Source organism: Phyllostomus discolor, chromosome 7, assembly GCF_004126475.2.
Source record: "Phyllostomus discolor isolate MPI-MPIP mPhyDis1 chromosome 7, mPhyDis1.pri.v3, whole genome shotgun sequence".
Taxonomy (NCBI): Eukaryota; Metazoa; Chordata; class Mammalia; order Chiroptera; family Phyllostomidae; genus Phyllostomus; species Phyllostomus discolor.
In genome coordinates, this window is record NC_040909.2 from 19,531,586 (window position 1) to 19,603,674 (window position 72,089).

The following is a 72,089-nucleotide window of genomic DNA, read 5'->3' on the forward strand; positions in this document are numbered from 1 at the left end:
CACCAGTGAGATTCTGGCATCGCGTGTGTAAACAGATCAGTGGTTCTGATCATTTAGAATCCTGATTTCAAATGCCTCTCTCCCCTTCCCTAAAGCACTCAGGCTCATCATGGTTTGCTAATTAAAGCATAGGACTAAAGCCTCTCAGCTTTAAGTCTGCAGCTAATTCGACCTTCAGGGACGCAGCAAATGAGTCAATTAACATTCACTAGCATGCATTTATCTAGCACCTGCTGTGTGCCAAACACTACACAGTGCTAGCTGAGTTTCCTAACAGGTTGCAGAGAGGAGGTGGGATCCTGTAAGCCAAAGAATACTGGGGTTGGTGGAAGACAGCCCGAGTCTGAAAGATTTTCCTCTCACCTATTTCTGAGGCTTCGGGAAATTTGCTTCGACTTGGAACCTCAGTTATTGATTCATGTACAGGTCCTTCTAAATGTTCAGATCATAAACTAAACAGAAAACAAATGTATATGTCTTGATTTTTCTCCCACTCAACTACTTTGGATCCCTATTCCTCTGGATGGCAGAAATCTCACCTCAGTGAATTAGGTGACCTCACTCATACAAGAGAGTCTCTATCAAAACAAGATCCTCCGCATTTCTCCCCAGAGCTGTCACTGAGTGCCCAAGGTTTATATAATACTCAGATGGAAACAATGGTCGATCAGCATTTCTTCTCCACCTGCCATCCACTAGTTCTCTCTCATATGCTCTTTGACTCTTGCTTCCATACTTTAGAAAAGCTCCTTAATCTACTTACGGCTTTCCCATGTCTTCTGGCTTCAGTACAATGTTAGTACTGTGTGGACATGGAGGAGAGAAATTCTAGTCTTCCCGGCACTGTGCTACAAGACCTGGTAAAGATGTTTCAGATCATAAACACTCCACCAGACATTTATTCTCTCCTCATCTGCACCTCACTTGGCTGGAGAGGCTTCTGAGACCTTGTGATTTTTCTCCGTCTCCATCCAGAAAGCAAAGCATTGGCAGGGCCCTTTCTGGTATACAAGAAACATTGTGTGAATTAGAAAAAAAATCCCTTCTATTTGGACAAGATGCATATCTTCTCAACACACCACGTAGAAGAAGACTTTTTCCCTTGGTCTGATGGCTCTGGAACTTTGTGCAAGCTGGGTTTCAGCCCCACTCACAGCCCCTCAGCCGAGGGCCTCAGGGCAGGCAAAACTTAAACAGCCCCGTGCAGCATTGTCCTGGGGTCGGGTGCTCAGATCCCTTCTTTGTCTGGGTTATCTCATGCCGTCCTTCTCCCACCAGGATTCAGCCCAGAGGAGTGAGCGTCTTCCATTCCTTCTTTTATTCTCATTCTGCTTCCTTTCCATCTTGAAGGGGCTACAACTTTCTCTGGTCTGAGAATTCTCCTATTCTATCTCACTGAGAATTTCCCAGGCTCTTGATAAATACAAAGACTTTTCTTCTAAACAATTGTCGTAGCCGTGCATAGCAAAAGTTTATTTTGGAACTCAAAAGTCAAGATTTGACTCTCTCTGTCTGTATTTCTATGTGGCATCTCTAACTAAGCAGTGAGCTTTGCTGACAGCCTCCAACTGTAGTGCCTGCAGGACCCAAAACCAAGGTCTTCCTTTCCTTGAAGGTCCTCCAGCCAATGGCTGATCATGGTGACTTTCTAGAACTTGGCTACTTCTGCCCAAAGTAGGACTCCTCTGAATGACCATCTTTGCTGTGGAGCTCCCTGTCAGATTGACACTAGACTGAATCTTTGTCAGATCATGGCTTGAGGTTCTCCCTGCCCCTTCCTGGTTTTCCCCTGTATTTTACAGGTGTTCCTCCCTCACCTCCACCTGCCAATAAACCTCTTGTGCTCAAACTCTGTGTGTGCTTGTCACAGAATCCAAATGATACCAGTCTAAAAGCAAGTAAATAATACTCTGACAAATAGCAGAAGTATTGAAATAATAAAACATTCTGTATAATTCCCATTTCTCTAATATTCTCTCTTATCCCTTCCTCATTTCTTCCTTGAGTTGAGTGAAAGAGCAATTATGTGCCCAAGTAAACCATTCCAATTTGCAAAAGTCTGAAAGGCTTTTTTATTCCCATGTCCCATTTTGCTTTCCCACCAGTCATTCATAGAGCAACAACAAAAAAAGGCAAAACACCATAAGAATTACCTAGGAAAGCTTTAGCTTAACCCCAAAGCAGTAGATCTAATTAAATAGAGCACCGTTTTATTTGAATTTTATTTCAAAAGTAGTGAAATCGAATAAATCAAAGTGAGCTGACAGGTGTCAGGACCATTGTGAGTAACTGAGGTGAATAATGTGGCAAAGGCATGGGAAACACAATATTCACTGTATGGAAAACAGAAGCCATTGAGGGCAGTAACATTATCTTTTAAGCGTGTGTGTGTTCTCTTAATCATCATCGCCATATATATGGATGTAATGTTATATTTGTTTGCTATTACTCTATAGCTAGCCTGGAACTCAAAAAAAAATCGATTAAATAAATGTTTTCGAGACATAAGACAGCCCAGTTAAAAAATGGGATTACTCAGCCTGGTCTCCTAAGTTATTCTCTATTTCTGGCTTTCAATAATATTTGATTATTTTCCAAAATCAAATCCATTTTGGAAAGACATCCATTGCTGGGAGGTAGCATGTATCATGAATTTTTTGTTCATGTAACCCAGAACAGGGGAGGAGAGATTCATTAGACTTGATTCTAGAATAGACGGTAACTGGCTCTCCTACAATAGAAATGCCTTTTCTTCTTAGGCATTTTAAGAAGAGGGATAAAGAAAGGGAGGGGGAGAAAGAGAGAGCAAGAGACTGTAGTGACTGTGATAGATAGTTAAGAATGTCGACAGAATGGCGATTTGGCCAATATGAATTTAAGAATGATGTTTGGTTCTGATTTTGGTTTTTGTCTTTTAAAAAAAATGTGCTGCTTGTAGGACCAGCTCTAGGAAGTGAGCAGGCAAAGCCCCTCAGGGAGAAAATGACTGACAAGAGTCTTAAAGACCAAAATGAACAGAATTAGAAAGAAACGGCACACATCCTAAGGTATGAAATCAAGAATAAGTTAGAGAAGGCAATGGTTGTCAAAATATTGAAGTTCCCTGGGGTTTTTTAGGCATTATCATATGCTCAATATACATTACCTAATACTTTAGCTTGATATGCTAGCTTCATTTAAAAAGTTGTAAGGACAGGCATATGGAAAAGAGCAGTGCTTCTTCAGCGTAATAAGTTTTTGAGTGCGCTGCAATATTTTGATCCAATTTCTCCAGTGTGGTTGCAGGCAATGGAAATGGAATTTTACTCCGCATAAGTGAAGTTCCCAGCAGGCTCCCTACAGAGGTACACTGGGTCAGTGAAGACTTTAAAGGATTGCACAAAACTTCCTAAAGTGGAGAATTCAAAATGATTCCAGTGCAGTCATCATTGCTATAATACTTGTAGCACCACTGCAAGTTGAGGGGGGGGGAAATCAAACTACTAATTTGGATTTAAAAGTTATACGTTATCTGATTATTTGAGAAAAAAATGAACTTATTTTCACTCATACTTCACACTAGGTGCTGTGTGATGTGATGAGAAAATGCAAGTTGAGGATAAAGGCGGGGAAAGGAGATGAGGCAGATAACAGCCTCTCAGTCCGTGCCCTCTAGAAGCTTAGCATATACTTTCAGAAATGCCATATGTGGAAAACAGATGGTCCCTCTAACAAGAAGAGGGAGAAAGAGAAGGAGAGTGAAAAAGAAGAAGGAGGAGGAGCAGGAGGAAGAGGAAGGGAGGAAGAAAAGGAAGGGGAGGAGAGACAAACAAATTGCATTGCCTGCCAACTGAAAGATTTTCCTTCCAAGTATCTGGATTAGGAATCTTTAGCTGTGTACTTTACCCTTAAAACATACGACATTGTCCCTCACTACTCTTTCACTGGAACCTGTCAAATTCCACAGTGGCAAGAATAGAAAAGAAAATGGAAAAACCCAAGTTTAAATGAAGAGTCTTTGCCAGATTTGGAGATTCTCCTAGAGCCTCTTTTATTCCTTAGTAAGTGATGGAAGTAGAAAGGCAATCACCACTGTTTGCCAAAACGTTATTTAAGCCACCTATTGTTTTTTGTCATAATCATATATGCTCCTTAACTTCTGAACACAAGGTACATGATTTCACATGGACTAGCCTACCAAGAAACTGAAAGAAAGAAAACCAGTCTAACTGGTGGCTGAGTGTTCTGGGGCCTCCAGAAATTACTTTTGTACCAATGGGATCTTACATCTTTTCTAAACTCACAACAGGACTCTTTTTTGTTGCATGATCTTGAAACAGTAGAAGGCTTCCTTGTGAGTAGAATCACTTTGCTTCTTTGACGTTATGATTTCTTGTTCCCTCCAGACTGAATGATCTCCTTCAGCCTCTTCTCATCTTAATGAGTAAATTAAAGAGTAAATTGAGTGGCTGTCTTATTTGATTTCCTTAGGAATTAGTGTAATGACAGATAGGCTATCTAAATGTGCAAATAGCTTAAAGAGAGAGAGATTTGTTTTCCCAAGGACTCTGTTCTCGGGCTCACTCCTGCGATAACTCATGGCTGTGAACAAACATGCTTCAGAGAGTGAGTGATGCGTTATGGGCCCAAATGAAAAGTGTCTGAAATAAAACACCTGAGACTACCCATAATGCCCTTCATTTCAATGTCAATCACCGACATGTCTTAGATCACATCACAGCAGCTAATATTCTTGTTTTTCCCCCTGCATTTGAAGAAGCTATTTGAAAGGTCATTTTTACTGTATTTTACTTTCAGGCAACTGCTTTTTCCTTTCTTTCTCCCAATACCATTCCCTCCACAGCAGCCAATATAGTAAAAATAGAGTTATTTAGTATGTTATCAACCAGAATCACCTTGGGTAACACAAAACTAAAAAGCACATGGGAAGGTTTTGTACGAAAGAAGTGAGGAAATATGGTGGTCAAAATAATGGAAAATAAGGCAAAATCTCAGCAACACCAAAGTCCCTCTGTGACCTTCACACCTGCCTTCTCAGATATCCTTGTTCCTTTTTGCAAAAATATTTTAATTAACATTCATCTTAAGAATCTATAAGTCACTGAGGGTCAAAACCTAAACAATAGTGATAAATAAACATGACTTTCAACTCAAACCCGTATTTTTCACCAGTTCATTGCAAGCAAAGGCTACTGGAATAGCCAGAGGGCATTGAAGCTCACCGGCCTGGATGGGGGCAGGGCCCGTGCCTGGAGACCAGAGCTGGTGCCCAGCACTGCTGTTCCAGAGGGGAAAATGAAACCAGTTACCCACTGTGCCTTTTTAAAAATGGTGGCCTACATCAAGTTTTCTAAGGACACCTAAAATAAACACCCAGAATCTTATTAGACAGTAGTTGGCTGGATCTCTTCTCTCCTGAAAAGTTAGACCAATTTCTGTTTCACAAAATTATGAAAACTGCACCTTGTCAAAAGCTCCATTAAAACAAGATGTTATCCATAAAGCATTCAAAGTTGTCCTTAATGTAAACCTACTGGACAGGTGACTAAGGTCCAAATGACCAAAATTGCAATTTTAGACAAAATAATGGATAAAACAGCAATCATACATTTACACAATGGAATACTACTCAGCTGTAAAAATGAAGAAAATTTTACCCTTTGCAACAGCATGGATGGACCTAGAGAATATAATGCTAAGTGAAATAAGCCAGTCACAGAAAGGCAAATACTGTATAATTTCACTCATGTGTGGAATCTAATGAATAAACTGAACTAACAAGGAAAATGGGGACAGACTCATAGGTGGAGAGCAGGATGACAGCTACTGGTTTGGGGCTTTGGGAAGGTGAAGGGATTGAACAAAAAAGAGAAAGAAGAAAAGAACTCTTGGACATGGTCACCAATGTGTGGAAGGGGTCGGTGGAGGTGGAAGAGGGTGTAAGGGGGGATAAATGGTAATGGAAAAAACCTATAAAAAATAATGTAAAAAACTCATAGATACAAAAAGAAAAAAATGAAGACATAATGGTAATTGAAGCTACTACATATAAGTATCTATGGAATATGGCTACATCCATGTTCAGAGAAAAATCGTAGCCTTAAGTACTTATATTAATTAATAAGAAATAATAAAAATAAATTAATTAATAGTTACTTAATATGAAAAACAAACAGGTAAAGTGAAAGCAGAGGAACTGAGTTAACGAAGCTAAAAATGGGAAATAAATGAGAATAGAGATAATAAATGAATCAAAGAGCTGATATTTGAAAAATAAAACAGATATTTATATGACTATTAAGCTATAAAAGAAGGTACAAAGATAAATAATGAAAAAAGACAACAGAAATATAAATGCAGATACAAAGAGAAGTAAAAGAGTTGTGTGGGATAAGTTTATTCAACATTGTATAATAACTGAAAGTCTATACAGCTCATTTTTTCATAAAAATAATATTCATTAAAATTGATTCTAGATATTATGGTAAAACAACAACAACAAAGTACATTTCAACGTGGAATTCACTTGAAAACCATGTAGGATATATTTAAAAGGCGATGACCCCAGTCTAGACTAAATCAGAACTTCTGCATTTACCTATAGTGAAGGGGATGTGGAAACAATGCTCCCATCGAGATTAGAGAAATCACAATAGAGCACAAAGTTTATCTTAATGAAGTTATTGGAGAGCTTTGCAAGCGGCCAGGCCTCAAAGGTGAGGCCAGAGAAGGAAACCCCTAGAGGAAAGCTGATAATTCTGCAGGGTGCTTTCCCCTTTGGGGCACACGCTGATTTGTGGAGCGGGAGCAAAAGGCCTGGAGCACAAGCAGATAAGCTGCAAATAGGCAGAAAAATCAGCAAGGCTTTGACAGAATTTCAGGGCTGGGGAGCACATTGAGAATTCAGAGCTCACAAGGCAGTTAAAACTACTAGTAGAATAGCCAAGATCCTAGACAAAGGTAAGGCAGAAAAAGTAAATAAGTGACACTTACTGGTTTCCCCAAAAGGCATTTACTGAATTCTCATGTTGTTGGGGCTAGGAGGCTAAAAGTCCATGCAGAAAGCCCAAGAAATTCAGAAAGGAGTTTCTGACTATCTCTCAGTGCTGGACAAATAAAAATTGGAAGTAGGGACTTGCCTGTGTTCTCAGTTGAAACCCTTAGACAGCTATATTTTAAAAGTAAGGAGGAACCAGTAACAGGCTGAGTCTTATTAAGATCCAGACTGAATCAGTTCAGCCCTTGAATGGATTAAATATGTACCCCAACAACACCCAGAGCATCCTCATCTTTTTATACAGCAAGTAAAATTTTTCTGGATAAAAATTAATGAAGCATATCAAAAAACAAGACTAAGAGAAAAAAATTAAAAAATAAATATGCCTACAGGTGACACAGTTATTAGTAATTGGGCATACACTTTAAAGTGATTGTAATGAATATATCTAGAGAATTTATGAGCCAACTCTAATAACATAATATAGTTTATTATATAAACTATATAATAATATTCCCTGAACATTTAAAAATCCATAGAAAATTTTTTTCTTTGAAGATTTTATTTATTTATTTTTAGAGAGGGAAGGGAGGGAGATAGAGAGAGAGACAGAGAGAGAGAGAGAAATCAATGTGCGGTTGCTGGGGGTCATGGCCTGCAACCCAGGCATGTACCCTATCTGGGAATTGAACCTGCGACACTTTGGTTCTCAGCCTGCGCTCAATCCACTGAGCTACGCCAGCCAGGGTTTAAAAATCCATAGAAAATTTTAAAAAGTAATACCATGGACATACCCTAATCTAACAGACATATTTACTCTCAGTTGTCAATCTAGTAAATGTACCCTATTTCTCTTTGTTCTCTTTCATATGCCATTAACCAGGCCAGCATCCCATTTACAAAGAAGTAAATGGAAACTCCAGAAATTAAAAGTACAGCAACTAAAATGAAAGCTCAATAGATTCATCATTTTTCACTGTGGGCTTGCCACAGCAGAAGAGAGAATGACCGAACTGGACCACAGGGCAGTGGAGGATCCGACTGAAGCACAGGAGCCCGGGAGTGTGTAGGTTTCCTCCAGGATTGAAAAAAAAAAAAAAAAAAAAACCTCTGGAACAACTGCTACTGTTAAAGTAACTGTTACATTTTCAAAGTCTGTCATTCTTACAAAGACACCTGTTTTTAGCTGAAACAAGAGTGGGCTTAAAACAGGAACACAATAGAGATTATTCCCCAGGCATTTACATCATCCAAAACTTTAAAAATTTTATTAATTTTTACGTCACTTCCATGGATGCAGTACCACTTTGAGTTAGGATTTTTAATAAGGAAGAGACACTCCGGGGGCTTCCTCTTGACCCTTCCTATGATGAGGCCTTTACTTCATAAATCAGAGAGATTTATGTGAGGATCCTGCCAACTATATCTTCAGAAACTTGAAAAAAAAAACCCCGTAGAATTAGTTCATTAACCTGCTGAGCCTGTAGATAGTTTTGGTGAAAAAGTCCATTTATTACCTTGCTCTCATGAGCCTCTCAATGATGAATGGACCACAGAATTACTGAGAATCCCAAAGAACTGTCATTAATTCAAAATGAATATGTAGTATTGCTCCCAAAGTCTACCTGTGTATCTTGCCCCAAGCCAGAATCACCTTAGTAAATGGTGTCAGGTTCCCTTGGGGATGTCTAAAGAGTCATATTACAAACCTGAGATATTACAACTTGGTCCTTCTTTAAAGGGACCCAATCGTCACTTTATTAAGGAGATCTGAGCTGGTGATGCAAATCATCTCTCCGTTCAAAATCTTACACCAGTTGTTCAGACCAAGAAAGACCTCTGTGAACTGACCTCCTAGCTTGGCCTTAGGGACTCCAGGGTCTATTTTTCACTTTCCAAAGTTGTTTGAGAGTCAATCCACTCTGATTGTTAGTCTAGGTTTGCTGTTATTATAGCACCATTCCCCTCCAGGATTTAGGAAGGCAGTTTACCAGTCTCCATCCTCAGAATCTCATTATCCCCACTGAAATCAGAAAGCCTATTTCAATAACAGGATCTTCCATCTTTATAACTATTAAACTTGGCAAGCAAAAGCCCTGATATTTAGCTTTCCTGACTCCCAGGTTGCATCAGTAGGACCAGAATTTCCTTCAGGCCCTTAAGGAGAATCAAAAGGCAGCAAAATTGAAAGCCATTGTCCCTGCTTTGGGACTCACCATGATGAAAAATGAGATGACCTAAAAAAATCGGAGGTGAACATGGCTCAGACTCGGGAGCCAGTGCAAGCCAAAGGCTGGCCCAGTCATGAGGAGAGAGTTACCCATTTTCTTTCCCAAGCTGAGAACATGGACCATAAGTTCCAGTGTCTGACTTCAGCAGAGAATGCCATCAGGATGAATGGCAAGCAGATATAACAGAGACATAACCTTCGAGAAGTATGAAACCCTAGGAGAATGCTGACCATTCTCAAATGAACCATTCTCTCTTCATGACCCATAAAACCTCCGTTTCTTTAGAAAGAAGCCAGGATACAGAGATCTGGAAATGAAGAGTATCATTTAAAAGGACGATTTAACTAGCATGATAAACAAAAATTTTAAATTTAAAAGATTAAAGGTCTTTAATCTTTTCCATGACAAGGATTTTTCCATGATAAGTAGACACCTCTGGGCTTTTGAGCTACATCAGATTAGTTACATTAATAATTGTTTAAATATCTATATTGTATACAGGTAAACTTACCTGGAAAATTTGTTAATGTGCTACACCTTAACAAGAAATTTGACAATAGATAAGAAATGACTGCACTGAAGCATCATCAAAGATCTAAAATCTTTCCATCAGCTAGTAGTCCATCTATCCAACCAACCATACAATCATCCTAGGAATAACCATAACAAGACATGAGCAGAAATTATATAAAAATGCACTTGATTGAGAATTTAAGAGATGGTTTTAAAAAGATAACCAAAATTTTTGCATGTAAACTATAATTATATTCCCTGAACATTTAAAAATCCATAGAAAATTTTAAAAATACTATGGAAATACTCTAATCTAACAAACTTGTATTTGCTATCAGTTGTTGATCTAGTAAATATGCCCTATTTCTCTTTGTTCTCTTTCATGTGCCATTAACCAGGCCAGAAATTTCCTGGAGTAAATCTAATTAGTTTGTTCAGGATGAGTACCTAAAAAGAAAATGTGTTACTATCCAACATTTGCAGTTCTTAATTTTGCCCTAAAGCTTAAAAACTAGAGGTAACATTATTTAGGTGCTATATTTAGAACAACTTGATGAGATTTCAGGTCTTATAATTCTTTTTAGGAAATGAACTCTAATATGTTACATATTTTAATACCCCTCATTCATTCTGACTCTATTCCAACCTACTTTGAGATTACAGCCTGACTTTTTCTAGGCACACCAATTTAATGTTTCTGGTCATATGGGTCATGGATACTGAACTTATAATTCATGCTACTGACGAAGGTATAGCAACCAATGTTAATAAAATGTGAAATTTCTGACCGATTATGGCAGATAATAGTAGCAAATCAGCCATATCAGCTCACTTCCATCAGCTTGATAATAGAAAGCTGACCATGAAAAACACGAATCCTTTTTATTCTTAATTGTAACATAGGATTTAAAGTAAAATGAAGCCCTCTGTAAGAAGAATAAGCATTCAGAAGAATAAAGCATTTTTTCACTATTCAAAAGCACTGGAAGATAATAAATTCATTCAGAAGACATTTTATTAAAAATCTACCAAGGAAAGGTCCCTGTGGTAGTGTGCTGAAGATATTGAGATGAATAAAGTCTAAGTCTAAAGGGAGATTTATACACAGAATCTTAAAGGTAGTGTATGCTATAGTTAGATAAATGAATAGATAATAGATAGATAGATAGATAGATAGATAGATAGATAGATAGATAATGCTAGGAAAGTAAGGAGCCAAGAATACCTCATTTTGTCTGGGGGATCCAGGGAAACCTATACAAATCAATACATACTTGAATAGGGTAAAAGTTCAGCAGGGTCAAAGATTAATGGAAATACACCAAGGAGGAAAGGGTGACAGGAGCAGGCATCTCAGGAGAACAGAACAGCAAGTAAAGAATCAGGAAGGATGAAAGGAAAGAGAGTGCAGGCTGTGGGCGTGGAAAGGCAGTGGCAGACAAACTCAGAGAGGCAGGCTGAGCTCAATGCGGTGAACGGCTTCCTAAACAGTAATAAGAGAGTTGGACTTTTTGTTATAGACCAGCATTTCCACTGGCGTGCCACAAGAATTTTTAGAACATGCAATACCTGACTACTTATTCAGAGCCACTGAGTTTTTCCCCCTTAGGTTGTCAAATGAAAAAAAAAAAACCTGTCAATACAACAATAGCCTTCCAGTGTGAATGAATCAAAACTATACCTACTTTCTTGTCAAATCAGTAAAAAATATATTTTTGGGTGTGCCTTAGGATTTTTGTAATTAGTTTATGTGTCATGAGATGAAAAATGTTGAAAACTGATGTTAGAGACAGTAAGGGGTATCCTGGAGGCTTTTAAGTGAGGGAGTAAAGTGATTATGTTTGAGTCTTAGAGAAAATAATGTTAGAGATACAAATGAAGAATGAAATGGTATTATGCTAAGTGAAATCAGCCAGACAAAGACAAATACCACCTGATTTCACTAATATGTGGAATCCAAAGAGTAAAATAAATGAACAAACAAAATAGAAACAGATTCATAGATACAGAAAACAGATTCTAGCCAGAGAGAAGGGGTTTGGGTGAAAAAGGGAAAGGGATTGAGAAGTACAAATTAGAAGTCACAAACCAGAAGTACAGCATGGGGAATGCAGTCAATAACACTGCAATAACTATGTGGGGTGTCAGGTGGGTATTTGAAATATCATGGGATCACTTTGTAAATTATATGATTGTCTAACCACCATTCTGTACATCTGAAACGAAAACAAAGTAATACTGAATGTAAACTGTAACTTGAAAAAATAAAAGAATGAAATGGCACAGGAGGAGAGGAAGGCCTGAGGCGGAGTTAAGCGTTAGAGCCACAGGCAGACGAGAATCCAAGGAGGACTGAAGAAAGACACTAGGTGGGAGAGGGCTCGGAAGCTGTTTGGGCAGCACACTTACAATATGAGGTGATTGGCCCTGTGGGAGTAAGGGAGGAAATAAATGATAAATTGTGGGTGATTCACAGGCTTTACTTTGGGCAGAAAAGAAAAGGTATAGGGGAGAAACAGTGACTTTGGTTTCAGACATTCAAGTTTTTGTCGCTAGTTCTATAGACACATGCGTATTTATTCAGATGCACGTTGGTCGGAAAATCTGGGACACACCTGATGCAGACACTGGCCCGCAGTGTCCGCGTCATTATGGATGAAATGAGACATTCACATGGACTACTGAGTCCGATGGAGGAAAAGGGACAGCATGACTTTTCTCTCAAGGGGAGCAAAAGCCACGGCCTCCACCATGGCAGGCCTTTATTGGGTTTCTCTGCCCATTACATGATGGTCCTCATTTACTATGCACAGGTTCGCTGTAGGTGGTTACCTTATACAGAAAAAAAAAAGGAGCCAATGCTGCTAATCACATCACAGAAGAGGGATATTTGCAAATGAAAAAGGAAAAGTAGTTGAACCAGTTACACTGATCCTTGGAAGGTTTAGCGTGGTTTTTAGGAAGTTGCTTTGCAGTAAAGGTTTGCCACTGGGGCCTGGGCCCACACCGCGCTGGATGGTCTACTACACATACCCAGGTGTCATTCAAAGGATGTCACTTCTGGCTCTACCCTCATGGTATTGTATGATTTTAATGAAATTGTGTAAAAAATGGAGTCAATAGGTTTCATCAAGCAAATAAGTATAATACTATCTGATAGCATAATTTGTCAAAAGTTTGCAATGTAAAGTGGCTCAACAACTTTGTAAACTTCTTTAAGCTTCTCAAAAATAACCATCATGCTATAGTAGAATTTTACCAGTTATTAGCAAATGAGTCATGGTTGAATTTACCACTCTTTTAAACAATAATTTAAAATATGTGTTAACAACTTCAGGTGACATTTTTCTAATATTTAAAATAATTCTCTGCCTTCTTAAGTAGCAGATACTGAATACAATTTAACCTTTTATTGATCAATAGAAGTGATTTTTCTGAACATCAATTTTAGTCTTTTTTATGGTGATTGACAATCTACTGACAATTTGTCCCAAATTAAATGATTCCAAACTTAAATTAATTTTTGTTTAATTTGTCCAGTTTTTCTAATAGTTCATTATAAAATTTTTCAAGTGTAGACATCTGTCATTTTTATGAGCCTTTGTCTCTCTTTCACTTATCCTTTAGGACCAAGTTATGAGTGTTCACATCTGTTTTTCGCATGTGCTTACCTTTAGTTACCTTTAGCAACCCTTCTCTTAGTCTTCTGCTCTAATCCCCTGCAACGAGATTTTATTACAATTATGTGTAATAGTAAAGGAACCTGCGACAACCCCTTGGGGTGCCCCTGCCCCCTCCAAGCAAGTGCCTATTTTTTATAAAATGTTCTCCTTTGGTAACCATAGCATGTCCCAAGTTCCTTACTGCCTATAAACCTTAAATATAAACCATTTGTGCCACTCAATCTAGTGGTGCTGTTTGAATTTAGACACAAATATGTGACTGAAGTGTAAGATCATGTCAGGTTTCTAGCCATAGCTTTTCAGAAACTTGCTAGGCTTCCTGGTAGGCAGTGCTGGATAAAATCTAGGATCATGTCAAGTGACTCAACATTTTTGTAAATTTTCCTGCAGGGAGGCCTGAACACAAGGGCACCCAGATTGCCCCTGCCCTTGCCATTGTCCCTACTGCCATTCATTGGTGGCTTTGTTCTTGCCACTGACTGAGGTGAAACCCAGTTTTCTGGGAAACCTGCAGGCCACTCCCCTTCTGTGTGACTTAGCCCATCAAGCTCTGTGTGCCCCTTTGGCCTAAGCTCTCCCTCCTTTCTTCTTCCCTGGACCTTGGGAGGGCTGGGAGAGAGCATCGGGGTTTGTTTTTGTTCTTCTTGTATCTTTTGAGTCCCTTTTCATTTATTTAAAGTGAAAGAGAAAAAAAACCCTGCATTCGTTTCACCATAGTACCTAAAAATTGGTACCTTAATCATATGTACAAGATGGTTAAAGCTCAATAAAAGAGGAAGAAAGGCATTTTTGCACCTTAGTCTGGGGGGCTGTCCAACCTATGGCCCACAGGCCGCAGGATGGCTGTGAATGTGACCCAACACAAAATCATAAATTTACTTAAAAACATTATGAGATCTTTTTTGTGATTATGTGTAGCAATGTATTTAATATGTAGCCCAAGGCAACTCTTCTTCTACCAGTGTGGCCCAGAAATGCCCGAAGGTTGGACACCCCTGACGATTCTTTAATCAGTAGAGTGCCCAGGCTGTGTCACATTGATTGTGGCAGCTCAGTCATTTCTGGGATGGCAAAGACTGCCCATTCACTACCTACTACCCTTTCTCTTCTTCTTCCAAAGATACAGCTTCTGGGTGTTACTTAAGGCAACACTGTGCTTGGCTAAAATTCCACATTTCCTGGTCTTTCTTGTAGTTAGGTAAGACCATGTGACTACATTTTGGTCAATGAGATAGAAGTTTGGAGGAGGCATTCTGGAACAGTTCTCAGAAAGCAAATAGGTGGCTAGTAGGTGCCCTTTTGTGCTTCCACAGCTATTTCGTTTTCCTAGTATTTGGATATGATGGCTGGAGCACCAACAGCCTCGTTGGTCCTTTAAATGACCAATAGCTAAAGATGGTAGAGCAGAAAGTTAGGTGGAGCCTGAGATGCTGATGACCACTGGCATCCACTACCAACCTGAAACTGCTCACCTCTAGATTTATTTTACATGACATGAAAATGAAACTTGGTGTGTTTAAGCCATGATTATGCTGTGTCTTATTTTATATGCAGCTGATCCTAATTCTAACCAATACACTGGTTTCATCCCATTAGTCACAGCAAAGCTTCGGATGAGTCCCATTGCTAGGGAATTAAGTTCCACATAAGTGAGCCTTCCCTCTTCTTTACATAACTGTTGATGGGGAATTTCTCAGTTAGAGGCTATCAGTAATGGGCTAATTTCTGAGTCTGCAATCTGGTCTGAACTATGCAGCAAACTTAGCATTCACTCCCCATGAAAACACTGATACTGTTACAGAACAACAAGGGTGGCCCAGGGGAGCTGAGGGCAATATACTATTACCGAAAAGACCCCCCACCCAAGATTCGTTATGTCTGCCGCCAGAGGAAAGACGTTTTTCAGTGTCAGAGATTCGTGAAAAGGAAAGGAAATGTTTATTTAATGCTATACAAACTTAAAGTAGTGACCTAACATCTTCATCAAAAATCCCAAAGTCCCTTAAAACACCCACAAACACACACAGTTCTTCCTTCCCCCTTTTCCCAGTCTGGGGTACCGTATCTCAGAAAAGAAATAGGAGTCTGTGGCTCAGGCAGCCCCCAGTTCTTCTCAGTACTCCGTCTCGGCTGGTAGGCCTCCCTCGGTTCCCAGCACCATCAGCTGTGTTGCCGGGATCTCTGCTCAAGCCCGGTGGTAGTTCCCCCTACTAAAGCTGCAGGAGTCGCCACTCTGGCAAAACCGCAAGGTTTTCTCTCCACTGCCCCAGCTGTGTGGTCCTCTCTACACAAGGGTCATGGGAGTCCCTACTCTGCCAAGCCGCATGGTTCTCTCTCCCAGGGCCATGGGAGTCCCCACTCAGCCACAACCACATGGTTCTCCCTTACCTATCCACAGGTGCATGGTTCTCTCTGCACAATGGCTGTGGGAGTCCCCACTCAGCCAAAACCGCCTTGTTCTCCCTCAATGGCTGCGGAGTCTCGGTTTAAATCCCTGAGCCAATCTTCCTCTGCAGCCCCATTTCCGACTCCTCCCACAATCAGTTACACCTGCCAGCACTCATATCCTTCCAGCTTTACTGGGCTGCCATCGTGAGTCTGGGCAGGTGTGGCCTCAGGTCATGGAGCCAATCTTCTCCAAGCTCCATGCAGGCGCTGTAACTCAGGAGACCTGCCCCCCAGTTACATCTTGGTGGGGAAGTTACTTCCATTCCCCTGGCACAGAGCATGGCCACAGCTATTTAATATATCTATGTAACCAGTTAAAGGTTATAGGTATGTTAAATGACCACACCAGAGGTTAGCTGCAAAGCTGTTGCTATGGGAAACAGCTCTCAATGGCCCTGCTCCATTTGTCCCTTCCCCCAACCCACACCTGTAGGGGAGGGATGGTGAGGGCAACCTAATATTTCCTGGACATCCTGAGTTCTGGACCCCATTCCAAATCCCTATTTGGGGTCCCCCTCTTGGCTGCACCCTGTTACAATACTGGTTGAGTTTTCAAACACAGATAATTTCTATTGCCATAGTGGCTAAAGGCATTCCTAATGAATTCTATGTTTTACTGATAGAATAAATTGGTCAGTTACATGTGTATTTTGTAGTCAACTGTTCTGCGTGGCGTGGGCCCAGCTCCCACTGGGAGATGCACAGGATCCATGCCCACGGTTAGGTTCTCCAGTGGGGAATCAGGCCTGCAATGTACCTAGACCGCTATAAGTCTTGCTTTTTGCTAAAACTCCCTCACCCTGAATTGAGGACATTTACTGACTGCATAGCAACTTCATAAAATCCACGCTGAACCTTCCAAGGATGAGTGTAACTGGTCCAACTACTTTTGCCTTTTCATTTGCAAATATCCCTCTTCTATAATGTGATTAGCAGCATCCTCTCCTTTGTTTTCTGTAAAAGGTAACCACCTAAAGCGAGCCTGTGCATAGTTAACGAGGACCTTCTTGTAATGTGTCCAGTAAGACAATAAAAGCTCATTGGAGCGAGGGCCAAGGCTTTTGCTCCCCTTGAGAGAAAAGCCATGCCATCCTTTTTCCTCCACTGGATTAGGTAATCCATGTGAATGTCTCATTTCATCCATAATGACGTGGACCCCATGAGCCGGGGTCCGCATCAGTATTTAAATTTGGAGAGATACCTAACTATTAAATTCTTCAGCTTTAATGCCAATTTTCCTACTTAATTTTTTTAAAAAGTAATCAGGCAGGCTTTATCTCATGCCCAGATGAGAGTCTAGGTGGTAAAACAGAGTAGGTATGAACCACTCTGTTTCTGTGGGGCTCTACCCACAGGAGACAGACATCTGACACACAATTGCTGGGAGGATTTGAAGACTAAATAGAAGTGCTCAGGGAAGTTCTTGGCTCACGTAAATGCTCCGTACACATTAGGTCCTGTGAGTGTGCAGGAGACAAAGGAGGCCATGGGGAAGGCGTGGAGAGGATAAGGTGCCTCCAGAGAACTGAATGACTGCTAACAGGAAAAGGGAAAAAGGAAATTTGTTAGAACACAACCGCAACTACCTCATGAACCACAGGCATTTTGTTCTCTGAAAATGTGTTCTGTTCTCGTCATTTCAGGAGACTGAGCAGGCTGCACCTGCTCAGGGACATCTTCCTTTTCACAACAAACTACTGTCCTGAGCCCCATGTGCTGATTCTTACTACCATTCTGGAAAAAAATTCTCCTCTTCTGGCGGACTCTAACTTTTTTGCTCCATTCACTTTCATTAAAAAGATAGACTGCATTTTTTTCAGATTTTAAAAATAAAGTCAGCTCTTTTATTTCTCCCTATTCTGTTTTCACATTTGATTTGGTGAAACAAATTGCTGACTCAACTTTCTTCCTTCATTTCAAGAAGCAAACAATTTGAGAGAGAGAGAGAGGGAGGGAGAGAAGGAGAGGGAGAGAGAGACTGACTCCACCCACAGCCCTCATAGAGAAATCCTGGTATTTATATTTCCAGGGAAGTACTTATACGTGAGACCATGGTGATGCCTGAGGTGGAAAAATAAAAGGACATTTGCAAATGCGTTTCTTTGGCTGAATCTGGCTGTTCCCTGAAGAGAGCTATGTATATGTTACCAAAATAAGCTCTTCTTTTCTTTGTTTATTGTTAAGGGTGTACCCTGGCCCCCAAAGTCACTTCATGTAATAAACGCAATTCTAATGACTATCGATTGGGAGGCCCCAGCCTTTCATTTTAGCTGCCAGCTCCCTCTGGCAAGTTAGAAATAATCAATAGCACAGTGGGAGGCAGTTGCAACAATGGAGTGTGTTCCCAGTGAACTGAGGCTGGTCACTTAGCTTTGGGGAAAGAGCCCTGATTTACGGCAGCTTTTGGAACACACGCTTCTTTCCATAAACTTGTAAAGCAGTCTCAGAGAGAAGGTCTATCCAAAGCAGGCAGAGCAGCATCTCAAGACAATTCTAGAAATGTGCCATTGGAGCAGCGTCCATGGGCAGTCTTTGGTCACTCGGCAGAACAGGCTCCCGGGGAAAGGACTAGTATTTGAAATGCCATGTCAGTCTGAACGGGTAGGCAATAAGGTTTAATGGCTGCACCCAAACTTGAGAGGATCAGATACGCTGGGCTGACCTCTCAGCAACTGGGATCTCGGGCAGGTTACTTTAACTCACTATGCCTCAGTTTTGTTCCAGAGACTGTACTTCCCAGAGGTTGCACTTTGCAGTTTCAGCAAGGAATTTAGAAATCACTTACGAGGTTCTGGCTTAAAACAGAGTACATCCATCAGATTGTTTTACAGTGATGTTGAGTGACATACTATCCCAAAACTCAGTGGCTTATATCAAGAAGCATTTGTTTCTTGCTCATGGGTCTGCAGGAGAGTGTGTTTTGGCCAATCCCAGCTGGGCTCTGCTGGGCCGTTCTGCATGAGGCTTCAGATAAGCTGTGCCTTACTCCAGGTGAGGATATGGTTCAGGTCTGGTTCACATGTCTTTCTCATCGTTTTTGGTCCACCCTCCCCACCACCTCAGTTCATTGGAGACACACTACGTTGTACCAAATGGCTCCCACTGTGCTATTGATTATTTCAGAGGGAGCTGGCAGCCAATCAAACAGCTGGGACTTCCCAATTGATAGTCATTAGAATGCGTTTATTTACACGACGTGACTTTGGGGGCCAGGATACATCCTTAACAATGAAAGAGAAAATAAGAGCTTATTTTGGTAACATAAACATAGCTCTCTTCTGGAAGCAGCCAGATCCAGCCAAAGAAATGTGTTCATGAATGCTCTTTTCTTTTATTGGGCATTATCATTGCCTCATGTATAAGTACTTCCCCAGAAACACAAATACGAGGATTTCTCTGTGAGGGCTCCACATGGAGTTGGAAAGTCTCCCTCTTCCTCTCTCTCCCCCCTTTCCCTTCCTCTGTGTGTAACTTGTTGATTAACTGAAGGAAGAAATGTAAGTCACCAATTTGATGCACCAAACTTGAAAGTGAAAAGGGAATAGTGAGAAAAAAAAAAGACTGGACTTGATAAGAAGAAAACGTCTGAAAAAAGTACACTACATGTTTCTAACAAAAGCAAAAAAAAGGGAGCAAAAAGGTTAGAGAAAATCATAAAATGAGAGATTTTTTTCTAGAATGGGAGTAAGGATCAACACATGGTGTTTAGTAGAGTAGTTTATTGTGAGAAGGAGGATGTCTCTGAGCAGGTACGGTGCTGCTAGGTATCCCGAGATGACGATAAAAGGAGACTAGAGCGCGCTTTTATAGAACAAAATGACTATGATTCATGAGGTATGGCGGGTGTGTTCTCACAGGTTTACTTTTTCCTTTTCCTATTATCAGCAGTCACTCAATTTTCCAGAGTTACCTTGTGGGCTCTAATAGAGAGCAGGCTATTCTGTGTTTAGTTAACCCATTTTCTGAAATAAAATAAAGTACCTTTAAGAGAAAGAAGACCATTGATTCCCTGAAAGGTGCTGTTTTAGGTCTTGATGAATTAGCCTTGTACTCTCTATTCCCCTTGCCGACCTGTCCTGTATTCATATCACAGGAAGTTAGTATCTTAGTTTAACATAATCATCATCTAATCCAGGGGGTGCACAAAAAATCCTCCGCAGTCCCTGGGATTCTGATATCATTGATTAGCCATAAGATCTAGACATCAAAACTCTTTAAAATTTCCCTTAGTGGTACTGTACCAATATACAGCCCAATCAGAGAACCACTGACTACTGGGGTGAGATGCGGGGCCTGAGCTGTGTTGCTGGAAGGAAGGAGCTAAGGAAACATGACGGGGTGCAGAAACCCCATCAGACCATGTGTAGGCCTGGGCTATAGACCTGCAGGAGTCTGCCAAGTAGTGTTTTCATGACATTAACGATTGTAAAATCTCATTGATTTGCTGTCGGCTTTGTCCCTCAAGTCACTCTCACTCCGTAGGGGGCAAAACAATAGTTAGGGCCTTGGGGCCAGTGACATCTGTAGATGTTGAGATGTCCAGCAAGGCATTGATTTTCCTAAAGGCAGATCAGTCAGAGTAATAATGGTAGCGTGGGTGGATGAGGAGAGATCATTCAGTCGAGAAAGTCTTTTTAAAGAACGCACCTTAGGATGCCTCTTTAATTATGCTCCCTCCAACTTTATAACCTGAGGGATTTTGCTTCCTTCTTAAATAAACAACCCAGTTAACAAGTTTTTGCTACCCATTTTAAACTCCTCTGGGCTCACTTGGACTTCTCCCCTGGGATTCCAAGGATCTACTCTGCTTAAATAACGTCGATCAGAAATTTATAAAATCTGACATTAAGCCTTGACATAAGCCAGTGATTTTCAACCGGTGTGCTGCAAGAGGCACACTGGGGCACCGCAAGAGTTTTCAAAACATGCAATGCCTGACTATTTAATCAGGGGCACTGACCTCTTTTCCCTTAGACTGTCAAATAAAAAATGACAACAGCCAACACAATAGCTGTCCGATATGGATGAATCAAAATTATACCTATTTTTTGTCAGATCAGCAAAAAGTATAAAATATATTTTGGTGTGCCCCAGAACATTAGTAATGTGTTTATGTGTGCCATGAGATGAAAAAGGTTGAAAATTGCGGAGATAAACAGAATCACCTACCGATGACATAGTCACAAAGCAAACTGATGAGAAGCAAAGAGCACAGTCTTCAGCATGAGAAAGACCCTGGTGCGAAACCAGATCTGCTGTTTGTGAGCTGAGGGATCTTGGGCAAAGTATTTTCTTTGCTTCCATTTCCTCATAACCATAAAACAAAGCATAGATTTCTTTTCACCAGAATTCTGGGTTCATAGAAGAATGTTAACCTAAGGCAAACTTTACATCTGAGGTGGTGACAGGAAGTTGAAGGAAGAATGAAAATGGCACTAAGGACCAGGGAAATCAGCGGGAGTAATGGCATAATCATAAGGGGCCCAATGAGCACAGAGGGGTTTATGAGTGCAGAGGGGTGCTGTCAGTTTCCAGCTGTGGGAGAAAATTTAGAGAGAGGGACAGACAACAAGGGAGAATTTGCATGAAGCTGGCTCGTGCAAAGGGGACACCAAGCTCATTTCTCTCTCCTTTGAAATGCTGGAAGACCCACACTACTTGTCAGGGTTTTAAGGGTTGAATTTGAAAAGGCAGTAGGCAGAGGCTGGCTTTGTTTGACGTAGCCTTATAATACAGGGTTGTTGTGAAGGTGAAAATGTGGTAACACGTAGGAAAGCATTTGTTCCAGAATACAGAAAGTGTTGGAACAATGGGTGATAACTAGACCAATGATTATCATCATGACCATTATTATAAATCAGTTCTGTCTTTAACTATAGGAAATAGGCATCTATTTATTCCCAAACATGTATTATAAAAACCCATGCTATTGCATGAAGCATCGGGTAATGTAATATGCAAAACATACACGCGAAACATACATTGTCACATACTTAACCTGGGGAATGGAAGTGAGGGATCAGCGTCTTGTTTGTGCTCTTCTTTCCCAAGAGACTGTCATTTTAACCACAGTTCAGTCCAAACAGCAACCATTAGTGGAATAGTCATTTTTTCTTGTTCTAATAGTGAGACCCATGGGCTATGATCTTCATTTCTCTGTCTCTCTCTCTCTCCCTCTGAATTTCTTCATATGAAAAATCTTTGGTTTGCAGCCTGCACTCAATCCACTGAGCTCCACCAGCCAGGGCCTCATATGAAAAATCTTATACTCTTAACAAGTCACATTTTATTCTGCATGAGCTGAACCATTTAATAGTACAGAATAAAATTTCATGAACTCAGGACAATGCCTGAACAAAATCAGTGAAAAAAATATATGGACCTGTCATGGTGATAGTAAAGGTTGATAGTCATATCACTTGTGAAGTAATAGTTTGTGAATGTACTTACTTCAGTATGTATTAGCCACTGGGAATGCTTGACAATGTCGTAGCTCAGTGTCCCATTGCCCACAGGGAATTTTGCCCTTATAGAACATTCGGCCATCGCAAAACCACGTAAGTCACAAACTGGGAGGGGTCAGGGTGTTACAGGGTGCAGGCAAGAGGGGGGGCCCCAAATAGGCATTTGAAATGGGGTCCAGAACTCAAGGTGTCCAGGAGATTTTAAGGTGTCTTCACCCCTTCCCCCTCAGGTGTGAGTTGGGGGAAGGGGCACACAGAGCAAGAACATGCAGGGCAGCTTTGCAGCTAATCCATGGCATGGTCATTTAGCATACCTATAGCCTTGGGCTGGTCACTTAGATATGCTAAATAGCTATGGCCATGCTCAAGGCCAGGGGGATGGAAAGGGACCTTCCCCCCAAGATGGGACCTGGGAGGCAGGTCCCCTGAGTTACAGCACCTGCGTGGGAGCTGGGAGAAGATTGGCTCCATGACATGGGGTGACACCTGCCCAGACCCATGATGGTGACCAGAAAAGCTGGAGAAGACAGCAGATTGAGGGCAAGTGTGCCCAAGTGTAGGAGGAGTCGGAAATGGGGCTGCAGAAGAAGATTGGCGCGGGGGATTTAAACACGGACGCGGCAGCCTTGGAGGAGAGAACCATGCAGTTTTGGCAGAGTGGGGACTCTCCCTTCCTGCAGCCCTGAGAGAGAGGACCACGTGCCTGGCAGAGTGGGGACCCCCACAGCTTTAGAAGGGGGAACCACCACCTGGTTTTAGCAGAGATCCTGGTGACTCAGCCGAGGGTGCTGGGAATCCAGGGAGGTCTCCCAGTCGAGATGGAGTTCTAACTGGGAAGAACCAGAAGACTACCTAAGCCATGGACTTCTATCTCCTTTCCTGAGATACGGTACTCTGGACTGGGCAAAGGGGGAAAGAAGGAAGTACTGTGTGTTTGTGGGTGTTTTTAGGGACTTTAGGATTTTTTTGATAAAGACATTAGGTCACTACTTTAAGTTAGTATAGCATTAAATAAACATTTTCTTTCCTTTTCACGAATCTCTGGCATTGAGAGATGTCTTTCCTAGGGCGGTGGACATAACGGACCAGGGCCTTCTTTTAATAATAGTATATTGTCCCAGCCCCCCCCCGCCCCTTGTGTGTTCTGTAATAAGGGGAGGGTGGGGAAGGGCTACTGGGATCTATTGAGGAAAGGCCAGGGATGCTGCTAAACACCTAACAATCACACACATAAAATAATCTCTGCCTCAAAATGCCAATAGTGCCATTGTTGAAAAACCCTGCCACTGGAGTCCTCAGGAATGCCAATAGGTATCATGATGAGTCAAAAGGAGAGACCAAGAGCTGAAAACAAGGAGTTGAAAAATGGTGTGGCCATGTTGGATTTTGGAGATTTTCACTATGGCAGGAAGAAGGAAGGACAGTGGAAGAGAAAACTGGAATAACAGATATGCCAAAAGAACACCAACATAAAACTATCTTGCCAAGGTTCTATTTCCCTTTGGAAAGATTTAAAGAATAAAATTTAAATATGTAAAGAGAATAAAGAGAATAAAGGCAAGACATATTATTAATGGAACAGAATTTTATAGGAATTTCTACAAAAAAAAGCAGCATATGAAATAGAATTGATAGGTAGAAAAAACTATAACCCCAAGCAGGATATAACCAAAATAAGAGGTATAGTGTAGGGGTTCATAAACTTGGCTGCACATTCAAGTCTAAGTATCTTTTAAAGCTTCCAGTGCCCAAGCCACACCCCAGGTCAATTAAACTGCAATCTCTAGGATGGGAGCAACATCAGCATTTTGGGGACCTCCCCTGGGATTCCCGTGTAAAGACAAGTTTGGAAACCACTGGTGTAAGGGTAATCAAAGTGAAATTAATGGCAATCAACTGAAGCAGTGCTTCTCCGACTTCCACCTGCATGTGAATTAGAGTATCAACCTAAATGCAGATTCTGATTCAGCAGTCTGGGGTGGAGCCTGAGGTTCTGTATTTCTAACTAGTTTCCAGGGAATGCCAATGTTACTGGTCTATTACTCACTCTGAGGAAGACAAGAAACTAAACAGAAACAGACCATTTTCATCCCCCTACCTCCATCTCCCTCCAGTTCCCGTAAACACAGAATCTGCCTCTAGTATTAATCCTCTGGTTAAAACACTAAAGTTAATTCTCTAAACAGAGAGTAAACCTGGAGGAGGCTAAGGATAAAAAAATAATAAGACCCCAAGGTCACTCCTGGCCTATGCGATGAACAGTGAGAAACAAGAAAGTAAAGGCAGCTAAACCCAGGGGTGGGAGGTATTTGCGGCATAACTTTCATCCACAAGAAAATAAAGTAAGGATCTAGGTTCCAATAAAAAGTATTTCAGCAATGACCTTAATGATCAATTATAGTGAAAAACCCATAACTAAATGTTAAGCAGCCACTAAACATTATATTATGGAAGAACAATGATTTGAAAAGAAGTTCATGATATGGCTTTCATTTAAAAAATATAACAGGAGTGATGCAACTGAAGGTGATTTTATTTTTCTCTTAATAAGAACATGATAATAGAAGTAGTCTCTGCATATTATGGGGCAGATAGACCTTTGATTGGCCTTGGTCTTCATACCTCCAAGAAGAAATAAGATCTTGGTAAGCTGTGTGAGGTGACATCCAAAGCTCAGCAGATTATGAACCAGTTTGGCCCCTTAGCCCTAACCAACCTCTCCAATTTCTCATCTATAGAACCAGACCTAGCCAGCACCCCTGCACGAGGCTCCACGGCCAATAACACTACAGTGGTAAAAATACCAGGGACTCCCGGGTCAGGAGGGCATCTCAACCCTGTAAACAATCAGGTGTAATAACCAAGAAGAAAGTACAAGACTTAGTAAGAGGAGTGGATCCTAATGAGCAATGGGATTGTTGCAGAAAATAACTCACATGCGGGAGAGATGGCGGAGCATGATCCTTTATTATGTGCGCGGGCTCAGAGGAGAAACCCCAAATTCTGAGCCCCAAACTCTGAGCTCCTGGGGTTTAAATAGCCCCAGGCTTCCTACCTACCTGGCGAAGCGAGGTTACACAAGCTAAATGTGGAAGGTAGGTCTAGCTACCTTATATGGGAAACAAAGGAACAAAGTGCAGGAGGAATTTGCAGAAGCTACAGAGCACAGAAGCATATCATGGGGGTTTTCTTTTTCTGCCACAGGATGAAGAGGTGGAGGGGATGCTGTTACAGATAGCTGAGGGTTTCATCATCGAGAGTGTGGTGAGAGCAGCCTGCCAGCTTGCTGGGCATCACAAGTCCAGCACCCTGGACATGGAGGGTGTCCAGCTGCACCTAGAGCGCCAGTGGAACATGTGGATCCCAGGATTTAGCTCTGAAGAAATCTGGCCCTATAAAAAAAGCTTGCACCACAGAAGCTCATAGACAGAGAATGGCATTGATCCTAAAAACGACCAAGAAGTAACATGTGCACAGGTCAGAGAATGGACAACAATGTATTTGGAGATAATTGAGCTGAGACCTCAGCCATCCCATCCTTGCATTTTTTTTTTAATGCTTTATAGAAAAGCATATATTTTTTTACTAACAGTGGAGTAATATCTATGACTGGGAGGATCTGCCAGAAGAATAGATCCTCCTACCTATCCCCGACCCCCATAAAACAAAAAAGAAAGACAATAATAGAAATAGTACTGCCTTCCTCCAGAAAACTTTACTTACTCCTACCTTCAATTCCCAGGAGTTCATCAAGCTGTTCTCCGCATCCTTCTCGAGTCTCTTGTCCTCTGCTACCAGAAACACCCATGGTTGCTAAGAGCTGATGATGCCAGCCCAGCCTCAATATTGTTAATAGCATGCCTGATGCTACTGATAAGCTCTCTTAACCCCAGGCTCCAACACCACCCAAAACCTTCCCCAACTCAACCTATAAACACAGCTCTTTCATCCCTTGGCAAAGAAGTCTGATTCTGAGTGTTTCAGCCAATTAGGGTTGGAACTAAACCAGAAAATATTGTAAGGAGTGGTAACACTAATCACCATCCCCCACTTGCTTTGGTTTCATGTTTGAAAATAGTACCCAGGCAATATAGACTTCCCTCTCAAGACTTGTACATAAAAGCCTTAATACCAATTTATAGTGTCCCAACTATAAAGTCTCATTATTCTATTTGTGATTTTGCATTGGCAGGGTTGGGGGAGGGATTTATATGGATATCTGATGATTTGCCTTGACTTCCCAGAATTCTGATATAATTCCAATGTTTCTCTTCGTGACTCTCATACCGAATTAAAAAAATTACTGTAGTTTTTGGAGAAAGTTGTGGCATGGTGCTTCACTGATGAGTATATTAGCGTAACAGAAATCTTGTTTCTAAAAGATTAGTAATCCAGAAGACTATGAGCAAACGTTTAGGACTGGCTCACAAGTGATTACTACACCCCGGATCCAATTATAATATCATTTCACAACTTCGACATCACTTTCATATAGAAAAAAATGGTAGACGTATTTCAAGATTCCACATTATCAACTCGGTACTTCAACTCTCTGACTAAAGTTTCATGGGTGGTTACTCCTATTAGACCATTAATCACTCTATTCCATATAGACAACCTCAGGTTTGAAGTTATTAGCATTTTAACCCTCTGCATAATTACATCAGCATAATTGTCTGTTAAAGGCAACAAATCAATAAGTCAGCCTACTATCCTCAAATGTCTTTGAAGTAAATTATTTGAAGTTTATTGTCACACTAAAATTCTGTTGATTGGTTTGTTTTGTTGATTAGGTTCCACTTACAATTGAGATCATATGGTACACACCTGTAAGTGGAACCTAATCAACAAAACAAGCAAGTAAAATACAATCAGAGACATTAAAATAAAGAGCAATCTGATAGTAACCAGAGTGGAGGGGGGAGAGGGATAATCGGAGATAATGGGGGATAGTGGGGGGCTACAAGGAACATGTATGAAGAACACATGGACAAAGCCAAAGGGGGTGGGTTCGAGGGTGGACTGCAGGAATAGATGGGCCATGGGGGTGTGTGGGGTGAAAATGGAGACAAATGTGCTTGAACAACAATCAAAAAATTCTGTTGATTTGTTAAGCATCTACTATAAGTTTATTTACACCTAATTCTATTGAGTAATTATAATTTAGCTATTTGCTTAACCATATATTTTCCATTCACATTCCTTTCTGGTCAAAATTGAATAATGGTTTATACATTAAAAGGAAAAATAAAAAGCTATTATTGCAAAATAGTGGAAGAAAAGGCAAAAAAAAGTCATCTTCACCTAAGTAACAGCCTAGAAGTGTTATTTGTAAATATGTCATCTATTACGTAATTTCCTGCCTAAAATTTCATCAGGATGACACTCTAAAAATGCTGTTAATGAAAGGCAAACTATGATATTGAAAACCATTAAAGGAAGTGATATAAAAACAGGAGAGGTTGGTAACTATAAAAGGAGATCTAAAAAACTAACAAGATTTCAGTTGTTCACTAAAATAGAAGTTCCCTGAAGGTAGAAACATGCCTCTTACTCGCTACGTGTTTTTAATAAATATTTGCTCTGTAATTACTGTTTGGAGTAGCCTATATGAGGGAACACAATGCATATTAAAGGCATAAATATTCCAGTTGCTAAAAATGATGTTCTGGCCCTGGCTGGCATAGCTCAGTGGATTGAGCACGGGCTGCGAACCAAAGTGTGGCAGGTTCGATTCCCAATAAGGGCACATGCCTGGGTTGCAGGCCACGGCCCCCAGCAACCACACATTAATGTTTCTCTCTCTCTCTCTTTCTCCCTCCCTTCCCTCTCTAAAAATAAATAAATAAAATCTAAAAAAAATAAAAAAACATTCTGTGAAAACAACAACAAAAAATGATGTTCTGTAGTAGAGCAAAGACATCCTGCCAACACCACTACAACCTGTATGATTTGTCCTATAGAGTCAGAGTACCTCCCAACTTTATACTCACGAAGGCCAACCTTCTAATTGCTAACCTCACTTCCAGAGGTGGAATATAGCAAAAGATACTCCACTTATTAGAACTTTCTATACCCATTGGTCAACCAACACTTTGGTATTCAGTTTCACAAATAAATCTCCTGAGTTTGACTCCACGAACACTTCTCAATGTCTTATAACTCTTGGGTAAATTTAAAGCATTGGATTTCTAACTATTCACAGCTAAAAGCTAAACCCTACCAGGTACCAATCAAGTGACAGACACTCTATTAAAACCTTATCAGAAACATGTAGCCAAGCACTTTGCAATTTCAAAACAATGACTAATTCTAGCCAACAGCCAACATGGAGAAGAAAACTATTCAATGATCAAATATGCTCCAGCTGGAAAGAACCAGAGCTTTGACGAGGGGGAAAGCAGGATTTTGGACAATCCCTAATTCTATAGTATTGTACATGTTGCTAAAACTCTTGCTTGGTGAGTTTTTTTCAAAAGTAAAATAAACACATTAGTGATAGCTATTTTTCATGGATGGCGTTTGAGAATAAGAAAAAATATTGCTTTTATGTAGTACAAAGGGATCGTTAAAAATCGGGAAGAAAGTATTTTCTGCTTGAGTTTCTTGTTAAGGAAAACTCAATACGTCTCAAAATAGAGCTGTCTGTCCTCTTCCCCATCTCTAAATCTTGACTTATCTTCCCGACTGATCTATCTCATGCAATGGCATGTGTCATTACTCTTCAGCCTAAAGGCATGAATTCTTAAAGGTGTCTTCTAGGCTTTCTTTTCCTTTATATACCACATTGATTTATTATGAGGTCATATCAATTATTAATAATAATTAATATTTGCCCTTCTCTGTATGTTTCCTATGGCACTGTACCTAAGGCTTCATCAAGATATACCTGAGCGTAGAACATAACTAAGACTAGATCACATAATGTAATGGTTTTATTTTTAATACACCATTTATGATTTTGTATTTTTTGTCTTGTTTTCTCCACTGAAAAATCTATTTCTTTAGGATTGAGACCTGGTAGTCATGAAATCAAAAAGACTCTTAGGGTTAGTTTAAATAGGATGTGATTATATTTGGATAATGTTTTTGAACATACTACAGAATCTACCTTTCTAAATCAAAAGTCTTTTATCTGCCAAATACAGTTTCTCACTGTTTCCAAACACTGCATTAGTTATGCAGTGCTTCAGAATCCTGGAGCTAGCTAATTCACTTCCAAGATCATTCACTCCCTCCCATGGCTGTTGGCAGGAGGCCACGGTTCTTCCCAAGTGGGGCTCTATATGGGCTGTTTAAGGATCCTCGAAACCTGGTGGCTGGCTTCTGCCAGAGTGAACAATCCAAGAGAAAACAAGGCAAGCGCCAGAATGCCTTTTATGATTCGTTTCAGTAAGTCACATACTAGCACACCCTTGGCTTCACATGGTGAGTCCCAGTTAATATGGAAAAAGATTACAGAACAGCAGGAATATTAAGAGGCAAGGATGATTGAAGGCCATCTTGGAGGGTGGGACAACATCAACAACTAACTTTAGAGAGAGAGTGTGTATGTGTGTGTGTGTGTACACGCACGTGTGCATATTATGGTCATCAAACACTTCTGTGGGTCACTATTTCATCTTACAACATCCTATATTACAAATGTACCCTTGATTAGAAGAGTAACTTCTAGATTGAAATTTAGGAAAATATTAACCTAAAGCTTTGTACATAGAAATACAGCAATCAAAATGAAATGAATTGCTCATATTCTGATGATTCTAAACATTCAATTTGAGTAAAAGCAAATTGAATGTTGTAATTCTAAACAAATTATTACCCTGGTCTCACGTGTTAGTATTTATTTATATACCCTCTCATTTTGTTTCTTATATGAGGGTGGGAATGGGAAATAGGAATTCAAAATCATGGGTTCCGGTTTCAGCTTGCTATTTGAGTCTGAGACTTCAGGTAAATTGAAGATTCCACTCAAGCTTTAATAACCTCATCTTCACCACTCCAAGTGTGGTCCAAGGACCAATAATAGCATCATCGCCTGGGAATTTATTACAATTGCAAATTGATGGACTTCCTTCAGACCCACTAAATCAAAATCTGTGCTTTTAACAGCATGCTAGGTGCGTTGTGTAGGGAGTGCTTATCTAGAAACTGCTTCACAGACTGTGAAAGCTGCTATGCCGAATTTTTCAACTCTCTAAAGACAAACATCTCTCGGCACTCTTTCTGCAGCAGCTGTCTCAGAACACTGTTGATTGAGTTACATCATTACGACCTCCCCTGCTGGACAGCCTCTCCCTGTTTTTCCCAGGGAAGAGCATAACTCATTGCTAGTTAGCTCTGTGAAATGGAAATGTGCACAGTAACAGAGCAGAATATGGGAAACGTTTTTACATTTTTGTTTTCCTTTCTTCTAATATAACTACAAAGGCATTCTGCTCATAATGAATGGTTTTGTGAGAATCTTCCTTCCCACTTTTCAAAAGATACAATTTGCAGTTTTCATTGAATAACACAGATTTCCCAACTCCCACAATGAACATAAGCAAATCATCACTTCATTTCTTGAGTACCAGTTGTCTTATGAGTAAAATATGGGTCATCACAGTAACTCATAAAGTTTTTCCTTTTATATTTTTTCATATTTACAGTCAGTAAAATGTACAGATTTTAGATGCACAGCATGATGACTTTTAACAAACACATCTGTGTAACCTTCACACCAGTTAATACATAGAAAATGTCCATCACCCACAGTTACCTTGTCCCCTAGTCTCTCAGTTCTGCCCCTTAGAATGTATGGAGAGTTTTGTAGATAACATGCAGGAAATTAGAGCTGGAGTGGGGATTTCATTTTAGAGATGGGAGAACCGAAATTTACCTAAGTTCTCCAGCTAGTGAGTGGCAGAGCTGAAAATTGACTCTAGGATATTATCTCACGTAGTTCTCCTTTCTGTAAATTGAGAAATAACTGGAAGGGCATGCACATATGACTTTCATTATCATAATTATTGTTGCCTGTTGATGAACTTCACACAAACGAATCATTCCATTCGTGCCCTTTGGCTCTGGCTCCCTTTATGCAACATAGTGATTCTGAGATTCATGCATGTTGGTGCATGTGTGAGTAGTTCTCAAACGGTTGTATTGAAACTTAAGTAGAACATACGTGAGAGTAGATTTCCTACAAATACTTTTCAAATCTAAAAATCAAATGAGGGGATTTGGAGGTCCTATAATTTCCGTCTCTCTCTCTCGGATACTATAGATAGAAAGTAAAATTTCATCGCACTCCCCACACACACTGGATGACTAACTTTGCTGCCTGTAGTTGGATTTTCTGACATGTTACTGAGATTTACACTGCAAATAAAATGGACTGAGCTCTCTTCCAATCAGAACACATTAACTGCTAATATCATGGGTTTTCTTTTGGCCTGGGGAAGATGCCAGTCATTGACAACCATCAGATCTGCAGGGAATTTTCCTGGAAAGCATGAAGTCCCTGAACAAACTCCCTCTGTCTGCCCATTTTCACTGTGGCAACATGTAATTACAACAGCTCTAAATCAGCACTCTCTTTTACCTAACAATACAGTTATACTACTTCGAACAAAAGAATAATGTCTCTGCCCCGATGATAATGAAAGTTTATTATGAGAGTCTTAGCAACACTTAGACATTGATGAGGTTTCAATGGAGGTCACTAAGCCGCAGTCTGGCAGAAAATAGGAATAAATGAACTAGCCAAGATCCCATGGCCAACGTGAAGCAGATAATTGAGACAATTATCTGGCAAATTCAAGCCAAAAGGTGTACTGAAGTTAACACCATTGTTCAATGCTAATGGTGCACTGATGTGAGAGAATCATAATTATGTGTCACTGTAGCAGCAATAAACACACTTTTCCCACTGATCTTAATTTCAGCTCTTTATAAGAAAACTTACATTCTGATATTTTTCAGCATCGAGCAGCCAATTTGTGTTCAGATTTAAAAGCGATTTTAGATATACACAGATGCAAATCTAGTATCTTTATCATTTATACTTTTTAAAACTTCCGGTGGAGTCTAAATAAAATTGGTAAGATTTTATCTTTGACATTGAGGCAAGGATAGCCAGGACCAGGAGAGTAGAGCTTATTCTCCTGGTGTTCTTAGGACTGGAACTGCTGGCTTGGACGTTCTCCTAGGCTTAGGCTACCTTCAAGAGTCCACTCAAAAGGGGAGAAGAGTCAAAAGCAATAATATGGTCAAAGGTAGACAAGAAGTCAGACAAAAATGCCAAAATACTCAGCCTCTGTAGTATTTATAGGCATATATATTTGAACAACATTGGAATATTATGTCTCACCATTTAAATGACAAAATTTAAAAGAATGACATTAAATATTGGTAACATTTGGAGAAACTGGAAATTTCATTGATGTTGCTTATTAGGGTAAAGAGCATTCATTCATTTTTTTATTGTTGTTCAAGTACAGTTGTCTCTATTTTCCCACCACCACTTCCCCTGTCCCATCTACCCTCACCTCCCACCCTTAATCTTACCTCCCTTTGGCTTTGTCCATGGGTCCTTTTGCTGGGGACTGCCCTGCCTGGTCTCAGGAAGCTGTAACCCGCCCCCCCTCCCCCCCATGACTTAGGCTAAGTGAAAGACCTCCGGATCAGGAGCCAATGAGGAGACAAAACTTATTTCCCTGGCATGATCGGCAGTCAATGATGGGTAACAATTCTCTAAGAAAGAGAATGTATCTAAGACAGACGCGATCACGTGGGAATGCCCTGAGAGAAGGGGCTGTGGAAATGAAGGGGTGATCAGACATCAACCCCTGCCCCCCTTGGCTTTGTCAAAGCCCGAGTCATTGTTCTTAGATGTGAGAAATCCAAGTCTCCTGGCTGCCTCTGTCTCCTGCCCTTCTAGGGCCTGTGGAAATTAGCAGGGGTGGTGCAGCCCAGACCAGAAACAGCGGACCCCCAGGGTAATCAGGCTTGGGACATAGAATATGCAAGATCCTGTGAGATCTGTTTGCTGGAGGATGTTATTAGATTAGAATTTGAGGCACAGACAGGAAACCAAAACTGCCCTTTGAGCCCTGTTAGATAAAACCCCAATCTCTGCCCAGAATCACAGCGGGGATTCTGTCTGCACCTTTGTAAGTCACCTACTGCTTTTGATCTTTTCTGCCAGACTGTGAATCCACAAACTAAGTCTGTTTTCTCAATAAAAATCTGCTTGGGTATGGACACAGGGCGCTCCCCACGTGAGGAGTGGCCCTTCTGTCCCTGTTCCCCCATAGGACCTGGTTGTCTCTGTGTATGTTTTTCTTGCGTGTTGACGAGCATCCGCAGCCAAGATGGATACTGCAGGCCGGTATCTCTACATCCTTTATACATGATAACCCTTCCTCTTCTTTCCCCTGTTATCCCCTCTCTGCTCCCCACTGGTCACTGTCATTTTGTTGTTTATTTAAGAGGCTTTGTGGCATTAGCTGTTAGGTTAACAGTGTGCAACCTCTACGACCAAGCCACTGTATGCCTCAATATCTAGCCAGAGAAACCCTTGCACAAGTCCCCCCCAAAAAGTTACATAAGACTTAGTGCAATAGACTACCACAGCAACACCAGCAACAAAAACATATGGGAACAACCTAAGTGATATCTGAAAGAAGCATGGTTAAAACAAAATATGGTATTCCTATACTCAGGAATACTAAAAACACTATTTAAAAAATACTGACTAGTTCTGTATAGATTCACATAGGAAGATTTCCAAGATGTGTGAAGTTAATAAATTAAGTTGAAGAATAATAGATAAGATATGATATCATTTCCTTTAAGAAAACACATATACAAAAAAATCTATATTTTTATAGGTACAGTTATTCACACTTTACAAATTATTGAGGAAGCACACAAGTGAATGACCAGAAGAATATATACAAAAGCTTTCATAGTTGTTATCTCCAGAGAGGAAGCTGGACCAGCAGATAATATCAATAGTATAGAAAAATTTTAATCATATGTGCATTACTATTTGATTTTGTTAGCAAAAATAGTAAAGTAAAATAGCCTGCAGGAGAAATAATTTTATAAACCTAGTGAGTTATATTGTATTCTTCATGGAAACTTCTGTAGAAAATATTCTCCCTGGAACTGACCTTTATACTCAATGTGAAGAATAGAGTCTGCAAAGTTATCATCATATTATAGGATGTTTTCTGGGTTTTCTAACTGGAAAATGTTTTAACATCTTTAAACATAAAATAAAATATTTTGAAAAATATTTCACCATAAAACCCTTGGCATTTGCTAAGTGCCTTACCATCAGTTATTGGTTATTTCCTTCCAAAAAAATACTATTTAGTCACTTTGAAAAATGTATAAAGCTAACTTTTCTCAGAAATTTTAACATTTTCCAGAAAATATAACATTGGCATAAGTTACCATACAATATCTTGTTAAATACAGTTCTACTCATAGCTGCCATGACAGCTTCTACATCCTACCTATACCTGGGTCCTTGTGATCTACCTTCCCTCTCGCTTTGCCCACCTAAACTTGTTTAATTCTTACTGCAAGTCTATCATGGACCTATTATTTTCCCTATTTCTAAATAAGATACAGAGACCCAGCAGGTTTCATAACTTGTTCCATGCCAGGTTTGGATACCAAACATCCCAAACAAACTAGTTGTGCTAATTTACACTCCCACCACAAGTTTATGAGAGTTTCACTTGTTCTACATCCTTGCCAAGATTTTTCACTTTTCAAATTTTTAAATGTTATTGTGACTTTATAGTGGCATTACATGTGGTTTTAATTTTCATGTCTCCAGTGCCTAATTGAGCACATTTTTTATGCCTACTGGCCATTTGAATATCACCTTTGGTTAATTGCCTGTTCAAGTCACTTGTCTTCCTTCCTTTCTTTCTTTCCTTCTCTTTCTCTCTGCCCCCCTCACCCAAGGACATATTTTTCATTGTTTTTTTTTTTAGAGAGAGGAAGGGAGAGAGAAAAACATTGCTGTGAGAGAAGCATCCATTTGATTGTCTCCTGTATGGACTTAGACTGAAGATCAGGCTCACAACCTAGGTATGTGCCATGAGTAGGAATCAAACCTGCAAACTTTCCATTATGGGATGATGTTCCAACCAACTGAGCCTCACCAGTCAGAATGCCGATCTTTCTGTTGTCATAACAGGTTATTTTGCCTGGGAAAAACCTGAAACTCAGATTTTTCAAAAAAGTGCTCATTAACAACATCCCATCCCGGATTAATCATCTATCTTTGCTGATTTAAAAGGTGTCTGAGCTTCTGTAAGAAGACTTGAACTTTGCTCACTGATAGGCTACAGATACACCCAATCATCTGATAACCTGAGGTGGTCATAATGGAAAACATGTTATAGAAAGGAACAATGAAACTCTATGATAAGAATCATTCTAAAATATCTGGTACAATGAGAAGGACTCGTGAACAGACACCCAGAATCCAAGAGGAATGTGGACTCATGGTAGAGAGGTACCTGCTATCTAACCTCACCCCAGTCATGGTGGCAAGTACGTTTTCTGGGTGAGAATAGCTACATCTGGGAAAAGCAAATGCGCAGTGAGGCAACTCTTTATCCTAAAATGAATATGCCACAAACTGAAAAGTAATGCTGTCCTTTTTATCGTGCACTTTGACTATCCACTTGACTAGCAAGCTTTGAAATGCAGTGAAAATATTACATTGTCTCCCATATTTTATTTTTAAAAATTTCAAGTATAAATAAAAGCTGAAGGAATTTTGTATTAAACACACATATGCCCACTTCTTCAAGTACACAATTAATATTTTACCATACTTGTTTTTATTCATAGTCATTCATCTATCCATACATTAACACATCTTACTTTTGACATATTTCAGAGAAGTTGGGGACATCAGTACATTCCCCCAATACCTATGTATGCACATCATTAACCAAAGGTCCAACATTGTAATTTTAACAATATGAGGTGGGAGAGACTTCCAGTTCTCCAGCACCTAAAGGGGATTCATAGCAAAGATTGTTGAAAAAGGATTCTGCTTTCTGAGCAGAGGAACTATAGGGGCATGTAGCACTAGACTCTTCAGCTAGTCCCAACAAGGAGGGCTGGTTTGTCAACAAATAAAAGTACTGTCCCTGGTGATTCCTACAGATGTAACAGACTTGTAGCCAAACACGGGGCTCAGAACCATCAAGATGTAGATGTTAATGTTAATAGAACCACATCTGTACTCATTGGCTTGCAAAGCCTGCTTACATGAGGTCATATGTCTCATCTCATCTCTTCTACTATAGAATAAATTAAGGGAAAGGGCTTGAAATAGTGTAAAGAGCCTAAGATTTGGGGCCAAAGAGATCTGAAGCACAAACACTGGTTTTGGGCAAGTTGTTTAATCTTCTGAATTTCCGTTTCTTATACAAAAGTGGGATAATAATAGGCACACAATAGAGTTGCAGTGAGAATTAAACAAGGTCACAAATACAAAGCCATAAACACAGTGCCTTGAAAAGAAGAGGTAATCAATTAATTAACAATTGTAATTACTTTTCTAGTGTAATTTTTATTTTTAAAAAACATTGTGAAGGTGGGGTCTTAATCATTCTTTTCCCACATGCTTAGCTTCATGTTGAGTTTATAATAGGCTCCAATAAACATTGACTACATGGATGGAGGAATCGAGGGATCCAAACGAATCTGTGTATTATAAACTCAAGTAGATAAATCACACACTTCTATCACCACATGATCAGAATGAGAATCTTGTCTTACGTGTATGTGCGCTTGCTGAAAGCTATGTTATCATGTGCTCCAAACGTAATTTTCCATTCTATCATTAAGGCTTTATTTGATGATCTGGAGAAGAAATGCAGCTGAAGAATGATGAAATTATTATTCTGTTCATAGAATAGATGTGGATCCCATAGCTTTTTTCATCTTTCCTGTGTTTTGGAAGTAGTGTTTTTGACTTTGTGGCACTTGATTCATTTTTGTGCCCATTAGTGACTAGCAAATCAGCTTCTAAACATTCCTTAATCACTTTAATTTTCATTTTTTCTTATATTTGGAACCCATGCTGGGTACAGAGTAAACTGAGAATCATTTATAGAAATGCTGTAACTGATCTCATACCCATTGGTCATGGTCCCCTGTGGCCAAGCCTCTGAGACATCGCAGTAGAAATCCAGGCAACTTCAGTAACTTGAACAAGACATGTACTTGTCGTCTGATCATATGATAAGTCACTGGAACTCTTTTATGTGGTTTTAAACATGGAGCCACTTACAAAAGCAAGCAATTCTTAAGAGAATGAAGAAGGTTGAAATATTGTCATCCCCCAATCTTTCTGATTCCTCACAAAGAGAGAGTAGGGGAGAGAGAGAGACCTTAGGATACGTTAGTCTATAATAAAAGTAATGCCTAAAGTAATGTAATCAACATCTTTCATAGCAATTATATATTGATATCTTAGATTTAGTGTTAACTATTTAGAAGCAGATAATGGGACTAAAAAGCAGATATTTTCAAATTGATTCCTCTACCTCTTTCTTTAGATCCTGAGCAGAAACCTGCCTGGCTAAATGATCTGGAATTTATATGGTGGATCTCTATTGTCCTTAGACAATTGTTTTGGAATATTTCTGTGTCATTATTCACTTCACACCGTTTTTATAATCCTCTCATTGGATTATGTGATTCTATTATTTGTTATATTAAATTTAGTTAATTAGGGATCTGTAAAGTATTATGTTTTAGAATACTCGGAAGTCTGGATGCTGAGAAATCATGACTTCAGAATATTTAAGTTAAGAATCATATCACCCTCAGAAAACAAAACAAAACAAAATTAAAGCCTTCACTATTTTGTTTTTAAGGATTGTGGAGCTATGGTAGTGGGGTTGTGGAATCTGGAAGAGATGGGGGAATATATGAAATATATGATAAGATAAGAGCTATAAAACTTAGAGAAAATTTGCTTCTTAAAAAGGAATTTGAGACTCAGCACCAGTTATAGGCCTGGTGTTGTGGAAACATTTAGAAGTCAATACAATTCCCTAAGATTCTGTAAATGAGAAAGTTATTTGTCTCCCATGACAATAGAAGGAAAGTACAATAAATATCAATAGCCCTAAAATACAGTTTTGCTGGGTTTCAATTTTTGTTCATTTCTGTTTATCTTGTTAGGGTTTGGGGAAGAAGAGAATTTTTTTTAAATCTGAGATTCCCTGATAAATGAATCAGCTGTTGTTGGATTTTGTATGTAAAAGTATGTTCTTCCAGAAGCTTAGGATTAGTGGTTTTGAGAAACTTAAAGAACACTGCTTGCCCGATGAAGATGCCAAAATATCTAGTAGTAATTTTTCTTTTTTTTTAAAAAAATTTCTCAATTCTTTTCAAAGCTATTATTTAACCTCTCAACCCCTATCTCTCTGATGGGCTTTCTTTGATTGTCCTATATTGTTTAGTAGGTAAGAATTTTACAAATATTACTTATATTAGCAATAGCGGTGGACCTGGAGAGTATTGTACCTTCTACAAGCTGCACTGTGGTAACCACCAGCAGTGGGGTGGAACTTGTGGCCCTTACCAAGGTCATGGCTCTTGTGGGCCTCAAATGTCAGCCCTGGCATCTTCCTGTGCTTGTGGACTGGTTTGGTGGTCCATTGGATGTCAGGATCCCTTCCAATAGCTTTATGGAATGAATCAATGAGGATAACCTCAAAGAATTTGTACGTGCAATCCTCATCAATCCAGTAAGAATATAGGACTCTCTGAGTCCCACAAGGCATCAAGCTCACTCCTGGGCAACAGACTGAAGGCTTTAGCTGATTAACACCATAATGGACAAGCTTGTCATAGGTCACATCCTTAGGAACAGGGCATTTGTGGCCACCACCAGAGTACACACTAATCATATAATATAGCCTTGCCCTTCTTTGGCCTTGTATCCTAGCCTGAATGCTTTATCAGACCTGGTGGGGCAAGGAGCCCTGTGGAGTGCAGAGAGCTGGTATACTCCAGCAGTACTGCCAGCAGTATACCCTGAGAAGGAAGCTCATCACATCAGACTGCTTCTTCCTCCATACCTCCTGGATGTGCTTGTAAGTTATCCATCTTGGCTTACCTGATGGTTGTGGCCAGACAGAAAAGAAGAACCTTTCTCCTTGGTTTTCTTTCTCCCTTCTTTCCTTCCTTCCTCCCTTCCTTCCTTCCTTCCTTCCTTCCTTCCTTCCTTCCTTCCTTCCTTCCTTCCTTCCTTCCTTCCTTCCCTCCTCCTCACCTGAGGATATATTTATTTATTTTAGAGAGAGAGGAAGAAAGAGAGAGAGACATCCATGTGAGAGAGAAACATTCATGAGTTGCCTTCCTTACATGCCCAAAATGGAGATTGAACCCACAACCTAGGTATGTGCCTTGACCAGGAATTGCACCCACAGCCTTTTGATGTATGGATTGATGCTCCAAACAACTCAGCCACCCAGCCAGGGCCCTTTGATGGGTTTTCTAAAGGCATTTACACTTAACTTTTAAACTTTCAAGAAGTTTCTTTTTCTCAGTTAAATCTGCATTGTTTTATTCTGTGTATGACTAGGGGGGAAAATCACTTAAAGACATTACCAAGCCTGCAGAAATGTCACATTAGTACTCAAAGTATTACACTGGTCATTTCATTTTCACTGAGTATTTGAAGCTAAATTGTACAGAACTATTTCTTATTTTCCTAATTAATCTGGGGAAAGAGGCACTTTCACTGACACGATTAAATGTTATAGGAAAGGTTGACGTCAACTTTGTCTCTCACAAATTATAGCAAAATGAGCTGAGGCCAAAGTAAGTAATTAGGGTTCAAAATGAGGTTCCACCATCTTAGCTTCGACTGCAAGTGCAGACACGTGGTTACTAAAATGAATACCTTTAAACCAAGGCCCATTTTCATCACTTCTGATATTTAGGCAATTTTTCATACTTTATTTTTATACAAAGGTATAATAGCACATAATACAGAGATTCAAACACCTGGCTTCCAAATGATCTCAAATAAAGGAATAAACTTATTTCCACTGGAAACTAGAAACAACCATTTTGTAGAAAGCAAATATTTCAACCAGATTTCAGCTTTGTGGTATGCTGTAGCTGGTCTCAAGTCTCTAGAGAAGATATGAAGCAGAAAACAAAGGCAATTAAGCTAGACCTAGATGTATTTGTGGCTAAATGTCAAATTCCAAAAGGTGAGGTCCAAGAATACAGACATGTCTGGTGTGATCTATTTGATTTTCATCTGTTTGTTTGAGAGAAAATGCCATTGACAAGCCTAACAATGGAATTGCCTCTCAGCTAGAAATCGAAGGTAATTTATATCAGGGAATAAACTCTGGAAATATACTTCATTTTCCTGGGCTTTAATATTTTAGCTTTCATAAAATTAAGCCTCTGAACTCTATAATTGCTATCATCCTTTCCAGCCTGATTTTCTATGACAACATTTAAAACTTCCTTTAAGCTCAAATGATTTACATTTTAGTACTGATCCTGTTAAGAGACCAATCAGTAGCATCCTAAGTAATGGGACCCAGACAAAGTGGCAGCCTGGTGAGCAATCACAATAAATAAATATTTTCAATTTAAATCAGGCTGCACAATTTACAAAGAGCTTTTCATGCTTATCATTTCAGTGTTGTTCCTATTTCCTAAACTTCACAGCTTGCAAATAATAGATCCAGAACAAATTATTTGATTTAAGAAACAAGGTGTCATCTTTGATAAATAACTATCTTTGCAGACTTTTTGAAGGAGTCCATAGAATTGGCTGCCAAGGTCAAAGTTTGACACGGCAGTGAGCTTTTCTTTATGCTAGTATCTCATTGTCTGCCTCCTGGCAACATGGCAGTGACACACAGGAGGGCAGGTATTGAAGTTTAATAACATATTGTTCTCCAATTATAACTGAATGAGCACTCATCCCCTTCTCCATTTTATTGGACTGTGAGGAAGAACCAAATGGTGTGATGAGCAGAGGGTGGGCTCTGATATTTCAAATCAACTATTTAATATAAGCATAGTTCACATAGTTACATAGGTTCTCTATGTGAAAAGAATAATGATCTACCTCAAAAGGACTGAGTAAATGTGTATGAGAATGTGTATGTATGTCAATGCTTGTATTTATTAAATCCTAATATATATTGGTTTTCTGCCCTCTTTCTAAGAAATCTCATAAGTTTTTAGCATTTAAAATGTCCCAAATCCCTAAGAGGAAGAAAAACGTAAACCTGGGCATAAACCCAGGCCTACTTTACTAACTAGCTGATCTTGGCGAAGTTATTTAAGCCCTCAGAGCTTCAGTTCTCACTTACATAAATGTGTGTGGTGGGGGTAGGGTGTGACCTTTGTGCTTGCCAGAATAGCTCGCTAAAGCATAACCAGGGGCTATTTTTCATCAAAAGAACTTAGCTAGCACAGTGTCTTAAAAATAGTAGGTGCTCGGTGAATATGAACTAATTTTATATTCCTTGCCACAGGGTCAAAAAAAAAGTGTAAAAATCTACTCTAGTTAGAATGCTAGGTTCCTTCAAAACAAAAGTAAAGAGAAATTAAAAACCCAGGTTATTGCCCATTTCGGGTCTTGTGGAATGTGAAACCTCATTTGGGTCTCTACTGATTACATTAAAGCATACTTTTCTCTGAATAGTCCTCCAAAATGTCAGGAACTGGGCACTCTGAATTTTTAAAGAGTGACTATTTTTACCATTCTTTCTTTTTTTCCGCTTTAAGTAGTGCTATTCATTTTGTCAAGTAATTTTCTTAATAAATCCCCCGAAATTTCCATGCAACAAAGAAATGACAGTGAGTTAGTAGATAATGTCCATCCACTGTATTCTTAGCCACAGAATTATCAGTGACAAGGAGACCAGAATAAAAATGAGGTAGGGTTGTGCCCTAATGCACAAGTGGGCTTATAGACAAACATTCATTCAATATATTTCTCCAGTGCTTGGCTTATAATGGTAAAAATAAATACAGTCCCTGTTTCATGGAGATTACTGTTAAATGGGGAAGACTGATATCATTTAAGTAATCATATTAAAGGATATATAAACTAAGAAAAATGCAAGGAAACCAATGGAATACAGTTCCGTCAGAGTGTATAATAAAGGTGTCTGATTAAGATTGAAAGAAGAGCAGGAAGCATTTCCCTGAAAAGGTAACATAAGCTGACATCATTTGATAAGTAGAAGTTATTCAGGCAAGATGGCAACAAATGTCTGACTGTACAAAGGTTATGTGGTAGAAAGCATGCAAGGTTTCATAGGTCATGCTAAAGGTTTCTGTCTTTATTTTCAGACAAATGGTGAAAGTGGGAAAGCTTTGAAGAATAGTAAAGCTTTGCAAGTGAGAGCCCAGAATTAATGCAAAAAGCCTGGATTGTAAGTTATTGCTGCAACCTAAGTGAGAGTTGATGGTAGCTCTCTCTAGGATAGTGGTCACGGACATAAGGAGACATTAACATATATGAGACTCTGGATGTAAAAATCTTCAGTGCATGGAGGAAGATCAGTTGTGTTGTGTGAGGGAGATGAGAGATGGAGAGGAAGATATCAAAACATTTTCTGATGTATTCAGCCAAAGAATTCCAGAAGATGACTGGTCCTGAGAAGTGAATATACAATACAAAAGAGAGAAGGAATCATCAGTGGTATCTGGTTCCTAAGAAGGGAAAGAGGAAGGCATGCAAAGCCCATGTAGAGAGGTTGAATTTGGATGGCACTAGGCCTCCCTTAGGTAGGGTAGCAGGTGAGAATTAGGACAGAATGAGCACAGATGTAGGCAGGCTTGCAGGTGTGACATCCAGAAGCAAGTGAACCCATAACATGGCCTCAAATTTCCATGATTGTAGGAAGTTAATTCACTGAGAATGGTAGGTAGGCATGGGAGAGGTGAATATCTGACAATAGGTTGAACTTACTGAAACATGTGGACTGAGCTGGTTAGAAAAATGCTGGGTAGTGCTGAGAGTACATCTGATGTGGGTGATTATTAATTGTCGGTGACACCAGCCTGCCTTGTTCTGTGGCTTCTTCCAGCAGCACTTGGTTGTTCAGGGGCAGGTTCAGACAGAACACTGAAAGATTCCCCTTGGGGTCAGGTTTTGCCAGACTGATGCTACACAAAGAGAGAGGCAAAAATCTTTAAAGTGGTGGAAAGGAAATGGTTTACATGATAAACCTTGGTGTCCAGGCAGAATGTTTTTTTCTCTTATTTTCTCTCAGCCTATGGCTGAGTTTAATATTTAAATGATGTGAACAAAATCCCCCAGTTAACCCCTGCCAAGCTTCAGTGGGTCAAATAAGTGAAAGAGTGAAGTCTTACTTTATTCCTGTTAAGATTCCACTGCAAGAACTAAACTCCATCAGTATGTGGAGCTTTGCAACTCACTTCAATCTGTCAGCTGCCTTCTGTTAACCCAAAGAGGCCATTCTTTACCAGCCACACACACACCCGTATGGCTCTAAACACCCTCACTCACCTCTGGTCTAGTTATTTACTCAATAATAATAGCTCCCAAGCAAAAAATGCACCAATAATTTTGCTTGAATTATCTCTTCCCCACTTGAATTTCTGCACCCCCAGATGCAGAAATTGAGTCTCAAAATGATTAAGCAACTTGTCCAAGGATACCCAACAAGTAAATGTCAGAGCAAGAGTAGTAACCAGTAGTAGCAAGAGCAAAGGTCATTTAGCATTCTGTCTCCATAACTAAATATTTTCAGATAAAAGTGTAATTGGACAACCTCATTATATGGCTCTACTTTCTGGTACAGTGTTTGCATATGCTAAGGAAGAGTCTTCCTTTTGGATACAGAAGACCACTATTGAAATAATGGTCACTTAATTGAGTGTTTTCCATGATCTGATACAAAGATTGCATGAGGATCATATGGATTAAAGTTGAGGCTGCCAGGCCTTTATGTGTCTCGCCAATCCAGTTCCACCACCACCTCCTGTCAAAATTCAATTCCACTAGACTGAAATAGAGTCTGGTCACTTGTTGTTTTAATACATTTGCACGTGTTAAAATTTCCTGTACACAATGAAATTGCAAAAGATTAACTGAAAGTTAATCTTTCTTTTGCACACCAAAGATGGAAAACCATTGGCTTAGCAGGACTCGATTCTTTTCAAACTGACTTGAAAGCACTCTGCATATGTCTATTAGTAAAGATTAACTTATCTTATCATAAAAATCACAAATCTGAATACACAGAACACAAACCCATTAAACTGACTGGGCAAAGAAGTCCAGAGGTTCGTATTGAAGGAAGATTCTTAAGTGTTTTTATGTGAAATGGCAGGCAAAATTTGTTTCGCCTTTTAATGATTTTGTCTATTCGCTCTCCTGCCTTCACCAGCCATTTCTCTGAAAAGGGGAGATTCAACCACCTGCATATATTGGGAAACTGCTTCTGCCACTTGATGGAAAACCCACTTAGAAGTCAGAGGATGGAAAATGGCCTCTGCCAATGATTACAGATTGCTGTGATTCCATTCTGAGGGCAGATGCCAAGAATCGTGACCTAAAGTGACATTCTTAGCCACAGGACATTCCTCCTGCTGTGCTCGTGTGTATTTCCCAAAATGCATCATTATGGCTCCAGTGTAGCTGCAAATGCAGAACCTGAGACAGAGTCTATTGCAGCAAAAATACCTCCCTGGCTGTACCTGCCTTTCTTCCCCAAACTTTGCCCCATCAAGCTACAAAGGCTACTTGAAATATCTCCAGTGACTCCCTCTTCTTAAAGCAGTGATGAAACACTTTGCAAAATGCTTATGGCATCTAAGAAACACTGTGAGGGTGTGAAGGGATGTGTGTTTTCTCAGTCTTGGACACAAAGGAATAGTGAAGCCAGAGGGGCAAGAGGAGGCACAAGCAAAAGCAACCCCAGGGGGCCAGCCCTTTGTTTTAAGGAGCCCTTGTACAGACCTGGGCTTTACCAGACACTTTCACAAGCTTTGGCATCATCGCCCACTTGTTCTGATACAGCTACCCAGAGGGCCTGACCCCCAACCAGAGAATGACTTAGGTTTGATATTTAAGTAGAACTCCTAGGGCTTCTCCCCCTCCAGAGTGTCTACCCTTGTCCCTGTATGATATGGATATTCCCCCCTAATGAACGGCAGGGCCCAAAGAGCTCAATGGCAGCACCGACCATGTAGACCTTGTCATCCACACTAGATAGGGACCCACCCCTGGGTGGGGAGAGGGGTGGAGGATCTGTTTAATCTTGTTCTTACCAGCTCTTACACTGCTGTGCTCTGTTTATACACTTCTGCAACATAGTAACAGAAAAGTTGAAATTGCCAACTGTCCATGAGGGAATGTCACATTTTGGGGTACACGAAAGGGTCCTTTTTTCATTTGAGACTTTACACTTAAAATAATTCATTACTCTTAAGAGTCATAGTGTTTAGATCAGGACTCCCCTACCAATGTATTAAATCTAAGCCAATTCACCAAAAACATATTGATTACTTACTATGGTCAGGCACTAGGGATGTTCTGATTCTTAAAGTACTGTGTAGCTCAAAATCACAAGGAAGGTTTGTTAAAACACAGAATGCTGGGCTCTACCTCCAGAGTTTCTCATTGGTTGGTCTGGGATAAGACCCTGAAATGGCATTTTTAACAAATTTCCACTGAATGCCAATGCTGCTCGTCTAGGAACCATAGTTGGAGAACTACTGTCATAGATGGCTTGGTTTAAAAGGTTTACTATAAGACACAAGAAAGTTTATGCATTGTGCCTGGTATGCGATAGGTCTCCAATAAACAGTTGTTGAGTGGATGAATAAAATAGTGGATAAAATATAGAATGAATACAGTGTGTGAGAATGTGAAAGTGGGGGAAATTCATTCTGGCTACAAAGTGTGCCATTTGAAGAAACATCAAGAAAGGACCTAGGTCATTGTTTTAAAGGTCAAATAGGGTGTGTATAAAAGAATGATTGGCAGGAGGAGTTTCCAGGCCAAGGGAACAACCTGGCAAAGGCACAGAGGAGGGAAGAGATGGGTGTGGTAGGGAGCAGGCATGTATGATATTACATATGACTGGTACTGAGCCTTGCTTCTCCAGCAGATGCCACTCTGCCACTGGTCCTCCTTCTTCTACCTTCCTGGAGAGGATCTACTTCTTTTACTACTTACTTCCTCCTCTACCCTCACTGTCCTTCTCTGTTTGGGCAATCTGATAAGTCTTTGGGACTATGGCAGACACTTTGGGGGCCACCATCACATCTACTCAGCCTACCTCTTCTTCCTGAGCAGCTGTACTAGAAGGTTCCATGCACATGACTGAGACCCACATCAACTATGTTCTTCATCTCTCTGTTTTTCTGTCTCAGAGCTTCCTCCAAAGTTCAGAAACTGTATCAGCCTGTACACAGCAGAAGCCAGAAGGGTCAGGAAGTTTACACACTTGGGAGCCACCCTTAAACAGTAGGGGAGAGGAGTCAGTGGATGCTGGACCCAGCAACTTGTTCCTTGGAGGTAGGTTGCTCAGAGGGTCTGCTGTAGGATTAAAAGCCCAGACCCCACCATGATAGCCATGTCAGTGGCACACCTGTTGTTTATTATTGTTGCTGAGGTTTGTGTGTCTTTCTCTCATCCTGCACTCTACCTCACCTCAACCTTGTTGTCTGGGACCAACTTCCAAATAAACCACGTGCCTCTGGATCCTTATTTCGGAAACCCAAACTGATAAGAGGCCTCCACAGCCAACACAAAACACAAGTCTAGCTATGCTTTCCTTGAATGTTTGTCTGAGGTGGCAGATGAAATTTCAAGAGCAATGGCCTACAGCCACAATGAAACTGCAGACAGCAGAAGAGGGAAGACAAAAGAGGTGGATTTCAATTGGAGTGACAAATAAACTTGTGACCTTGGTCTTGTCATTTTAAACGGGAGCCACGTTCAGGATAATCCATAAGCTCTAAATGGCTATCCCTCAATGACAGCCAAAATGGGGCCAGTCTTGTGAAGGTATGGTATACTTCAGGATGTTAGAAAGTGAGCTATAAAACATCTGCATTGCACCTGGGTTGGCCAACATTAACCTGATAGACAAAAGCACATCTCCAACCACAGCAAAGCTCTAGAACAGAAAGTCAACCGTGTCCTCAGCTGGGGGTCGGACACAACAAAGGAAGGTCACAGGAAAGGCTCTCAGAACTTTACCTAGGATCCACTCAAAGTACCTGATTCACACTGGAAGACTGATTTTATAAACTCTTTCGTTTTTTTCCTCCACAAAAACACAGGCATATTTAGCAGCAGGCAAATTTCATTAATCCTTTTCAGGAGGATGATAGCATAGGCTCTTAGTGAAGAGAAGATAAATGGTCACCAGCATGAATATTTCATCCTTCACTCCCCGGGCACCAGGAGAACAGCATATACAAATCATTCTGATGTGCGGCCAAGAGAAGGCTGCTCAGGGTTTTCAAGGTAGGAGGTTCCGGAAAGGCACTTGAAATTCCAGCCACCACATGACATGATTTGATGACAGCTGGAAACCTCCGTAGGCATTTGAGGGTCTAAAAATGCACTCTGAATTTCAGGTGTCTACTTTTTGCTAAAATCTCGGAAGATGCTGACTGGGGCATGGATTTGTACACACTCTTTCAGCCGACCTTGTGATCTGAATCAGATCTCACGAAGGCCTGCATTCCTCCCTTTGTTAATATTATCAGAACACCACCCTCCTGCAAAAAACAAACAAACAAACAAAACAAAAACTTGTGTATTGGTTGGTAGGAATAAAAGGCAAGAAATGATAAGGCAAGTGATTGAAAAGTAGAATGAATAGAAAAGAAGATATATGAGACAGTTGCAAAATATCTTCTTTACTCTTAAAGAAAGAGCTCAGTTCTCTCAACATAATTTATGTGTCAAGCCTCTTTACATCTAACACCTGCAGAGAGCATTATTTTTTTTGAACAAGCCTTCACAGACATTATATAAATTTATTCCAGTAACTACCCACTAAAAGTAGGCAGGACAGATATCTTCAAAGTTACTTTAGGAAGAAGGGAACTGTGTTTCAAAGGGTCAAATCTTCAGGCTGATTGGTGATTTGGGACTCTCAATCTAGGGCTTTTTTTTGCTACAATGCCTCTTCTGAGTCAACTGCCAGGTGGACCTTTACTTGGATAGTTTCTAGAGCAAGTTTTCCCCATTCATGGGTAAGAACCAAGGGTGCCTCAAAGTGGGTTCTGTAGCCTGCTGCATGTTGATCTCCCCTTGAAAACCAGCTCCTGTTCAGACTGCCTAGGTTTGAATTCTGGATCCTCAATTTGCCACCTGCATGGCTTTGGTAAACTTACTTATGGTCATGAAGTCATATTTTTTCTATCTATAAAATAGTAGTAAGTATAATTCTTTCCTGATAAGATGAAAGGATAAATAAAATAAATAAAAATGCAAGTAAGTCATCTTAACACAGAGATCAGAATTGAGTTGGTAATCATAAAAATGAGCTTCGATGCTGCTGCTGTTGCTGCTGATAGTTATCATAAAACCCAACAGGGGTTAGCAGCCCAGGACGGCCTGTGACTTAGGCAAACATTTATGTTGACAATGCATGCCTCTCTCCCTATTGGGTTACCTTTTACACAAACACATTTAGTCAAGCTTTTATGTAATTCAAGTTTACCCACATTAGTAAAGTTTAAATAGTTTTAATTCAAGAGCCATAATCTTTAGTCCTAGAATACCACATATAGTGTAATTCCTTTTGTTTTTAAATTTAAAAACAATGTTTAAATATATAAGGAAATGTATGTGCGTCAGAACCATATTTTTTTCCAAAGAATGGAAATGATAAACACAAAACTAAAACAGTGGTTAACTCTAGGAGGAAGTAGGGAGATGCTACAGAGAAAAAATACAGAGGTAGATTAAGTTGTTAATTAACTAGTTCTGTGTTCAGTGTCAATCTTGCAGACAGTTATTATAGTATTAAATAAATGCATAAATAAATAATGCTCTATGTATTTTAATGTTAATAGTGGGTGATCAATTAAGCATTTTAATTTGACCAGTGTTTCAGATCCAGAATATTACAATTAGAATGAAAATGTACAAGATTAGTTCAACCTACTTCAATATATTTTTAAAGAATATACTGTATGTAAGGCATAAGTTGAATGGCATATATTTGTAGAGGACATCAGTACTTAGCAAATAAAACTTTTCTCAAGAAGCTTGAAATTTATTCTCTGGGCACATCTCTGCTCTAATTCAATGGCCATGTCATTGATATTTACTCTTTTTATACATCTCAGTGATGTTACGACAGGAAGTATATTTCCACAGTCAGGTGGGCTCAAAGATTTCTAAAAATTTGCCCGCTTAGGAAAAACACAATAATGTGAATTCTGAGATTTAAACTTCTCACTTCTAAAATTCCAGTGACACCATATTTACTCTGTGGGCATAGCATTCTTTAGCTCAGGTTCTCTTAAATTTAGAGGTTTAATAATAAGACCCACCATGAAGCAGCCACAAAACTATAAATCTGTGATTTAATATTTATAAAATGCTTAGAAGTATGTCTGGCAAATAATAAATGCTTACCAGTGTTTGTTAAATAAATAAATCTCTTTGGAAATTATGACTGCCTTTCCAACAAGCTGTTACTCAGCTCCCCAAAATTCTATGATTTATTGGCCCTGAGAACAATTTGCCTGAGGAAAATCAGGACAGCCTCTGTTCGGCACTTTGTTGAACAAGTTAGCAATGATTTTCATGACTTCCTGCATTTTCAAGTCCAAGGTGTCATATCAGTGACAAGTTTCAACCTTCTAAAGTCCTAGGAAAACCAGCAAATTTGGACTCTCATAGCCCTTAGATTCCAGAATGTTCTTGTCTGAAGGCTTAGCTCACTTAATCCTTTCAGTGAAAGTTGACAACGCATATGTTCAGCTACTTCACACATTGAAATAAATTAAACATACATATTTTGCTTCTTTGAGGAGAGGTGGTTAACTCCCAGCATTCTTTCCATGCTGCCCCATTGTGTAGCAACAATGTGATTTTGGATAGGATTGACCCACCCATCCCAAGCTTCAGAATGTATCCCAGTTGGTCTAAGGCAATTAAGAAAAGCCCATATTTCTAGTCACTGAAACTGAATTAGGAAAGGTGAAGAGGGAGGATAAAGACTTTAGTTTAAATGATTGTGGGAGACTATGCTCCTCCCACCCCTGATGTAAACATGAACGTGCATATTCTGACTTCTTGCTGATGGGCATCTTGTGACCAGAAGGAAGCGAGCTCTGGGATGAACCCAACACTCGGGAGGGAAAAGCAAAGAGAACTGTAGAGAAACAGATTCAAAGCCTCAGTTTATGCCCAAAGGCTGCTCCACCTCTGAAATTCTAAGTGAATGAACCACAGACCTAATTTGTTAATGAGTTTGAAGTGAAAGCACAGGTATTCGGATTTTGACAGTGGACATGTGGAACGGGATGAACTGAGGAAATAAATGGTCATGATGAGGGCTCTTCTACCCATGAGGCAGGAATTGATAATCATTTTTATTTAGATTCTTCCAAAATTTAATGTCATAAATAAACAAAGGAACAAGGCAGGCAGAGAAATATCACCCATGTCTCTGGTGGTTTTCTTCGTCGCATCATCCAATGATTCTGACTTGCCCAAGTACAAGACATAAAATGGTAGGTATACATCAGTGGAATCTTTCATACGCCTCTGTTTTTCTGTCTATAAAATAGTAGTAAGTATAATTCTTTCCTGATAAGATGAAAGGATAAATAAAATAAATAAAAATGCAAGTAAGTCATCTTAACACAGAGATCAGAATTGAGTTGGTAGTCAGTTTTTATGTCAGTAAACCCTTTTAAACACCTCTGTTTTCCTGCTGAAAGGAGATACAAATGTCTTAGGGATAAATAAAATAAATAAAAATGCAAGTAAGTCATCTTAACACAGAGATCAGAATTGAGTTGGTAGTCAGTTTTTATGTCAGTAAACCCTTTTAAACACCTCTGTTTTCCTGCTGAAAGGAGATACAAATGTCTTATTAGCAAAAGGGTAGGTCCTTTTGATTTATGTGTGCTAATTCATTATTTTAAAAAATTTACACCAATACCATATTGGTGATATTCCCACATCAGAGGTATTCTAAACTTAACAGGGCAATGTTTTCTGCCCCTGCCTCAGTGAAACTGTTTCACTGATGAGGATACACTGAAATTCAAAAAGCCCAGTAACTTGCACAAAACCACCATGGCAGTGGCAGAGCAGTGATCAAAGTCTAAAAACTCTAGTTTCTTTATCCAGTGCTCTCCTGGCTACACCATGAAAATTGATTAGGAAAGTACTGTATCAGTCAGCATTAGCTGAGTAACAAATGATCCCAGTGTCTTAAAATAGTTATTTATTCTCATAAATCTGTGGGTAGGCTGGGCTGCCTCTGCCTCAGACTGCAGATCTGTGGGTTTCCTTCAATTGCCTCTCACTTTCCTTGGATTCTAGACCCACAATAGTATGTTTTCATGGAAATGGCAAGGGAGCAAAAAAGGTCACCTCGACTGCATGGGCATATTTAAAGCCTTTCCTTGTGTTACTTGTGCTAACTCCCTAATGGCCAAGTCGAGTCACATAGTTAAGTCCAAAGTCAAAGGAAAGAAATAGCAAAATTACTGATAAGGGACAAAATATTAGGGCAAAGAATTCACTCTACTGTAAATGTAAACGGACTGAGGAGCACTAAGTAAAAAATATACTTTCTAAAGTAAAATCAACAAAATGCAAATGAGGTTTCTTATGAAGGGAAAGGCACCAGGGTGTTGCAGTCACACAAAGCTCTGGGTAATGAGCACAAAGTGAATGCCTCATCTGAATCAAGTTCATTTATTTAGCGCGAGATGAGGACTAATGCTCCAAATTTCTCATTAAATATTAAATCACAGCTCTTTCATCCAGGCAAATTAGCCTAGATATTGCTATGCCAATGAAGCTCCATCCAGGCTCTAATTTGAAAGATGTAGATTTGAGTACAAACTTGTCTATAAATGGAAGGCTGTTCTAAGGGCAAACAGAGCATCCTTCTCTCTAATATGTTCAGTCATATTGCAAGGGAATTTCCAGATTTTTTTTCAGTGCCACTGACTTTACTTTGGGCCAGAAATAAAATTGTACTTGTTTTGCCCACATTTTCAGAATGCCACCAATTTCTGACACTCTCAGTAGTATCAGTGTGCAGGAAGTAAAGGGTTTGTGAGAGGATTAGTTAAAGAACAAATACCCAGCCCCCAAACAATTTTGATAAGGGAAAACAGAGTGAGGGGAAAGAAAGCAGCTGTGGCAGGGATGTATGTTAAAGTCATGTGAAATACAGGAAGCTACATCAGACGGTGTGGGAGCTGCAGGAGCAACAAACAGTACAGCAACAGGTAGGCACCCCTGAGCTGACTGCCACCACAGCAGGAGACTCTGAAAGTGGAACCCATTGCCGCCAGGTGATCAATAGAAACCCCCAGCAAGAGTCTATAGAGAAGGAAACAGTGATCATTTCTTAGTCTCCTCTCTTTGGACGAGTAGAATAGTTTGCAAATTATATAGTAAAATAGAACCTGGGTTGGAGTCTGAATTCTGCTACAGAAACGAGTCCTAGCCCCTACTACTTCACTAGCTGTGAGGAATTTTGAAAATCACTTGGGCTAACCTACATTAGCCTCAGTTTCTTCATCTGTAAAATGGAGAACTTAATAATTCCTATTCCTTAGTATGACTAAGACAACCAAATGGAGGTAGCGAATGTTGAGCAGTTGATAATGTGTAACAAATAACAAAAGTTCATAAGTAGCAGCTACACTCATTTTATGAGCTATTGTATTGTAAGTTTTTACTGCACAGGACAGGGAACAAATGTCTGTTGACAAATTGGTGAATTATCTTTCCTCTTCCACTCTGCAAAACATCCCAAGGGGCTGTACCTATATGTCCCAATACTTTAAATAGTAAAGAAAGAAAGAATAGTAAGAATGTACCCAACATTTTCAATATACACAAGTGACTGTACTCTTCATTTGGTTGCCTCTGAGTGTAGAACATGGAAAATAAAGATTCCCAAACATCTGATTCAGTTACTTGGGGATATCTGCATTTTTAAAACTTCTCTGGGTTATTCTGGGGCAGATAGTCTATATTTTGAGAAATATAGAAAGAGTATAAGCCACGGTATCCTACATTTAAAGGGCAGAAAAATACTTTTAACTACAATGGATCCTAACTGAAATATTTCTAAAGAGATTAAGGACAGCATTGTAAATGAAAATGGATTAGTTCAGGATATGCTATTTGTAAGAGACAAAATTTCCCATTCTATACCCAGCTCTTTATGGAATTTGGGTCATGCCATTTTTCTGTGTAATTTTCCACAATACAGTGAAATAAATGAGGATAATCTAGAGACAGCAAAATACCTACAAAAGATTCTTCTGGAGAAATGATTACAAATAGAAGCTTTTATGATGGATTTATAGCCCTAGGAAGCAACCTCATAGGAAGAGAAACAAACTTTCTCATTGTTCAGACTGACCCAGTGATGTCATCTGTTCAATGTCGCAATGGAACTAAAGTTTCTCAGAGGCAGTAAGTAGTATCATAGACCACCTGATTTATTAATAACTGTACTAGCATGAGAACCACAGTTTTCAACTAGTTTCTTTTCCTTTCTTTTTTTTCCTGCTAATCCAGTGATTTTTTTAGCCTAGGGTTCCAAGTTAGTGAATGAGGAAAAGCTCAGGCTTATAAATTAATTTCACTATTTTTCAAGGTCTAATGGGAATTTGCTTATAATTAAGGGTGTGGGAGAGAAATTTAAAAACCTATTTCCTTTGTTTTAGCCAGAATTAGGTAAACTCAGTATGGTAACATGGTAACCCACATGCTGAAAAAAAGATGCTCGAAAAAGATTCTGAAAAAGATTCCAGAAATTACTGCCTTCTAACAAGCTACCTGATCGTGGGATTTTCTGGGACACAACTGCTGGATCTGACTCTGATGGAAGTCGAGAAGACACCCCTGTCCAAATAGAATCCCTGCTTACTCAGACCAAAATGCAGAGACAGCTAAAATAGGGCTACCCATAGCAAGGAATGGTTTCCGCTGCCTGTGTACTTACTTAACTTCATTACATAGTGGCACTATAAATGAAGCCATGCATTGTCATAACGTTAGGATAAACTTGTATTATTGGGTTAAATCTGGATTCATGTTTAAGTAAAATCAGTAAAACCCAGAAAGAACTAATTCCTTATGACTTAGTGATTGCAATATAGTAAAAAATCTTTTAAAATACAAGTCTGTAACTTTAAAAGGAAAAAAAGACTCCTGTTACTGTACTATGTCAAGCTACTTGTTGCTACAAATTCATGTGTTAGGTCCCTGAGTTATAATTTTAACATTACTCAAAATGAACGGATCTCCAGGAAAGAATACCTACCAGACATGAACTGTTTGGATAGAATTTACTTCCACATTCAGAATGCACAGGATATTTTTTTCATTAGAAACCTCAAATTTTGAAACATGTTGCTGCACTGCTTAACATAAATACACCCAGCCAATCTAGCTGCATCAAACATTTAAACTCATCATAAAAGAATTATTTATGAAAATTTCAAGTATTTATGGCCTCATTTATTATAGTAAACTTGGTTAGGTCATTAGTGCTATACCAAAGCATTATCTCCCTGATGCTTCAAAGTATTTTCTTTAAGATGAATTATTCCTTACTATATAAATAATGCAAAGAAGGAGAATTTGTGTGTAATGGGCCCCTATCATATTCCATATACCATGCTCAGAACTGTAGATAAAAGGTCTCAATATCTGTTATACTTGGTACTGCTGTACTGACTTTCATTAAGGAAACTGAAGATTGAAGAGATAAAAGAGTGCAGAAGGAGATCTAGTGAATTGCAGTGCTGAAATAACCTCCTATGCCAGAAGTGACCCCATTGGACTATATTATCCTCACTTAATTGAATGCAAAGTTGTACTCAGTACATATCCAAAGTATTAGAGCTATTGGGTTACAAGTGACAGAAGCAACATCTGAACAAGTTTAAACAACGTAGAAGAATTCATTTACCCTCATAAACTAAGAGGGAAGAGTTGGGACCAGCTTTTACAGGTATTGGAATCATGTATATGAACAAAGTCAAGGTTCTTTATCTCCTTCTTTCTGTACTGACTTCTCCAGGCAGTAAAGGGCGTGGTCCCAGGAGTATAACTTTACTATTACAGTCTTGGGATATAAACCCCCCATCTACCAGCTGCTGGTGAAGAACTCCTGAAAGGAGGCTTTCTCAAAAGCAACACTACTAAAATTTTGAATAGAATATTTGTTTGTTATGAGGGTCTGTGCTGAGCATTGTGGAATAATTATCATCATCATTAATCTCTATGCACTAGCTGCCAATGGCATTCCCCAATCATGGCAATCACAAATGTCTCCAGATATTGTGCAGTGTCACCTATGGTATGGCAAAACCTCCACCCACTGGAAACCACTGCTTTGGAGGGAACTATGGCTAGCCTGGTTTTGTTCAAGCATCTACCCTTGTATACAATCCTGGTGGCCAGAAAGATGGGGACATTTAAAAATATGACCAATGTAGAGCACATGACTAATGTTGAAGGGGAGGAAATTCACTAAGAGGAGGAGAGTTGCCCTGGCCAGGAGGCTCAGTTGGTTGAAGTATTGTCCCCTACACCAAAAATGTTGCAGGTTTGATTCCTGGTCAGGGCACATACCTAGGTTGTGGGTTCTACCACCAGTCAGGGTGCATATGGGATGAAAACAGTTGATGTTTCTCTCTTACATCTATGTCTCCCTCTCCCTCCCCAACCCCTCTTTCTCTCAATTCAATGAATAGATGTCCTTAGGTGAGGATTTTAAAGAAAAGGAGAAGGGCACAGCACAGATATGATCACTAGGAGTCATTCAGGCTGATGTCACCCAATTTGTGTCAGCTTCATGCAGATTATAACAGGAAAGCAAAACACGAGCTTCCCACCTGACTCAAAGGAAGCCTGATGAATCTTTTGTAGCTAAATGCCACATCTTCTAATGCATTCAATATAATTTTCTATATTCCAATTGCTCTGATGGAATATTTCTATATACTCTCTCTTTCTTTGTCCCCAACTTTCATATTCCAAGCACATTTTCAAAATGGGCAGCAAGTTCCCTTGTTCAGGGCACAATAGCTAACACTTACTGAGTATCTACTAAATTCCAGGCACTGATTTAAGCATTTTTCATTTATCTCATATAATCTTCAAAATGATTCTATGATATAGGCATTATTTTTATCCCTGTCTTATAGAAGAAGAAAACACCATTAGACAAGTTAAGTGATTTGCCCAAGGCCTCCTCTTTGGGATTTCAAAACATACCTTTTCAGTATTAAAGTTAATGCTCTTATCCACAAATAAAGGCTACAAAAGAATTTACTGAACTCAAAACTGAAGATCCCAAAAAGAAACAGTAGAAGTCATATGGTTCTTCTTTCCTCCAGTTGTTATCTCCCTATGCACATCCATGTTTGAGGAATAAAGAAAAAGTCCCTGAGACGTTTTTCAAAAGTCATTTGCTAATAAGTACAGACAACCAATTAACTCAAAACCTAAACACTGGCAAAGGGTAGGTGAGGGTTTATCAGTAATCATTCCTATCCAATTACCCCCCATTTCAGTTGATGTTTGTGAAGCAAGAGGGCAAAGAGTAGATGAGATAATGCTCTGAAATATAATGCCTGGGGAGCCAGCATTATGATAGGCATTATTCTTTTACAGAAGTTAGAAACAGTGGAGGATCCCAAGTGTTTCAGAGTGTAAGAAGGAAATCTCAACACACCAGAGTCTAGGAGTGCTCATCAAATCAACAAGCCCAAGGACAGGATGTTTTTAACATCAGAACAGCTTCCAGAGAGAATTCTCCCACTTGGACAGGAAGCCTTGAGGAGAAATGGGAGTGGAGGGAGACTGGCTCATGGTCCCAGCTCTACCTCAACAATTCGATTCATTTTCATTATTCATTCATTTGGTTTCAGTTTCTTCACCTCTAAAATTGTGTGTTGTGTTGCCCACTGGACCACTTCTCTGTGGTATAACCTACAGTTCAGGGCTGAGACAGTGGTGCTGGTGCCAAAGAACATCTCAACCCTACTCAGTCTGATCCAGACAGACACTAGGCACTTCTCTTTGCAGTGCCAGTCCAGAAGCGCTGCATGCAACTCGGCACTCTCTCTGTGAGGCAGAGGTTATATATCAGTGGGTCCCACTCCATATATGGCCATTCCCTGGTTGATGTTTTACCCCATTTTTCACAAGAACTGGTGTCACATTTGGATCTTCCACATTTAATTAGCTCTGTCTTATTCTTTACACTAGACATGGAAATCATCTTCAGCTGAATGGCTGAATTGCACACATCATAATCTTGCCACTTTTGCCATAGTTCCTGGTCCTGTCGGTCCCTGTCCTCTCACCCTATGCCCACTGCCCAAGTTTGTCTAGAATAAAATTGGGATCCATCCCCTTAATTTTTTCCACTACTGTTTATTTCAATTTGTTTCACATTTCTTTTCTATACATTTTTCTTATATTTTTCAATTACAGTTTACATTAAGTATTTTGTATTAGTTTCAGGTGTACAGGATAGTGGGTAGATAATCATGGACTCCACAAAGCATTTGTTTCACAGTTTTTGAAGCAACTTCAACACAAGCATACAACTCAATGCATAGCAGAAGACCTCCCAATGATACAACTCACTGTACACAATACTAGTCCCTACTTGTAGCCCAGTAGGCTAGATAACCTCTATGGCCTCTTTCAGTTACAACTTTCTGTAATGTCATGGATGCTACAGCAGTGCTATTAAACATAACACACAGCAAAAGAGACTTGCTGTGCGTGAGCAGCAGTTATGTTCCAACAGGAGCAGAACTTCAAAAATGGCTTTTCATTAGGGGCCAAATAGTTTGAGATTTTCCACCCATAAGTCACTATACCACACTGCATGCAGCTGTTGAAAGACAGATATGAAGCCCCGTGGGCCCAGCATGTAGGGCAGAACTCCCATTGCTCCTGTGGCATCTAGGTAAGTTAGAGAATGATGGGGAGATGCCCAGGGTCTCAAGCAGTTTTCTCTATTACCCACAAGTCAATGGGAGCCCATAAGCACTTTCCTTGTAATGCGTTCATCGCCATGACTAACACTTCACTAAAATTTCTCCTTCAGATTGCAGGGGTGGGCGGAGGTGAGATACATTTAAAGAAACACATCAGAACAAACACATACATGCCCATCTCCTAACAAAACAAGCTCCTCTGAGGCTATCCCGTGGGATACACTTTCAGTGCCAATTTATTAGCTACATTAAAAATACTCTTATCACTTTATATTGTACCTTATATTTGAAAGAAAATAAAAACAAAGCTTGATTGCCCAGCTTAATGAGCCATCTAGGGTTAGCAGGCTTCACCATCAAACACTTTGGGATTTTTCCAAAAACCAAATGACCCACAGTCTTACAACCATGGAAAATGTTTACGCACTGTGCCAACAGCTTAGAAGGAAATTCTTAAAGGAGAAGTTTCAAAGATGTCATTATCGGTGACAGCATGAATTGGAACAAGTTCATAGATAAACATTTTAAAAGTGTTGATACTGAGGAAGTATAACTTGTGGCTTGTATGTTGTATATAATATGTTATATGTTTATTAGTTTTTATTCAGCCAGTATTCCCATTATTCACTCATCTCTATCGTACTTTGTTTCAAAAAGAATATAAAAGGGTTTATAAGGAGACATAACATATAAGAAATAGTAAAAATTAAAGTTGAAGTGAAAGATTTTAAAAGGAAAACTCATCAGAGATACAAGCAAAGAACAGGAATGGGGTTTAATGTGCACATCGGCCGCCGTGTGAACTTGCGACCCACACCATGGCTGGCAGCCAATGGAAAAAGGGAAACCAGGCCAGCTACACAATTCACAATGTCCATAAGAAAGGAAACACATCAACTGCTCAGGAAGAATTGTGTAACTTACAGTGTTTCCTTTTTCCCATTAGCCCACAGTCAGCACCAGTCAAGCTTTTCCTCAGAAAATAGGTCTGATTCAACTCTGTCACCGGTTACTAAGTGCCAAGGCCCCAAATTCTGGTCCATGTTGAATTACTTTGTGAAATGTGGCAGCAGTACTCACAGCTTTAAAGATCTTGAGGTACGTGTAGCAAGACACTTGCCTTTATCAAAATAAGACAGCCTTTATCAAACTAAATTAAGAAGGCCTAATTTAAAATAACATCATTTCTGCCAAGAAAAATTGTATTTGCAAATGCTTCCTAAAGTTACTTCATTGGGTTACTGCTGCATGGGTCTAGAATGTAATATATAACTAATATGTAAGGAATGCATCCCCAAATATCTACCGTAGAATGGTTGACACGGCTCTTCTTTAAAAAATCTATTTTGCTAGTAGATTTTTTTGTTGGTTGCACTACTCATCACATTTCTCTACAGATATTTATTACACTCACACATATTTAAAGGGGCTTGTTTATAGGTCTTTTCACATAGCATGTAATAATAAAAAACTGTGCAACAGTGAGGTAACTCACAAGGTAACAGTGAGATAAGATGTAGCACACCCTGAAATACTACACACATTTTAAAAACAATAAGGTAAAATTTAATTAACTCACAAGAAGATTCTAAAACATACTTGCTGTATTTTTCTGTTTGCTTTATTAATTCTGATTTTATTCATTCTTCTAATTATTGTTTCTGGTGGCTTTCTTTCATAATGTCACTTCTTCCAAACTGTTGACTAATTTTTGGTAGCGTGTGCATTTGCACTGAGATTCTCCATTGGCCTGCCTGTGACTCCTGTTGTGGAGAGAGGAGAATGTGCTACCTGGCAAGGCTGGCCCGTAGCTTGCCTTATTAACTTTGGACTCTCCCCTCCATGTGATATCTGCAGCCACCTAGATCACTGCCCTTTCTCTCACGCCCAAGTGATGGCCACTCATTGCTCCTGCCAAGGGTGGGGACAGACAGATATTTCTGCTGTGTACTGCTTGGCACAGTTTGGGGGAGGGAATCTTACTGAGCCTCCTGGTCTCTCCTAGGGTGGCACCACTTTCACTCATACTGAGGGCTATGTCATGGCCTCTTCCTCTCTCCGCCTCTTTTGACTTTGAACCTGTCCTGCAACTGTTCCTGTTTTGTGAAGAGAAAACCCTCTGCTCATGCCATAGGCTGTGGGTTTCCCATTTCCATCCCATCTGAACTATTGCAGGGATTTCTTATAACATATGTCTACCTAGAGGATCTCTTCTGGTTTTCCAGCATTTGCTATAGATTTGTTTTAAATGATGTGTTTTGTGTCACATGTAGGAGTTTGGAGTGGGAATAGGAGGCAGGTGTGTGTGCTGAGCTCACTCTCGTGATCCAGTTGCTACAAGTGCATTGTCGGAACGCTGGGTTCAGTCCTGCCTTGCACCCTCCTCCATAAAAATACAGTTGGGATTCCATGGGGATAAGGTGAGCAAAATAAATTAATCAGAATCTACATCCTTACAATACTGATTTTTTTTTCCAATAGATGCACAAACAAGTCTTTTTTTGTATATTTTCTGTATAGAATGTAATAGTTCTGTTCACACAGATCTTAGGCACCTTTTGTTATTTATTCCTAGGTAGTTTATGCTTTTGTTGCTGTTGTGAATGAGCTCTGCATTTTCATTAAAATTTCCAAACAATACCTGCTGGTATGTTAGGAAAGCTATTGATTTTGATATATTCATTTTGTAACTGACCACCTTGCTCCATGCTTTTATTTTTCCTAATGGTTTTTCAATTGATTCTCCTAGGCTTGCCAAAGAGATGATTAGAAGACAATATGCAATATGGGTACCAGTAGTTTCAGGTCAATATTGCTTATAATGGAGAAAAGGAAAATAATATGAATCTTCATCAATAGGAAGATAATAAATAGATTAAATAAGTTGTGGTGTGTTCTGATGACAGAGCACATACAACCTTTTAAAATAAGCATACGTGGAAATAAGTGAATATATAAAAAGGAGGGAAAAAATATAAGACACCATAACTACTCTGATCCAATTTCCTCATTCTTACAGAAAGACCCTCTTTGTGTATGTATTTTTGTATATAGGAGAGAGGGAGAGGGAGAACTGGAGAGATGGAGAGGTAAAGAGTTAGGGAGAGAGACAGAGAGAAGAGGAGGAAAGAGAGAGAAAATAGAGAAACAAGACTAGGTTTTAAAAGTTACAAAACCAAAAGCTTAAAATGATTGTCTCCAGGCAGATGCATTTTCATTCCTTTTTTTAAGATGCCAACAATGACAACATACTACATTTGTAACAAAAGCTACTTTCAAATGCACATTATGGTGGCTCGTTATCATCCACATCCCCCCTTTTCAGAGGCAGGTCATGTTCTCCATCTGTGTAAACCAGGACGGAGGCATTCTGGCTACACAGAGCCAGGCCCAATGGTGGGCCATGGGAGCAAGCTCACCAAATGGGGCTCTTCCATTGGGACAGGGAATATGAGACCATTATAATGGGGGATTCTCAGGAACTTCAATAAAACAGAAGAGCTGGATGGAATGTAGGTTGAAGAATCAGTTTATGGCTCCTTACCATGAAGTCATATCTGATATGGAATTAGTCCGGCCACACTGACTGAGCCAAGGGCACCCCAAACATCTAAACTGCTCAGGCTGGTAAGTTCCAAGTGTATTTCATGTAAATTATTTATGCCATGTAGACATAGCCTGGTGCGAGTCTTTAAATTTTGATGGAAGAAGATAACTAATTGTTAACTCCAGGACATTAGTATTCACAAAAGCTCTCTGCTTTTAGAAATGAGCCAGATAATATGAGCAGACATACCCCATATTCATACTCTGGCTACTAATCTTCATTTGTGGCAAAAATTCTACCTATAAATATGAAAAGATCTGAGAGAGTTGAATACATGTCTTTATTACAGCCAAATTTAAATGATCACAAAATTATAGAATTGCATGATTGGAAAATGCTTTACGGCTTATTGAGTGTGGTCACAATGAGGTCAAGTTAACATTCTCCCTATATTATCCTCATATGTGGTCGGTTAGAGAAAGTTAAAACCCCTGCCATGGTCGGAAAAAGGACATTTTTTGTTGATTGAAGGAATGTCAACAAGCAAGCTGTGGGAAAAAGGAGACATCTGTTGATTGCGCTGTGCTAGGGGTTTTATATACAACCCCTCATTGCATCTTTACAACAGACCTCCGCGGTGTTTTCCATTATCTCTGCCAGTGGTAGGAAAAGAAAAATTGGCAGTAACAAAGAGTTGAGCATGGGGATTTAAAAAATGTGTCCTGCTATTTGACTCTGCTTCTGCTGCATCCAGCTAACATATAGCAGCCCCTCTATGCTTCTTAACAAGTGAGAAATAAACACTCACCTGTATTTATTCCATCACAACCCTCTGGATAAAGAACCATTCAGTTGCTTCTGAAGATGATGTTTCACTTGTTGGGTATTTAACTCTTCTTCAGAAGATTTTTGGTTTCAAGTAACCAAGACCTGCCTCAAACTTTCTTAAACAATAAGAAAAAAATTATTATCTTATGTTACATGAAGTCCAGAGGTAAGGCAGGCTCTGGTTTCATTAACATAATGGACCAAATCTCACGTAAGGCCAAAGTTCTTTAATTCTTTCCCAGTTGCCATCTCTGCTGTCTCTTCTTTCTCCTCAGTCTGGCTTCCCTCATAGTCTCAGGATGGGAACAGCCGATCCAAGCATCCACACCCAGAGCTTGACAACATTTATCCCCAGAGTTCTTTCCAAGGAACAAGGGAACTCTCCCAGAAGCCATCAGCGTACTTCTTATTGAGCACAATGGTCTTACACGCTCATCTCTCAACCAGTCACCAGCAAGAGATTTGAGATCTCGTTGATGATTAGGAGGATGATTCACGATTTGGTCTCCAACACTGGGGTTGGGGCAGCCTTCCCTGAAGTATGTGGAGGGGGCATGAGACTTGCTAAATTGTGGGTGTTTCATAAATGATAGAGATGAGGTTAGAAGGAAAGGTGGGTAGGCAACCAACAGTGCTAGGCACACATGGAGGAGGAAACAAGTCCAAAACCACTCCAGCCAGATGATCACTGATTTTCCCAAGCATGTGCCTCCCAAATTTTCATCTTTGTACCCTGTTGTTATTATTTGTTGTATGAGAAATGGCCGCTTCTCTAAAAGTCTGAATTTCAGGTTCAGTTCACTCCCACTTGTAGCCTTGGTCTCTCTCTTTCTAAAGGCAACTATCCTGTAAGGCTAACATAAGGCATCTGACCAAAGACCCTGTGTCTGATACAAACTCCACTGGCTGCCCACCTCTTGGACTGTGCTGTTACCACCAGGAGCTGACCAATCACTTGCTCGGCAAATGTTAACAGTCTCCTTGGAGTTTCTGAGTCCTCTGTTTCTTCTGGATTGAAACGAAGCAGCACCCTGCAGGCAATGAAATCTGGCTTTCTAGCTGTTCCAAAAGTGTGGAGGAGTTAACTTTTCATGAGTTGAATTTGGACCAATGAGAAACAGGATACGGGAAGGATCTGGGGAGATAAGTTTCCCTTCCTTTATATACTTCTCATGGATATCCCCGAGCCAGGGTTTCTCCAGACAAACTGTCTGGAGATGTCCTTCCAGCTCATTAGATGTGCTAGCTGAGCATCTGAGAGTGTGTCTTCGTAGCTCATTGTAAAGCAATAGCCAGCGAGGTAATGCAGCATTTCACACTGCTTCACATCTCTCTTCCCATCACTCTCCTGCCCTAGACTGCGCTCCCAAACTCAGCCTCAGGACTTCAACCCCAGCCCCAGGCTGTGCTTTCTAGAGCTCAGGCTATGACAGTCCTCATGGAGAGTCACAGGGCACAGGCCCCTCAGGACCACCAATCGTTTGATCTGCCTAAAATGATATATGGGACATTATTACTTCAGTCCCACCAGTGAAGCTGGCACAAACTATAAAATAGAAATGGCTACATATTGATAGGCAATTGGAGGAGAAATATTTAATTTTGTTTGGGGACACATAAACAGCATAATTCATTAAACTGGACATAATTATTTATAAAATGTAACAGTTTTTTATAAAATGTAAAATCTATAAAGTATATAACATGACTTCACTGCAGAGGCAGCATCTAAATCTTTCTAAATGCATATTTAAATACATTTAAACACATCACAGGACATGTTTCTTTATCCAATCAAGATTCAGGAGAAGCACCTCAAACCCCCAGAGTTACTTGTTTAGAGCATCCATCAGAACTCAGTGCCTAAATTTTGATACCAGGTTATACAGAATATTAGAAGCTACAGACATCAAGTATAAAAGTAAATTGGGCCTGAGTAGTGACTAAAACAATCATAAACATGGCCAGAGGGGGAATGTGACCTGGGTGGAACAAATGAATCAGATCAGGCAAAAATAATTTTTGTTTGGTTGGTTTGGGAAGAATGTACTTTATTTCTTGTGCAACATGTGCCTGAGGTCTCGGTCACGACACCCCTGATCGGTCCCCTGACCTTCCTGATTTGCCCCCACCCGATGACCTGGCTACCTGGATCACTGCCATGCCTTTGGTCACTCCTGCCCACCTGCCTGCAACACCTTTCCTCTTCTGGTTGTCTGATGACTACTTCTCACTCAGTTCCTATAGTTACTTTCTTCAAGGATCTCTCTGTGCCACTAGATAGGGGTTGCCACACTACAGCCCATGGGCCAAATCTGCCCCACTCCCAGTTTTTACATGCTCTGTGACCATACAAAATGGTTCCTACAGAGGAGCCTTTGCAAGCACTATGGTGATGAGGAACACTGACTCTGAATCCCAAGTGAGCCAGATGTTATCTCCCCAACAACACAACAGTGATGACAAAAATATTCCATTCTCCTCATTAGACCTGCACTACAAAAATTTGTACTCAATTATTATCAATGTATTTTAAATTAGCTCAATAAAAATTTATGAACACCTGGCTGGTGCAGCTCAGTGGATTGAGCTCGGGCTGCGAACCAAAGTGTCACAGGTTTGATTCCCAGTCAAGGTACATGCCTGGGTTGCAGGCCATGACCCCCAGCAACCGCACATCGATGTTTCTGTCTCTCTTTCTCCCTCCCTTCCCTCTCTAAAAATAAATAAATAAAATCTTTTAAAAAAAGACATAAACAAAATTTATGAACATTTATCTTCTCTCTTGTTATATAAATACCTACGCAAAATTCTCAATTTTGCTTCTTGGCATACAAAGACAAAAATGTTTACTGTCTCTCACCCTTTATAAAGTCTACCAAAGTCTGCACTAGAATCATTCAGCCCAAAAGCAGCCAGAAAATTTTCCTGTTGAACATCCCGATTATAAAGAGAAGGAAACCAAGGCCTAGACTAGGAGAAAGGCCTGGCCCTCCCATTTCCCAGCAGCGTTGGGAATGTCCTCCCACCCCCCATTCCCCAGCCTCTGGGCTGTGCCATGCCCTCCCCGAGTCACAGCTCAGCAGATGTTTGCTAGGTGACTGGAAAGGAGTGAGGTTTCTCAGAAAAGATGGAAAGCAGACAGTGTGTCCAATCTCCATCAAATGTTCCCATCCGCTTCTGTATTTTGCTCTTTCTTTAATGTAATGGAAATCCAATGCTTGGATGAAATTCAAACCTCACTCTATCACCACCAAGTGCTTAAGGATGTTATGTGAGAAGGAGCTGTGAAGAGGGAGTGTGATCAGTTAAACGAGAACTAAGTGGAAAGCCTAAAAAGAACTCTACAGCCTAATAATGATTTATGAAAAAGCCCTGGCAAGGTGGACCGGATTGACAGTTGGCCCTCACCTTCGGCTCCCGTCAGCAACAGCTCAGTAAAACCAATCCGCCTCGGCCCGGAGACCCGCCACTCCCCACAGCGGAACTTTCTACCAGCGGCACGATGTTTACCCTGGAACTTGACTTATCAGATTTACAAAAAGGTCAGACACAACTGAACAACTTGCCTGGAGATTTTATTTAAATTTACTGTATTTTTAAAGAGGCTTAAAAAAAAAGCGTCGAACCTGTACTTGGAATGAAGGAGCTGTTTGATTTGTGTGATTTGTGTTTCAGGTCACCAGGGACTGGGATGGGAGGGATCGAGAGCTGACAACTACAGAAGCAGTTTTTCCTCCGTGTTCATGAAGCCTTATTCAAAAGTGTATCGATTACAAATACCTTCAGAATCTCTGCTCTTGTAGTAGCTGGGCTTGGGGGAATTAGAATCCCAACTCAAGTGTTTTAATGAACCAGTTCAAGTCCACAGAAATTAGGTAGAGTGTAGATAAAGATAGGCAGATAGATGATAGTATCGTTATAGGTGAAAACATGACCCTCTGAGCAATTGTTTGGTGTTGCATACCAGGTATTATTCTAAAGCTGGGAGAAGGGATGCAGGACCAGGCACACTGTGCTTCATTCGTAGGGCGATTTTCACTAAGAACTTTCACATTATAGTGATGGTTGGCTGGAGGAGTGTTTTCTGTGTATTTCTAACTGTATTCATGTCACATGCAATCTATTGTGGACTGTCATCTACAACACAATGCTTGTGCGGACAAAGGCATGCTGGTCATGCCTACTGGGACTGTTTCTTGAAAACAGCGTTGTTCCTTCCAGTCGATTTAGGTAAGTTCTGCACAAACAAATAAAGCTCTCAGTAGACCACAAAAATATTGCCAGTGTTGATTTGAAAAAAAGAGAAATCCAGGACAGTTTTGACAGTTTAAGGAACAAAGAAATCTTATCTTGAGATGAAAGAAACATGCTTCACTAATGTGTCAGAGGGAGAGCAAAGAACCTGTAGGCACAGCTCTGAGGAAGGGGGTGATGAGAAAGGAAAATCAAGAAGCAAGTGTCACATTTATCATTTTCCTATTTTTTTTTTCAGAAAACATCTCTGTATGTATGTTAGGCCTGAACACTCTTTGTTTTCTGAACGGCAGAGTGGAAGCCAAAGAGCAAATCAGTGGAGAGAACTGACTTGCTGTCATACTGTCCAGACTTGGATCCCAATCCTGCCAGTAAGTCATCGTCTAACTTCTCCAAAGCTCTGTTTACGCAAGTATAGCACGATTCTAAAGGTAACGTCTTCCTCACTTGTCTGTCGTGAGAATGAAGTGAGATAATCTTTGTAAACTGCCCCCCAAGGTGCCCGACTTTGCTAGAATTTGCACAAACTGTGAGGAGCTAGAGAATAAGAGCCAGCTCCCGGGGCCGTGGTCCAGACGGCCCCACGCGGGCCTTACCTTCACTTAGAATCATGACACTGCAGAGGAAGTGTGGGGGCCTCCTTGTGGTTCTTCAGTTTGCCTGTATATTTGAGTTATCTGAGGAAATTTCTGTTTTAAAAACCTAGATTCTTGAGCCTTTCTCCACATCTACTCAGAATTTCTGAGATGGATTCCTGACACTAGTATGTTTAAAACATAGCTTCCAGGTTATTCTGGTAGCAACCAGGTATGGGACCTTCTGTTTTAATCCACCCTTCATCAAATACATCTCTTTTTCAGCATCCTGATCCAGCCTTTTCAGGGCATGGGAATACTCTCAAGTAGACGAGATGTTCTGTTATGTCATTTGTTAGTGCTTTTCTAGGAGGTCTCCAAATCTTATAACGTCTATACCCCTATCTTACTTTAGTATGGAACAACCCTTCCTATGTAGTAACTTTTTCAAAATCTTAAGGAGGCTATTCACCAAACCTACTATACTTTTTTTTCTTCTCAAGTCCCTTCAAGTATTTCTCTTAGGACATGGTTTCTAAACTTAGTTATCATCATCTTCCTCCTCATCTTAACACTACTAGGCCAATTATAACCCTCCTTAAAAGATCATATTAGAACATAATAGAATTCTCTGTGTGGCCTGATTAGCCCAAACAATTACTTTCATAATTGCATATCCAGCAGTCTAATGTTTTATTAGTTAATTTCTATCTTTTGACAGCTGTTATTGTTGAGGTTGTGGTTCATTACAACCACAGATGTTCTTGAGAAACTGCTACCAAACCAAGTCTTCCTCATTTTTATATCCATGTTTAACTTCTTGAAGCAAATTAAAAAGCATATATCCACCACTCTTAAATTTTCTTTTGGAGCTTTTGGAATCATCATTCTAATTTGTTGATATAACAAACAGAATTGTTCTTATAACCAACATATGCACAATCCTTCCTTGTTTTGCATCATCTCATTCAGCCATTGGCATAAAAAAATCAGAAGCAAGGATTGAAGTGTGTGGAACTCCACTAGAAACCTCCACCAAATGGACCTAGATTCACACAACCAGATACAGAATGCTTTGTTAGCCATACCAAGAACCTACCCTGAGAGACCCAGATTCCCAAGTCTATAATTCTTAAAAATTATCTATCAAACCTGACATCTTGCCTATTTCATTAGCAAGCCTGCCATTTTTTAATCTACCAAAGAAAAAGTCGAACACCCTCTTGTCCCAGAGCTTGCCAGATTATAAGGTTAAGGTAAAAACAGTGAAATCGTGCAGCAATGCTCCAAAATTCTCAATGCCTCTAATTCCAACATCAGGATGATTCTGGGAATGGAAGGAAACAACCAGTTTGCCTTGGGCTCTTCCTTAAAAGCACTTTCTAAAACATGCTGATTTATACAGGAGCTTTTTCCCCTCATGGTGTGTTTCTAGCTAATTTTCCAACAGTTTTTTCCCCTTTAATTGGCACATCCACTAGATGTACTTTTAGTGGCATGTCCTTGTAATAAAGTTAACCAAGCAAAACCCAGAGAGAGAGAATTCTTTCAAATATCTTTTAGAAAGAAAAAAAAACCAATCCACTAAAAGGTGGCAACACTGTTCTTTTAGAAATGGCCTGCTGTGACAAAAAGAAAGACACTAAAAGGGACAATTTTGTGATTCTAAGGGAATGCTAAAGTCAGAATTTCTGCCAACAGAGAAAGACAGAGGTGCAAACTTAATAAAAGTTCCCAACACCAATGCCCAGAGATTCTTGGGGAACATCCTGGACTACCACCCCCTCCATCCTGGCTCCCCTTCCTCAAATGTGTTAACACCTGGCAGAAGCCACCAAGCCAATGGTTTTCAAACTTTAACGTGATTTAGAATCATCAGGAGACCTTATTCCAAATGTAGTATTCTGGGGCCCATCCACCAGAGATTTATGATGTGTGGGTTGGCGCCCAGGAATTCATATTTTTTCAATAAGCAATACAGGTGACTGAAGCATGGTTGAGAAACATCATCGCAGGTGTCCCAGGGTAAAGCTCAGCAAAGTCTGATGCTGGGGCCTGGTTACATGGGCACAGAATTTGTATTATCATGGTATTCAGTACTTCTCTCCCCAAGGACAGAATCAGCAGATTCTGATTTTATTTTTGCATATGAAGCTCATGTGCAAACCCTTCCAAAAAGAGAAGAAATGTGTAAAATGACTTCTTGCTCACCAAAAATATGAGTTTACCAAAAATATGTTGTTAGATTATTAAGCTTTAGTTTCTGTATATATTAAATTTTCTTTTCTCAAAAATAAATAGACCACGAATACATATTTTGTCTCTCTTAGTAAACCATGAGATTTCAATATCTGAATACACATGCAAACTCCTTGCCAACACTCCCCATAAACGCTCTCTCCATCTGGGAGCCTGGTGAGACGGCAGGGCCGGTGCAGACCTCAGCCAGGAGCTGACCCACTGATAGCTGTTTTCACAGTAGATGAGAGAGAAGAATCACCTGCCACTTCTGCTTAGGCATCTGTGTTGTCTAGACAAGTTTTCGGTTGTTTAACAGCTGACTTTCATTTCTCTATAAACCTTGTTTCTGAAAGTACAGAGATGGCCCCCACAAGTAGAATTCCTCTTTTCCAAGGTAGGTGGGGCAGAAGGCAAAGGGGAGGTCAGGATGCCCTCTCTATTTAAACCTAAGGTGGCATTGCTTTTACTCTTATTCTGCAAAAATAAAGAAGAGAACCCAAAAAAGAAATCTTTTATTTTACTAATGAATAAGATACAAAAATAAAAGTATACGGAGTGTAAGTACACAGCTGGAGGGACTTTCACAAGGTTGAACGCTCTTCTCCAAACATCCTCCAGATCAGACACAAGTCGCGAGTATCCAGAAGCCTCCTCCTGGAAGCATCCCATCACTGCACCTCCCAGGGCAGGGGCAACGGCATGGCTGTGCCTATTTGGGGCCCTGATTAAACGACACAATGTTGTATGTAGCATTTGTGTGTGTATCTAGTATCTTTCAAAACAAGTACTTTTAATATGTGAATGCCCATCTGGTTCCCTCTGTTCTCCTGAGATACTGGCATTGAACATGTTACCCTTAAAAAAGTATCCGGTAGAGCAAAGCAATTGATTTACCTCCTGAGAACACTCTCTACCTTTTAGCAGTGACCAATAGCATGAAATTGGCAAACACCATAGAAACCATTACTGACTTTCCATCAGATAATAAATTCACACCAAATGCCTACTGTGTGCCCCCCACTGCACTGTCAGCTCTGCGTTAGTGCTGTAGGGTAGAAGAGGCATGGCCCATGCCCACAAAGCACTCAGAATGTGTCTGGAGAGATCAGTACACCAAAGTCAGAAAACTCAAGGTGTGTGTATATACTTACAGTACTACACGGTGTGGTCTAGACAAGAAAAGAACAATAAGGTGCTACTCGAGTGAGAGACAATAATTGCTTGAGTTACAGACACTAATTGCAAATTGAGTTATGGAGAAAGGAGCCCAAAGCATACTGGCTGGCAAGGGAATTGTTTGTAAGGAAAAAGGCATTATATCTGTTCACTGCAGCCAAAGCTGCCAACAGTGTCTTATCTGTGGCACTGGGGTAGGAGCAGGCTGCTCTGCAGGGAGATCAGGACCAGGCAAGCCTAGCTGGGCAAAAAAACAGGTTATCTCTCAGCCCTTATTGACAAAAAAAACAAACAAACAACAACAAAAAACCCCAGACATGTCAACATTTGACAGCTGGTGATGGTTTGACTCTGAGGAAATTTTTCCTCAGGGAAATGTAGCACCTTCTTCTTCAACTCCTTGTGCTTGAGCCAATGACAGAGGTTCCATAATTGAATCTTATGTCTCAGTGACAGTACTCACTGCCAGACAAGAGTTTGTTCTATGTAGTACAAAAGAGTTCCTTTATAGTTGGCAAAAGTCGAAAAATAGAATAACAATGAAATATTATTGATTGGGTTGCAGGAACACTCCCAGGCATTTACAGACACTATGTTGGCTACAAACCTCACCACCTCCTAAAAGGAAAATATATGAAAACTAATACTCAGAGATCCACAACCCCTTTCTTAGGCTTAAATAGCTTGTAAGGGAAATAGCCTGGATTTGAGGCCCAGGTCTGTCTAGATTAAAAAATCACCCAGAGAGCAAAGGGTGATCCCTTTCAGACAGGCGTGCTGGTGTTGATTACACTGGCCTGGTGTGAGCAATAATGGCATGGCTTCCTTTATACTATAAATTCTTTATTTTGTATGGCTCCAAATAGCA

General features: G+C 39.9%; 2 pseudogenes; one reads left to right on the forward strand and one right to left on the reverse strand.

Moving 5' to 3' along the window:
* The first annotated feature begins 23,496 nt into the window (after positions 1–23,496).
* On the forward strand, positions 23,497–25,813 carry LOC114502128 (annotated as a pseudogene).
* A 12,937-nt stretch (positions 25,814–38,750) lies between these two features.
* Positions 38,751–45,386, reverse strand: LOC114501303 (annotated as a pseudogene).
* Positions 45,387–72,089: the final 26,703 nt, after the last annotated feature.